Genomic DNA, 72,089 nt, shown 5'->3' on the forward strand with positions numbered 1-72,089 from the left:
ACACAGCCTAAAGGAAGCCACAACAGATTGTATCTGAATCTGATCAGAGAGGGGTCTATTCCTTCCACTCACTGGACCTAGATTTTCAGTAGATTTCAGCATGCTGTTTTGCTCTGCATCTTGGTACCTGTGACTTCTGGGGCAGACTTGAATTCCTATTTAAGAAATAGTACCAGGAAGCTCAGGGATCAGCTCATTTTGGCACATGGCTCTGTGAGCCGAGCGCCGAAACTGGGCGCCCTATAGCAACAATGTCATGCTGCGCGGGGTGCATAATGGTAATTCGGGGCTCTGGCGGCTGCCAGACCCCAAATTACATCTCCCTCTGAGTTGCGACAACTCGGAGGGGGAATAGTATTTAACGCCCCCTCGGAGTTTAGCGGCAGCGGTGAGAGCCGTCATTCGGCTCTCACCACTAGAACTGAGCGGCGCCGATATCAGATGCACCCGGAAGCTCATGCTGTGAAACATATAGTATGTGTGTCCCTTCCCCTGCATGTAGCTACAAGGCCAATCTTCAGCATTGCGACTGCAACAGACGTGTTTAGGCTTGTAGACTGAGAAACAAATGCCGATCGACTAAAACAACCAAACTGAAAATAAAGAAATAAATCCTGGAGAAAATGGAAAGCTTATATGGCCTGGATCCTCCCCAGTGTATTGATAACCTGCCCGCCCTTCAGCCTCTCATAACACAAGAGCTGTTCCTAGACAGAGCTCACATGTAGGCGAGCCTCAGTTCATAGACAGCGCAGCACCATGCAGCCTCTGGGACTCCTATTCCTGCTCTGCAGTCTCATTGCTACAGGTAAGCTTCTGTTTACAGCACGAGAAAGCTCTGCACTTATACACAAGTTTTGAATCAAGATTATACCATTTATTGGCTAATTTAGAGGTAAGCTTTCGGCTATATAAACTTGGCATTCGGAGAAGAAACATTGTTTTGCAAACATAAATAAATGTCCTTAGGGCTCTTTCACATCAGCCAACGCGTGCAGGAGCCGTTCTCCTGCACGCGTTGTCTGCCTGCGGCGTGTCGTCGGGTATCTGCGGTGCGACGCAATCAGCGGCGGTATCTGGTAATTTAACCCGATGGAAAACTCCGGCTCGCGGGTGAGTTGGATGAAAAACTGCGCCCGGGTGCGTCGGAACCGCAACGCATCGAAACACAGCGTGGGGTGTGAAAGGTAAAATGAAAGTCTATGGACTTTCATTTTACCTTGGTTAACGCAAACATTAGCCGTTTGCCTTAACGCACAAAATCTGCCCAAGTGTGAAAGAGCCCTAAGAGGTCTTAATTACAACTTCATGAGGGTCTCACAGGGATGCTAGCTAATGTATGACAAATAGATAAGACCACTAGTTTGCTAAACCATTACATACCACAGACTGGGTGATGGGGACACATCGTAAATCCAGAGTTCAAAAGTAACTAGGCAAAGTAAAAACACTATTTGTTATAGCTGAAAGCTTACTTTTTGCTTACCTCTAAGCCAATAAACGGTATCACCCTGATTCAAAAGTTCTTGCTTTTGCTGATGGCTAACACCAGGGGCGTAGCAATAGGGGTTGCAGAGGTAGCGACCGCATCGGGGCCCTTGGGCCAGAGGGGCCCCCGAAGTGTCCTCTCTCAACTACAGTATTAGCTCTCTTTTGGTCCTGTGCTCATAATAATCACTTCTATAGATACTTTGAACAGTGGTAATCATTAACAAATTGTTTCCCATCCCCTTCTTGTACCTCTGACACTGTAGTTGCCATTGGCAGGTTTTATCAATTGTTATGTATAGAGCGCTTGGGGGGCCCCATTGTAAAACTTGCATCGGGGCCCACAGCTCCTTAGCTACGCCACTGGCTAACACGGTACAATACTCTACTGCTACCACTTACCCAGATACAGAGATGTGCACTTCACACCGCAGCAGAAATGAGATTGTGAGGGATGTGTTCATCATGACAAACAAGGGAATTCAGGTAGATTTTCTAGTTTGGATTGTTATTTTTCCCCATAAAAGTAAACTCGGGGGGAAAAAAAAAGTTTGATACTTACCTCAGCTGGGGGAAGCCTCTGTATGGCCCAGAAGCTTTTGCAGGCTTCTGAAACTCTTTGTTCTTCTGCTGAGAGCTGTTTTTCAATCTTAGACATTACAGGGGAAGATTGCTGGTGTCTGCGCTCCCCTGTGTGGATGAGTGTGGCCGCACTGTACAGATGTGTCTGCACCAGATCATGGAGCTGAGTGCACAGCTTTTTTCTCTGCTACCGGCCACAAAGAGGACGATGGTTGCAGCCGGTAGCAGAGGGGTCGAGCTATCCCCCTACTGATGTAAGTATGAAACTTTTTTTTTTTTAAGCTTCATGTTTCCCGTAAGGCTGGGTGCACACATAACAGAGCGTGAAAGGTCACGTTTTCTGGCATGTGCGGGGTTTTTTGTGTGCGTTTTTATTTGCTTTTTTTCCCCGCATATGCGATTTTATGCGTTTGCGGTTCACATATGTAATACGCATATATACGTTCTGTATGCGTTTTTAATGCGTTTTAATATTTTGATTTATGCAAATTACTAGGAAGACAACAGGAAGCGGAAATACATCACAAAACAATTTTTTAAAATAAAAACTGCATGGAAGACACATGAAAACTGCAAACCATTGCATTCCCATTGACTTTCATTATGTGCGTTTTTGATGCGTTTTTGAATAGCATGCAACAAAGCCAGCGTTTACAAAAACGCACGCATACAAAACACATATGCGTTTTTTCATGCGGCCCATAGACTTCCATTAGCGGCAAAAGCGCTGCACCCAGCCTCTAGGGAACATCAGGGAAAACTAACAGAGTGACCATTACTTACCCGGGGCTTCCTCCAGCCCCGGCAACCGATATGTCCCTCGCCGCAGCTCCAGTATCCTGGGATCCCCATCCTTGCCAGGTCGGCATCCGCTGCACCTGTGCGAGTGCCGCTGTCAATCATGCTCACTCTGGAGCGTTCTGCCTCTCAGAACGCTGCAGACCAAGTGAGCGCGTTTGACAGCGGCGCAGGCGCAGTGGAGGGTATCCCAGGACACCGGAGCTGCGGCGAGGGGCATATCGGCTGCCAGGGGCTGGAGGAAGACCCGGGTAAGTGAAGCTCATTTTGTTAGTTTTCCCTGATGTTACCTTTAAAGGAGAACTGTAAAGGTGCCCATATATTAATCGACTTGGTGGCCTATCGACAATCCGATTCGATAAATATAATTGAATGGGATAAAAATTGGTGCCGGCAAGAGCATGCCCAATCGATGATGAGACCAATTACGGACTGAAACTGGTCTCATGTATCTACTGGGCATGCTGGATTGGGTGCAGGGCGGTAACAGCATGCGATAATCGGGAATGACAGAAGATGTCATGTCAGCGTTATATAAATACTAAATAATAATAATAATAATTCTGAAGGATAGAGGCAGCATAACAGAAAGCTCTGGCTCCATAGGTTCAGACAATTCAGACTCCGCTTACAATTATTTTTATGCAATTAGGCAGTTGGTTTGCCATAGGCTTAAGGTGCGTACACACATGCGACTATAGTCGTTTGTAACGATCGTTCCCCGATCTTTACCAACGACGATCGTTACAAAAAAACGAACCACTGACTATTAAGGCAAACGACGAACGAGCCAAATCGCTACAAAAGAAAGTTCTGTCTCGGCGGATTTTAACCAACGACGATCGTTTGCAAAAGTAGTACATCGTTGGAAACGGTCGTTCGTACTAGGCTTGACATGCGCATTTCACTATTTCTTCCTGAAACTTCTCATGTTTATGCGCAGGCGCAATAGTTGCTTTACGTGATGTAACGTTCGTTCTAACGATCAGATCGTTACACACCTTTTAAAACTAACTTTACTTAGGTCGTTCTTTCATCAATTAAAAGTTCGTTCGTCGTTCTCAACGAACGATCGTTGTCGCATGTGTGTACGTAGCATTAGCCTGCTGGGATCTTCCGTGCTTGTGTTATAGTTATTATTGTTATTATATACAACCTAATTGCCACAGCAGCTGTAGCTGAAGTAATGTTGGACATGAATGTTTTGGATATGAAAGTGGGATCGGCAAAGTGTCCAACAATAACATCAGCTTTATGTCCTGATTGACATAAAAACACAGACATTAATGGTTTTGTTTATTTTTTCAGCTGTCAACTGCATTTAAAATGACCCAGAGACGGCGAAATCCATAGTTTTTTTTTTTTTACTTACCCGGGGTTTCCTCCAGCCCCAGAGGAATGGATGAGTCCCTCGCCATCCTCCTGTTGTCCCCCGTTTAGCGGTAATCAGCTCCGGTAACAGGCTCAGTGACGTCAGCTCGGGGTCTTCGTAGAAGGTCCGCGCATGCGCAGACGACCCGGCTGACTCAGACTGGAGCCGACTGAGCCATTTACCGGGCTGATGGCGGATGAACAGAGGGCAACGGGAGGACGGCGAGGGACGCATCCATGGTTATGGGGCTGGAGGGAGTCCCGGGTAAGTAAAAAAACTTTGGATGTTGCTGTCTCTGGGTCACTTTAACCACTTCACCACTGAGGGGTTTTACCCCTTGAGCACCAGAGCAATTTTCACCTTTCAGCGCTCCTTCCATTCATTCATCTATAACTTTATTATTACTTATCGCAATTAAATTAGGCTTTCTTTAGGCGGGACATTATGCCAAGAATTATTTTATTCTAAATGTGTTTTAATGGGAAAATAGGAAAAAATGTGGGAAAAAATCATTATTTTTTAGTTTTCGGCCATTATAGTTTTTAAATAATGCATGCTACTTTAATTAAAATCTATGAAATTTATTTGCCTATTTTTCCTGGTTATTACACCGTTTAAATTATATCCCTATCACAATATTTGGCGCAAATATTTTATTTGGAAATAAAGGTGCATTTTTTCAGTTTTGCGCCCATCCCTAATTACAAGCCCATAGTTTATAAAGTAACAGTGTTGTACCCTCCTGACATAAATATTTAAAGAGTTCAGTCCCTAAGGTAACTATTTATGTCTTTTTTTTTATTGTAATTTTTTTTTCTTTTTACTACACAAAAAATAAATAAATTGGGGAGTGTGGGAGGTAATGAGTTAATATATAGTGTAAAAGTATGTATTTGTATATGAAAAATGTTTTGGAAGTAGTTTTACTATTTGGCGACAAGATGGCCACAGTAATTTTTTGTAAATGCGTCCTATAAGCGTAGGAAGTACGCTTACAGGAAGTTCAATGAGGCAGGGAAACTTTTTTTTTTTTTTTTTTCACAATGACCACGCTGTTTCTCATAGAAGCAGCCGAAAAATAGCTGTAAAATATCCAATCTTATCAGTAAAGCAGAAAGGATTTCACAAAGAGTATTCAGCTCCTGTCTTCAGCTGGGAATCTATAGATACACAGTGCAGCAGCAGCAGTGCAGTGACTCAGATCCCGGGAGAATCGCAGTGCCGAGAAATGAAGACTGTTTAGAATAAACACTACTAAGGTGATGGAGAGCTAAACTATTAATTATCGTATTATGATGGAGACAAAGAAAACAGCTCACAAACAGGCTTATTCAATTAGGCAGAAAGCATTACACTGACTCCATGCATGGCACATCGGAACAGCCAAATTCTGATGTCATCGAAATTCGGTGTTCCACAGGCAAATACCGAATTTTAGGTTTAAATTTTTGTGTTTAGAAGGCATTCTCTATTGAAGTCCACGCGGTTTATAGTTCTGACGATGCGAAAAATTGGCTTTGGAAACGAATACTCGGCAAACAGTGACCCCAACAAAATGGCCACCGTTAGAGTGGCAGAACAAGCAGTTTTCCACATTGATCAGTGGTCCAGGGGACCATGACAGGGGATGCCCTGGTCCCCTGTGCCCCCCACTCATGTAAAAAAACACTAGCTCTGCCACTTTAGTGTGGCCTTCGGGGACCAGGGAATGTTGACATCACTATGGGCCGAAAATTCTTGTTTTAGAAGTCAATTTTCCTAGCCATTGTGTTAAAGGGAACCTTAACTGAGAAGGATATGGATGTTTCCTTTTAAACAATACCAGTTGCTTGGCAGTCCTGCTGATCTCTTTGGCTGCCATAGTGGCTGAATCCCACCTGAAACAAGCAAGCAGCTAATCCAGTCTGACTTCAGTCAGAGCACCTGATCCGCATGCTTGTTCAGGGGCTGTGGCTGAAAGCATTAGGGACGCAGGATCAGCAGGAGAGTCAGGCAACTGGTATTATTTTAAAAGGAAAAATCCATATCTTTCTCAGTTTACGTTCCCTTTAAAGTGTACCAGAGACGAGAAAAACAAAAGTTTTATACATACCTGGGGCTTCCTCCAGCCCCATGTGCGCGGATCGCTCCCACACCGCCGCCCTCCAATGCCCGCAGCTCAGGTACCGGGTCCTGTAACTTCCTCCAGTCACGGCCAGTCTGCACAAGAGAAGTGTCCCCTTTATGCATTTCTCCAGCGGCTGCCAGAGAGATACGTAAAGAGCGCACTTCCTCTTGTGCAACAGTAGTATGAGGTGGCTTTTGACCCCCCCCCCCCTTCCCGAATAACAGTAGTAGGTGCCTGTGTGCCCCTTCCCCAATGACCATATTAAGTGCCTGTGTGCCCCGCCCCCAGATGGCAGTATTAGGTGCCTGTGTGCCCCTCCCTCAGACAGCAATATTAGGTGCCTGTGTGCCCCTCCCTCAGATAGCAGTATTAGTTGCCTGTGTGCCCCTCCCTCAGATAGCAGTATTAGGTGCCTCTGTGCCCCTCCCTCAGACAGCAGTATTAGGTGCCTGTGTGCCCCTCCCTCAGACAGCAGTATTAGGTGCCTGTGTGCCCCTCCCTCAGACAGCAGTATTAGGTGCCTGTGTCCCCCTCCCTCAGACAGCAGTATTAGGTGCCTGTGTGCCCCTCCCTCAGACAGCAATATTAGGTGCCTGTGTGCCCCTCCCTCAGACAGCAGTATTAGGTGCCTGTGTGCCCCTCCCTCAGGCAGCAGTATTAGGTGCCTGTGTGCCCCTCCCTCAGACAGCAATATTAGGTGCCTGTGTGCCCCTCCCTCAGACAGCAATATTAGGTGCCTGTGTGCCCCTCCCTCAGATAGCAGTATTAGGTGCCTGTGTGCCCCTCCCTCAGATAGCAGTATTAGGTGCCTGTGTGCCCCTCCCTCAGATAGCAGTATTAGGTGCCTGTGTGCCCCTCCCTCAGACAGCAGTATTAGGTGCCTGTGTGCCCCTCCCTCAGACAGCAGTATTAGGTGCCTGTGTGCCCCTCCCTCAGACAGCAGTATTAGGTGCCTGTGTGCCCCTCCCTCAGACAGCAGTATTAGGTGCCTGTGTGCCCCTCCCTCAGACAGCAATATTAGGTGCCTGTGTGCTCCTCCCTCAGATAGCAGTATTAGGTGCCTGTGTGCCCCTCCCTCAGATAGCAGTATTAGGTGCCTGTGTGCCCCTCCCTCAGACACCAGTATTAGGTGCCTGTGTGCCCCTCCCTCAGACAGCAGTATTAGGTGCCTGTGTGCCCCTCCCTCAGATAGCAGTATTAGGTGCCTGTGTGCCCCTCCCTCAGACAGCAGTATTAGGTGCCTGTGTGCCCCTCCCTCAGACAGCAGTATTAGGTGCCTGTGTGCCCCTCCCTCAGACAGCAGTATTAGGTGCCTGTGTGCCCCTCCCTCAGACAGCAGTATTAGGTGCCTGTGTGCCCCTCCCTCAGACAGCAATATTAGGTGCCTGTGTGCTCCTCCCTCAGATAGCAGTATTAGGTGCCTGTGTGCCCCTCCCTCAGACAGCAGTATTAGGTGCCTGTGTGCCCCTCCCTCAGACAGCAGTATTAGGTGCCTGTGTGCCCCTCCCTCAGATAGCAGTATTAGGTGCCTGTGTGCCCCTCCCTCAGACAGCAGTATTAGGTGCCTGTGTGCCCCTCCCTAAGACAGCAGTATTAGGTGCCTATGTGCCCCTCCCTCAGATAGCAGTATTAGGTGCCTTTGTGCCCCTCCCTCAGACAGCAGTATTAGGTGCCTGTGTACTCCTCCCTCAGACAGCAATATTAGGTGCCTGTGTGCCCCTCCCTCAGACAGCAGTATTAGGTGCCTGTGTGCCCCTCCCTCAGACAGCAGTATTAGGTGCCTGTGTGCCCCTCCCTCATATAGCAGTATTAGGTGCCTGTGTACTGACCTGGTAAGTGGTGGTGAGAGGGTGAATTTACAAATATAGATAATTTTGTTGTGATAAGTAGTGATAAAGTTGTTGGGAATGAAATGTTAAAAATTGCTCTGGACCTAAAGGGGAAAAAACCCTTAGTGGTGAACTAGTTAGTGTACTGTGAGGCGACCAGTGTAATGTGATAACTGCGGGGCAGCATGAGACATGGATGTCAAAATCGAGGAGAAATCTAAACAAAGCATCCACGGTTTCTGTGAGACATGTGATTACTGCAGATAGCAGTATTAGGTGCCTGTGTGCCCCTCCCTCAGACAGCAGTATTAGGTGCCTGTGTGCCCCTCCCTCAGACAGCAGTATTAGGTGCCTGTGTGCCCCTCCCTCAGACAGCAGTATTAGGTGCCTGTGTGCCCCTCCCTCAGACAGCAATATTAGGTGCCTGTGTGCCCCTCCCTCAGACAGCAATATTAGGTGCCTGTGTGCCCCTCCCTCAGATAGCAGTATTAGGTGCCTGTGTGCCCCTCCCTCAGACAGCAATATTAGGTGCCTGTGTGCCCCTCCCTCAGATAGCAGTATTAGGTGCCTGTGTGCCCCTCCCTCAGACAGCAGTATTAGGTGCCTGTGTGCCCCTCCCTCAGACAGCAGTATTAGGTGCCTGTGTGCCCCTCCCTCAGACAGCAATATTAGGTGCCTGTGTGCCCCTCCCTCAGATAGCAGTATTAGGTGCCTGTGTGCCCCTCCCTCAGACAGCAATATTAGGTGCCTGTGTGCCCCTCCCTCAGATAGCAGTATTAGGTGCCTGTGTGCCCCTCCCTCAGATAGCAGTATTAGGTGCCTATGTGCCCCTCCCTCAGACAGCAGTATTAGGTGCCTGTGTGCCCCTCCCTCAGACAGCAATATTAGGTGCCTGTGTGCCCCTCCCTCAGACAGCAGTATTAGGTGCCTGTGTGCCCCTCCCTCAGATAGCAGTATTAGGTGCCTGTGTGCCCCTCCCTCAGATAGCAGTATTAGGTGCCTGTGTGCCCCTCCCTCAGACAGCTGTATTAGGTGCCTGTGTGCCCCTCCCTCAGATAGCAGTATTAGGTGCCTATGTGCCCCTCCCTCAGATAGCAGTATTAGGTGCCTTTGTGCCCCTCCCTCAGACAGCAGTATTAGGTGCCTGTGTACTCCTCCCTCAGACAGCAATATTAGGTGCCTGTGTGCCCCTCCCTCAGACAGCAGTATTAGGTGCCTGTGTGCCCCTCCCTCAGACAGCAGTATTAGGTGCATGTGTGCCCCTCCCTCATATAGCAGTATTAGGTGCCTGTGTACTGACCTGGTAAGTGGTGGTGAGAGGGTGAATTTACAAATATAGATAATTTTGTTGTGATAAGTTGTGATAAGTAGTGATAAAGTTGTTGGGAATGAAATGTTAAAAATTGCTCTGGACCTAAAGGGGAAAAAACCCTTAGTGGTGAACTAGTTAGTGTACTGTGAGGCGACCAGTGTAATGTGATAACTGCTGGGCAGCATGAGACATGGATGTCAAAATCGAGGAGAAATCTAAACAAAGCATCCACGGTTTCTGTGAGACATGTGATTACTGCAGTGCCAGAGCTGTGATTATCTTAATTGCTATGTTACAAATAAACACCTAGTTTGTTTCCAGGAATAAGGAGGGGGGGGGGGGGGGGGTCACTGGTATTACAAAACAAATTAGAGGCAGTATTTCAATTGAAAGACCTCTCATCACACCTTCTTAATCTAGTGATGTCATTATTGATTCCCCTATACTGTAAATGGACTTTAGTTTATTTAGTAGAATGCAGTAAACTATTTAGGATACCCACTTTTACATTAAATATCCTGGTGTCAGCATCAGAAACCGTTCCTATAGCTATAATGTATATTATTGTATATAGGTATGTAGCCCTGCCCTCCCACTGAGGCTTAGCCTAGGCTAATTATTATGCAAAAATCCCCCCGAGCATTCTGGGAAACTGACTATATTTTCTAGTAGCTTTAGATCTCTCAGTAAACAAACATTCAGCAGAGATAACCTGACAGTACGGGCTTGTGCACACTGCAGGCGTTTTCAGCCTTTTTTCACCCGCATGCGCTTTTTAAAAACGCCCCCCTGAACGCTTGTGCAATGAATGTCTATGAAAAGGTTCATATCAGCGCAGGTCGTGCACTGGGCGGACAGCAAAGCTGGGAAAATACTAAATAATTTGTAAATGAATCTTGTATACAACTCAGTAATTTTATTCATTATTTTATTTTAACTACGGTTACTCTTTAACATTAACATGTTGTTTCTCTTTGGCACACCAGGTTATTGCATCTCTTGCAAAAGCTGCTGGCACCTACAGGGGACCCCATGCAGCGGACCATCTGTGGACTGCTCTACAGGCGAAGTGTGTGTTGCTGGGCTCACTAATACGTTATTAAGTACGTTAAAGCTTATTCTTTACATAGGAACCATGTTATGTATTAAATTGAACTTATCAGGGTCACTTTAAAGGCAGGGCTGCAGAGTCGGTACAAAAATCATCCCACTCGGACTCCTCAGTTTATGAAACCAACGGCTTCAGGTACCCAAAAATTGCTGCAACTCCTCAACTTCGACTCCTTAGTCTAATCCTTACCAGGGCTGTGGAGTTAGTAAAAAAAACTGATTCAACTCCTTGACTATGACTCCACAGCCCTGCTTAAAGGACATGATATGGAGGCTTGATATGGAGGCTTTTATAGTTATTTCCTTTTAAACAATACCAGTTGCCTGACAGTACTGCTGATCTTTCTGGCATCAGTAGTGTCTGACTCAAACGTCACAAATAAGCATGTAGCTAATGCCTTCAGCCAATAAATCCGATTGGCTGAAGGCAAAGATAAAGACTGGGAGAAGGAAAAACAAGGCAGAGATAGGGATGGGAACAAAAGCAGTAAAGAAAGCTGAGGGGGTGTGGCGTCCATATACTCTAAATTGTTAGCATCTTCTAAACGCAATGACGTAGCTATATTCTATCATCACTCTAGTGCCACATCTGATAGCTGATTTCCGAGACTGAAAGTTCTATTGCGCATGTGTGACGCAATAGGGCTATGGCAAGACCTTAAAGAGAGCCCGAGGTGGGCTCATAAATTTGTTTTAAAAGTAGGCTACCTGATCCGGTGGGACTGAGCGGATCAGGTAGCCACAAAAACCGCCACTCTCCGCCGACCGCTCCTGTGGGCTACAAAGGCCAACTTTCACTTTCGTGACCTTTAGGGTCCTTTCACACCAAAGGGCTTTTTTGGCGTTTTAACGCCATGGCCAAAGTTGGCGTTTTCCTAGGTAAAATGAAAGTCCATAGACTTTCATTTTACCTTTCACACTTAATGCTGCGTTTTGGAGCATTGCGTTTTGAAGCTCCCAGGAGCTTTTTTAGGGCTGACCGCGGCGTTTCTCATTACAATTGATACTAATGTATTGGCGTTAAAATGCCTTGAAAACGCCTGCAGCCAAAACGCAGCGTTGTAGCCTTTTACCGCTGCCTGTAGTGTGAAAGAGCCCTTAGGTCACGAAGCTGAAATGAAAGACTGTCTCATTCACAGCATGCAGGGAGGCGGGGGAATGGCAGAGGGCGTGGCCAGGGAGAGAGAGCTGCCCAATGGAAGCTTTGGAAACCGTGTAGGAACCCTGCGTTTTGAACAGGGAATTCCTCTCCCCTGTGTTTACCTCAGAGATAGCGACAAATATGGTTGCTAATCTCGGGGGGCTATAATGCGGCAGTGGGGAGGACAAAGAGAGGTGGTTGGGGGACACAGAGTCATGTCATGAGGCAGAGAACATGCCTCCGTGTGCCATCTGCCCCCCATGAACCACCTCGGGTTCTCTTTAAGGAGATGCTAACATTTTAGGGAATACCCCCTTATCTCCCCTTTAGTAACTTATTCCTGCTACCGCACACCAGAGTGCTATCTGGTGCAATTATACTGAGCCAGTTTACTCTCATTCCTGCTGCTTCTTATGTGCTGCTCAGGGGTGTAACTAGAAATCACTGGGCCCCCATGCAAAACTTTGGATGGAGAACACACACACACAAGTATAGGTGCCCCCAGTATAGCCAGGTATAGCTGCTCCTAGTATAGCCTGGTATAGGTGACCCAAATATAGCTCAGGCATTAAAGTGGACCTGAACTCAGAACTTCCTCTCTGCTCTAAAAGATATGCAACAGCATAATAACCTTAAAGGATACCCGAAGTAACATGATGAGATAGGCATGTGTTTGTACAGTGCCTAGCACACAAATAACTATGCTGTGTTCCTTTTTTTGTTCTCTGCCTGAAAGAGTTAAATTTCGGGTATGTAAGTGTCTCAGACAGGAAGTGACTACAGTGTGACCCTCACTGATAAGAAATTCCCCTTTTTACCTCTTTCTTTCTCCCAGAAGCCATGTTCTGCTAGGAAAGTGTTTTATAGTTGGAATTTCTCATCAGTAAGGGCCACACTGTAGTCACTTCCTGACTGAGTCAACCACTTACATACCTGAAATTTAACTCTTTCAGGCAGAGAAAGAAAAAAAAGCAACACAGCATAGTTATTTGTGTGCTAGGCACTGTACATACACATGTCTGTCTCATCATGTCACATGTCACTTCGGGTATCCTTTAAATAAAAATAATTTGTTTGTTACAGCTGATACAAATCCTGCAATAAATCTGCAGTGTGTCTACTTCCTGCTTTCATGGAAGCAGACATAGGGTTAACATCCTGTGTTTACAAATGAGTTACTCTGCCATGGCAGAGGAGATTCCTGAGCTGACACAGCTGAGAGAACAAATTACAATGGTGATTAGTCACAGATGAAGGTGGATGAGACAGGCTAAACTCTCTAAATACATAAAGGGTGCATTTCTCTCTGTTTTCCTTCTGTCCTGTGTCTACTTTAAAGAGTACACCAAAGTAATTTTGACTTTATCATTTTAACAAAATGCCATTTGAGTTTCTAGGCAGTTTTACGCATTCATGAAACTTACTGCACATTGATTTAAGTGGATACTTTTCCCCTTATCCGTAAATTTCAAAACCACTTAAAGAGAACCCAAGGGCAGATGAGGGGCAGATGGGACATGGAGGAATGTTCTCTGTCTCATAACATGCCTGTTTCCCCACACTGCTGCTCACTGCCACCCCCCCCCCCCCCCACCCACTGCCGCGCTATAGCCCCCCAAGACTAGCAACATTATTTGTGGCCATCTCAGAAGTAAACACAGGGGAGAGAGATTCCCTGCTCAAAACGTTCCTATAAGGTCTTCAGAGCTGCCATTAGGCAGCTCTCTCTCCCTGGCTGCGCCCATGGCCCACAGGAGCGGCAGGGAGTGGCAGTTTTTGCGTCTACCTGATACGCTCAGCCCCCCAGATCAGGTAGCCTACTGTTTTTTTATCTGACCTCCCCAGTAGAATGATTTGACTTGCAGGTCGAATGTGGCCTCTATCTTTGTAAATAATTGTGTCCCCAAGTACTTCCAACGACAGGGGCGTAGCAATAGGGGGTGCAGAGGTAGCGACCGCATCGGGGCCCTTGGGCCAGAGGGGCCCCAAAGGGCTCTCCCTCAAATACAGTATTAGCTCTCTATTGATCCTGTGCTCATAATAATCACTTCTATAGATACTTTGAATAGTGGTAATCATTAACAAACTGTTCCCCATCCCCTTCTTGCACCTCTGACACTGTAGTTGCCATTGGCAGGTTTTGGTGCGCTGTATCAATTGTTATGTATAGAGTGCTTGGGGGGGCCCCATTGTAAAACTTGCATCGGGGCCCACAGCTCCTTAGCTACGCCACTGTCCAACGACAAGCTGATCTGTACGATGCACACGGGAATCTGCGTTCGTGCCTGCACAGTATGGATGCGCCCTTCTTTGGAAACGCTCAGAGACTGGATTTATACATTTTGTGCCCCTAGGCCGAGTATGTTGTGGCTTTCCTGTGCAGCTGCGCCCCTCCCATTCCATGTGCCGTCCCCTCTTCCATGTGTCAGAAGAAACAACTGAGCATATCAAAATATAACTGTTCACAATAATAAGGCGATTAAAGATCCATTACCAAGAAAAGAGCCCAAAAAGTGAAAGAAATCAATGTACTACCATAACAGTACCAAAGAACATTAAAACATTTAAAACATCCCCACAAACTGATTATAGGCCCAGTGCACACCGAGCAGATTTGGATGCAATCCGCCGGCCGCATCCGCCTGTAAATTCGCTTGGCTAATGTATTTTAATGGGCTGGTGCACACCGGCGGTTTGAGGTTTGTAGCAAACCACAAAAGCGCCTCCTGCTGCATGGTTGTGGTTTGCTAAAAACCTCAAACCGCCGGTGTGCACCAGCCCATTGAAATACAATAGCCAAGCGGATTTACAGGCGGATGCGGCCGGCGGATCGCATCCAAATCCGCTCGGTGTGCACTGGGCCAAATCTCTAAAAATCCGCACCAAAAACCGCTAGCGTTTTGTGGATCTGCTAGCGGTTTTGGTGTGCAGTGCACTGGGCCATAATCAGAATCCCTGGTGTCCTATTTCACAAGATAATATACCGTAATTGTCCATGACAAAAAAGTCTATGGGCCTGATTCACAAAGCGGTGCAAACGTTTTCGCGGACTTTTGCGCGCGCAATTTGCCGCGATCGCGCGAATCGCGGCAAATTGCGCGCGAAAAAGTTTGCACCGCTTTGTGAATCAGGCCCTATATCTATACAGGCTCACCTTCATGGTAGCAAAATAAAAAGTGCAAAGTGCCACATACACAATCCCTGTGCAATTACTGAATAATTAGGAAAAAACACTCAGTGTTTATAAATCCTTCGAAAAAAAAAAATCACAGCGCAAAAAAACATCCAGGAACGATTGGGGCTAAAAAAAATGCCATCAGAAAAGTGCATGGCTGTTGCACGGATGTCCCACAGGCAGAGTCGGACAGTGGGCAGCAGTACGGATCTCCGACAGCTTGGTTCCCAGATTCTGCAGACATCTCTTCTGGGCTTCTCCCCCTAGTGTCTGAGAAGGAATCCGAAGCTAGAGCTCCCAGCGTCTGCTTCTCGGATGCTAGGTGGAAGAAACACCAGCTACAGAGGATGTCTCCAGATTTGGAGAGTGGATGGAGGGGATGAGTAGCTCCTCCCGCTGTGCTACTCTGCGGGGGATCAGGGGGGAGGAACAGTGAGGACACACACAACACAATGATTCATGTTTCCTATGAAGGCTTCACAGCTTGTTACTACAACACCCAGCATACCCCATAGAGACACCACAGCACCCAGTATGTCCCATAGAGTCAACACAGTACCCAGTTGCCTGTTTGTTGATTATTCAAAGCGCTCAGGCTAGCAATCACATTGACTAACAACAGAGTGCGCTTACACCCGAGTACAGCAATACTCCACAGATTGTAATAAAAGTCCAGCGCACATCTTCACATAAGAACTGATTTACAACCAATCAAAGTCCAAACCAAATGCTAGTGCTTCAATCTTCTAATTTTCCACCACCAGAGATCACCAATATAAAACACACTCACCAGACACAGTGCGACCACTGTTAGACTGGTCAGTCAGCGCCCACCTCCAGGATACCCCAGTACTTCAGGTCCTGGTCTCTCCAATTCCCAGCTCGACTGATTTTGTTTTATGGACCACCCACGCAACGGGCAGAGAAGAAGGCCCAAGCCCTTTGGTGTTGTTGACAGATGTTACAGGCAACTAGAGATGGGCTGAACGGTTCGCCGGCGAACGGTTCCAGGCGAACATCGGGTGGTTCGCCTTCGCCGGCGAAGGCAAACTTTCCCGGAAGTTCGATTCGCCCTATGATGCTCTATGAGGGTCAACTTTGACCCTCTGCATCACAGTCAGCAGGCGCATTGTAGCCAATCCGGCTATACTAAGCCATGGAGCCCCACCCCCCCCTTATATAAGGCAGGCTCCGGCGGCCCCACTCGTGTGCCTGCTAGAGACAGAATAGGGACAGCTGCTGCAGACTTGTTCTCCTAGGGACAGATTAGTCAGGCTCTTGCCTTCTTATCTTGCTTAGCTGAATCTTATTGCTATAATAGCGCCCCAGAAAAGCTCTTTTCAGAGCTCATCCTGCTCATGTGATCAATTTTTTTTTTCTGTGTTTGAAACTGACACTTGTGTTTTTTAGACAGCATTGCTAATTCATACTGTGTGTCCCACTGCCAGCAGCAGCACATTCAGTGACTACCTGTGTGTGTGAGACACTTGTGTTTTTTAGACAGCATTGCTAATTCATATTGTGTGTCCCACTGCCAGCAGCAGCAGCACATTCAGTGACTACTACCTGTGTGTGTGAGACACTTGTGTTGCTTAGACAGCATTGCTAATTCATAATGTGTGTGTCCCACTGCCAGCAGCCCACCAGCATTCAGCAGCACATTCAGTGACACCTGTGTGTGTGACAGGGAGCTGCACATTGTACTACCTACCCAGTACTGCATTTACCTACTACTAGTACCTGTTGTGTTTAGTTAACCCACCTCATCACTGCATACACCTACGTTTGTGTTGAGTGAACCCACTTCGCTGCACATAACTACCTTTTGTGTTGAGTGAACTTGCCTCACTGCATATAACGACCTTTTAAGTTGAGTGAACTCACCTCACTGCATATCTACCTTTTCTGTAGAGTGAACTCACCTCACTGCATATAACTACCTTTGTGTTGAGTGAACTCAGCGGACTGCATCTGACTACCTGTTGTGTTTAGTGAACTCACCTCACTGCATATATAACTACCTTTGGGTTGAGTGAACTCACCTCACTGCATATCTACCTTTTCTGTTGAGTGAACTCACCTCACTGCATATAACTACGTTTGTGTTGAGTGAACTCAGCTGACTGCATCTAACTACCTGTTGTGTTCAGTGAACTCACCTCACTGCATATATAACTACCTTTGGGTTGAGTGAACTCACCTCCCTGCATATATAGCTACCTTTGGGTTGAGCGAACTCACCTCACTGCATATCTACCTTTTCTGTTGAGTGAACTCACCTCACTGCATATACCTAGCTTCCCCCCGAGATGGACAAAATGGACAAACCAGGTAGGGGAAGAGGTAGAGGAAGACCCAGAGAAAGGCCACCTGGCACTGGCAGGTCTGTGCGAGGTGGTGTTGCTGTGATTTCGTGCGGACCTGGACCAAAGTACAGTGCTCAGAAGAAGGCACGTGCCATCACTTTCCAAAATTGTTAGGACGTGCTTGAGTATTTAACACAGAAGACCTCATCTCCCGCAGCCAGTGCTACCAGCGCTAGTACAAGCACCACATCCGCTGCATTTGACACTTCGCAGGAGTTATTTGGTGGTGGTGGTGGTGAAATCACTGATTCACAGCCACTACTGCAACAAGAAGAAGGCGCAGGTACACCACCTCATACGTCTGAGTTAGGTGGCGATAGTATGGACGTAATGTGTGAGGAGGGGCATGATGAACCACCTGAAGTTGGTGCAGTCGTGGAGTTGTCTGAGGAAAGCGAAGCTGGGCAGGAGGATTATGATGACGATTATACGGAAGCCACGTATGTTCCCAATAGAGGAGGTGACCAGGGGGACAGTTCAGAGGGGGAGCCAGAGAGGAGTAGGAGGAGACGACTCCATGATAGAAGCAGAGGGAGCTCGTCCTCAGAAACAGCTGGGGGCAGTGTCCGGCGCCATGTATCGCCAGCTATGGCCAGCCAGCCAACATGCCCTTCAACGTCAGCTGCTGATGCCACCGTAGCACCATCACCCCAGGGGGGCTCAGCGGTTTGGAAATTTTTTAACGTGTGTGTGTCTCAGATCGGAGCAAAGCCATCTGTTGTCTCTGCCAGCAAAAATTGAGCCGTGGAAAGACCAACTCTCACGTAGGGACAAGTGCCTTACGAAGGCACCTGGAGAGAAGGCACAAACAGCTATGGGAAGAACACCCCTCAAAAGACAAGCCACCCTCCTTCTCCTCTTCCTCCTTCAGGTGCATCGTCTTCATCCGCTTTCTCCCTTGAACCTTCACAGCCACCCTCCTTCACACCGCCTCTGCCCTTGAGCGGTTCCTGCTCCTCTGCCCATAGCAGTAGCCAGGTGTCCGTGAAGGAAGTCTTTGAGCGGAAGAAGCCAATTTCGGCCAGTCACCCTCTTGCCCGGCGTCTGACAGCTGGTGTGGCGGAACTATTAGCTCGCCAGCTATTACCATACAAGCTGGTGGAGTCAGAGGCTTTCCGTAAATTTGTGGCCATTGGGACACCGCAGTGGAAGATATCAGGCCGCACTTATTTTTCATGAAAGGCCATACCCAAACTGTACCGTGCAGTTCAGAGGCAAGTGGTGTCATCTATTGCGAAGAGCGTTGGGTCAAGGGTCCACCAGACCACGGATGCCTGGTCTGCCAAGCATGGGCAGGGCCGCTACATTACGTACACAGCCCATTGAGTCAACCTGGTGACCGATGGCAGCAAGCAGGGAGTACGTGTCTGTGCAGCGGACCGACTTGTCACACCTCCACGGCTTGCAGGCAGGCCTCCTGCCACCTCCTCTCCTTCTCCTCCAGCTACATCCTCTTCGCTGTCAACCTCCTCCTCCTCAGCTGAGTGTCAGTTGAACTCTAGCAGTGCTGCCATCTCCTCTTCCTCTCCAGCTACACAGCCCCATCTCCCCAGAGCCTACGCTGCATGCCAGGTACGACGGTGTCACGCAATTTTAGACATGTCTTGCCTCAAAGCGGAGAGTCACACTGGAGCAGCTCTCCTGGCTGCTCTTAACAAACAGGTGGAGCAATGGCTGACCCCGCACCAGCTGGAGATCGGCAATGTGGTGTGTGACAACGGCAGCAATCTCCTTTCCGCTTTGAATTTGGGAAAGCTGACACATGTACCCTGCATGGCACATGTGCTGAATCTGGTCGTGCAAAGATTTGTCTCAAAGTACCCAGGCTTAGAGGACATCCTGAAGCAGACCAGGAAGTTGTGTGGGCATTTCAGGTGGTCTTATACGCCATGGCACGTTTTGCGGACATTCAGCAGAAAAACAACTTGCCGGTGAGACGCTTGATATGCGATAGCCCGACTCGCTGGAATTCCACCATGCTCATGTTCTCTCACCTGCTAGACCACGAGAAAGCCATCACCCAGTACCTGTACAACTACAGTAGAAGGACACAATCTGGGAAGATGGGGATGTTGTGGCCCAACAGCTGGACACTGATGCGAAATGCATGCAGGACCATGCGGCCGTTTGAGGAGGTGACCAACCTGGTGAGTCGTGCTGAAGGCACCATCAGCGACTTGATCCCCTACGCCTACTTCCTGGAGCGTGCCGTGCGTAGAGTGGTGGATGAAGCTGTGGAGGAGCGGGAACAGGAACAGCTACGGCAGGAGGAGTCGTGGGACCAATTTTCAGCCGAACCACAGGTTTCCTCAACACCTGCGGCACCACAGAGGGGGGAGGAGGAGGAAGAAGAGGAGTCGTGTGGGGAAGGAGAGGAGTCAGATTTGGATGATTATGAGGAAGGTGTTTCTGTGGAGGAGGAAGAGGCGGCAGCGGCAGAAGAACAACCGCAGCAGCCATCACAGGGGGCTTCTGCTGCTCCACGTTCCCGTGGTATTGTTCGTGGCTGGGGGGAGGAAGAGGAGTTGCGTGACGTCACTGTGGAAGAGCAAGAGGAGATGGAGAGTACGTCTGGATCTGACTTTGTGCAGATGGCCTCTTTCATGTTGTCCAGCCTGTTGAGGGACCCCCGTATCAAAAAACTCAAGGCGAATGACCTGTACTGGGTGGCCACGCTACTAGACCCTCGGTACAGGCACAAAGTGGCAGACCTGTTAGCAACTCAACACAAGGCGGAAAGGATGCAGCACTTGCAGAACAAGCTGTCAATGATGCTTTACAATGCATTTAAGGGTGATGTGACAGTACAACACAATAAAGGTACCACTGGCAGTATTCCTCCTCCTCCTCACCAGTCCACGCAGGCAAGGACAGGACGCTCCAGAGATCTCGGGGTGATGTCGGACCTGTGGACATTCTTTAGTCCAACGCCTCGCAGTAGCCCTTCAGGGATCCACCCTCCACCAACGCCTGGACCGGCAGGTAGCCGACTACCTGGCCTTAAGTGTGGATGTACACACTGCGACTGCGAGCAGTGACGATGAACCCTTGCTCTACTGGTTGCGCATGCTTGACCTGTGGCCAGAGCTGTCCCAATTTGCCATACAACTGCTCTCTTGCCCTGCCGCAAGCGTCCTGTCAGAAAGGACCTTCAGTGCAGCTGGAGGCATTGTCACTGAGAAGAGAAGTCTCCTAAGTCATGACAGTGTTCAGTACCTGACCTTTATCAAAATTAACGAGGCATGGATCCCTGAGGGCTATTGCACGACCGAAGACTAAGTCAGTTCCCACACACATCATCTCTGCCTGCAGGCCGCTTAACTGCCTTCTCCGCCACCACCACCAGGGTCCAAGACTCTAGGCGGTTTCCAGAATTTTTAAGGCCGCTGCTAGCAGCGGCCGCTATACTAATTTTTCTGGGGCGTGCACATGCCTGCCTAATTTTTCTGGCTGAACTGCAGGCGGCTGCAACAAAAAAACAAAAGGCATGTACATGTGCCCACCCCCCTTCGTGATCATTACCTTGCAGCGGTGAAGGGGCTTGCGTATCACAATGAAGAAATGACCGCCGGCTATATGAGTGTCTCGGGTGGGGGTGGCACACCAAAAATAATAAGGTCGTTGTTTCATTGTGGTCAGACCAAATTTGATCAGCTGGACAGTCACTGTTCTGTCATTCAGCTACATCAGCCGGGCGACCATATGGGCTGAAAAGCCACCATCACCTGCACTCTTGTCATGGTGCGCACCAGTCCAGCACGCCCGTCACTACACAAACGGCTGTTTGCAGTCACTGCATACCTTTCACTGCATCTGTGACTTCACATTATACCCGGCAGTCAGTGCATAACTTGCACTTGAATGGATACAGTTTTAAATAATTGAAAAATACAACCATCTACATTTTCAAACAATTGAAAAATACAACCATCTACATTTTCAAACAATTTAAAAATACAACCATCTACATTTTAAAACAATTTAAAAATACAACCATCTACATTTTAAAACAATTTAAAAATACAACCATCTACAGTTTCAAACAATTGAAAAAAAAGGCAAAAAACTTGCCCTCCGTAAAACATTCTTGGCAAATGCTTTTGACTTGGTTTGTCTTCCGCCGGGTCAAGGGTCCATCTGATCACAGATGCCTGGTCTGCAAAGCACGGTCAGGGCAGCTACAGCATGGGTCTCAGCAGGCTCCCACTTCGGGCCGGAATCCAACCTTCATTCCCCGTCCATTACCCGTGGTGACAATGTCAGACTTGCCCGCCTCCATATGATTCTCGTGAAAGGAATGTGGTGTCATCTTTGCCCACCATAACTGGTTCTCGTTAAAGGATTTAAAGTACATTCATTTCAAATACAGCAAGCCCTCGATAGTCCTCCTGTATTGTTATTTTTGGTCACTACCTCGGGGCGGGCATGCCTGCCTGCTGCCCTCCTTGCCTGGATGTGTGGTGGGAGCCGTTTGTTAGGCTACAACTCCGGACCGGAATCACACCAGGAAGGGTTCCCCCGCCATTAGCCATGGTCAGTGGTCACGATGGCAGACTTGACCTCCATAACAGATTCTCGCCGGAGACCAACCTGGTGAATCGCAGTGAAGGCACCATCAGACTTTCCCTCCACAACGGATTCCCGTTAAAGGATTTAAAGTTGATTCATTACAATTAGGGCCTCAAAAGGTCCTCCTGAGTCCTGTATTGTTATTTTTGGTCACTACCTCGGGGCGGGCGTGCATTCCTGCCTGCTGCCCTCCTTGCCTGGATGTGTGGTGGTAGCCGTTTCTCAGGCTCCAACTCCGGAACGCAATACAACCATCTACATTTTCAAACAATTGAAAAATACAACCATCTACATTTTCAAACAATTTAAAAATATAACCATCTACATTTTAAAACAATTTAAAAATACAACCATCTACATTTTCAAACAATTTAAAAATACAACCATCTACAGTTTTAAACAATTGAAAAAAAAGGCAAAAAACGTACCCTCCGTAAAACATTCTTTGCAAATGCTTTCGACTTGGTTTGTCTTCCGCTGGGTCAAGGGTCCATCTGATCACAGATGCCTGGTCTGCAAAGCACGGTCAGGGCAGCTACAGCATGGGTCTCAGCAGGCTCCCACTTCGGGCCGGAATCCAACCTTCATTCCCCGCCCATTACCCGTGGTGACAATGTCAGACTTGCCCGCCTCCATATGATTCTCGTGAAAGGAATGTGGTGTCATCTTTGCCCGCCATAACTGGTTCTCGTTAAAGGATTTAAAGTACATTCATTTCAAATACAGCAAGCCCTCGATAGTCCTCCTGTATTGTTATTTTTGGTCACTACCTCGGGGCGGGCGTGCATGCCTGCCTGCTGCCCTCCTTGCCTGTGTAGTGGTAGCCGTTGCTCAGGCTCCACACCGGATTCCATCCCTCATTCCCCGGCCATTACCCGGGGTCACAAATGGCAGACTTGCCCGCCTCCATATGATTCTCGTGAAAGGAATGTGGTGTCATCTTTGCCCGCCATAACTGGTTCTCGTTAAAGGATTTAAAGTACATTCATTTCAAATACAGCAAGCCCTCAATAGTCCTCCTGTATTGTTATTTTTGGTCACTACCTCGGGGCGGGCGTGCGTGCCTGACTGCTGCCCTACTTGGATGTGTAGTGGTAGCCGTTGCTCAGGCTCCACACCGGATTCCATCCCTCATTCCCCGGCCATTACCCGGGGTCACAATGCCAGACTTGCCCGCCTCCATAGGATTCTCATTGTAGCGGTACTAAACAAGTACCGCTACAAGTAGAAAATGTAATTTAAAAACAAAACGTAAGCTTTTTAACAATGCCATGGAAAGTTGAGAAGGCAGTCACACATTACCTGACATCACTGAGTGAGGAAGAGCAATCTCGCCATGTTGCGCAGTAGTCCAGCATGGCCGTCACTACACAAACAGCTGGTAACTTGCGGTGCGTTACACAGTTAGTTTGGTGCGTCAGTGTGAAGCAGTACTCTAATTACACTACCTGATTGATGTATACACATGCAAGATGTTTGAAAGCACGTTAGGCCTGCAATTTAGCATTCAATGTGATTTCTGCCCTTAAAACGCTGTTTTGCTTCACATCCAGATTTTTCCCCGGGACTTTTGGCGTGTATCCCACTCCGCCATGCCCCCCTCCAGGTGTTAGACCCCTTGAAACATCTTTTCCATCACTTTTGGGGCCAGCATAATTTTTTCTATTTTTCAAAGTTCGCCTCCCCATTGAAGTCTATTGCGGTTCGCGAACTTTTCCGCGAACCGAACCTTCCACGAAAGTTCGCGAACCCGGTTCGCGAACCTAAAATCGGAGGTTCTGCCCATCACTACAGGCAACCCTCTTATGCCTGGGACTCAGGAGCTGAGGTGGGTTGTCCATGACCTTACCACAAGGCCTTCACTCAGAGGGGCCTGGGCTTAGGTTTCTCAGTGCTGCTGTCAGAGTTCACCTAGCTTTGATCTCCCGAGGGAGTGACGAAACTAGTCGAGCGGGGAATTGGACGGACCAGGAACTAAGCAGCGGCGGTATGGAACGCCGGAGCGTGGAATCCTCATTCAGCCCGACTTGGGAACGGAGGGGGGGGGGGGGGGGAGAGCCCGTAATAAAACTCTGTGCCCTCTATACTACAAATGACATGTGAGTGGAATATTTTAATAAAGTTTTAGAGATTTTAAACGGTATCATGCTATGAGAAGCTTCTGTTTGAGGTACTGGAGATGCACTATTTGGGCATGTGCACCTGGACATGAAATGAATGCATAAATAGACCAGGACCTGAAGTACTGGGGTATCCTGGAGGTGGGCGCTGACTGACCAGTCTAACAGTGGTCGCACTGTGTCTGGTGAGTGTGTTTTATATTGGTGATCTCTGGTGGTGGAAAATCAGAAGATTGAAGCACTAGCATTTGGTTTGGACTTTGATTAGTTGTAAATCAGTTCTTATGTGAAGATGTGCACTGGACTTTTATTACAAAAAATACCAGTTGCCTGGCTGTCCTGCTGACCTATTTGGCTGTAGTAGTGTCTGAATAACACCAGAAACAAGCAAGCAGCTACTCTTGTCAGATCTGACAATAATGTCAGAAACATCCCATCTGCTGCATGCTTGTTCAGGGTCTATGGCTAAAAGTATTAGAGGCAGAGGATCGGCAGATAGCCAGGCAACTGGCATTGCTTAACCTGCCTGGCGTTCTGATTCCCGCGGCCCTGCGGCCGCAGGAACGTTTTTTCCACTTTTTTTTTAATTTTTCATGTAGCTAGCCTAGCGCTAGCTACATGATTGCCCCCTCTGTGCGGCGTCCCTCCCTCCCATCTGATTGCCGCCGGCGCAATGGCCCGTCCGGAAATCCCGTATTGAACGGGATTTCCTGGAGGGCTTCCCCCGTCGCCGTGACGTCATCGACGTTGGCGACGTCACAGGGAGACCCGATCCACCCCTCAGCGCTGCCTGGCACTGATTGGCCAGGCAGCGCACGAGGTCTGAAGGAGGGGGCGCTCGTTACGCGACAGATAGCGGCGCATTGGCGGCGATCGTCTCCAACACGCAGCAAGCAAAGTGCTTGCTGCGTGTTTTTAAAAATAAATTATTAAAATCGGCCGAGCAGGGCCTGAGCTCAGCTCGTCCAGAACGCTAGGGAGGTTAAAAGGAAATAAATATAGCAGCCTCCATATACCTCTCACTACAGATGTCCTTTAACCACTTGCCAACCGCCCACTACCAATTGGCGGCAGCAAAGTGGCAGCCCCAGGACCGCGTAACGCCGATTGGCGGCAGCACCTGGGGGACTAATTAGCTGGGTATCAGCGCGTCCACCGGCATTAGGCTCCGCCCACCCGTGACGTCAACTCGCCGGCTATTTAGAAGCGCCGGCAGGTTGTTAACCCCTGATCTGCCGCTACAAAGTGTATAATACACTTTGTAATGTATACAAAGTGTATTATACAGCCTGCCTCCTGCCCTGGTGGTCTCAGTGATCGAGGGACCACCAGGGCAGGAGGCAGCCCCCCTAGTAAACACACACACACTGATCCTGCCCCCCCTGCCCCCTGATCGCCCAAAGCACCCCTCAGACCCCCCCCCCCCCGATCACACCCTCAGACCACTGTTTGCACCCAATCACCCTACTAATCACCCATCAATCACCCCCTGTCACTATCTGTCAATGCTCTCCTATAGATTAGGTCCTAAACTGCCCGCTGGGGGCTCCTGATCACCCCACACACACACACACACACACCCTCAGATCCTCCCCAGACCCCCCCCCCCCCTGTGTACTGTATACATATATTCTCCCCTGTAATCACCCACTGATCACATGTCAATCACCTGTCAATCACCCATCAATCACCCTCTGTCACTGCCACCCATCATATCAGACCTTAACCTGCCCCTTGCGGGCACCTGATCACCCGCCCACACCCTCAGATCTCCCGCAGACCCGCCCTCAGATAACCTCCCAAGTGCATTGTTTACATCTGTTTTCCCCTCTAATCACCCACTGATCACCCATCAATCACCCCGTCACCACCTGTCACTGCTATCCATCAAATCAGACCCTAATCTGCCACTTGCCGGCACCCACTTACTCGCCCACACCCTGAGATCGCCCTCAACAACCCCCCCTCCCCCTGATCACCTCCCCAGTGCATTATTTACATCTGTTCTCCCCTCTAATAACCCACTGATCACCCATCAATCACCCCTTGTCACTGCTACCCATCATACCCATCAGATCAGACCCTCATCTGCCCCTTGCGGGCACCCAATCACCTGCCCACACCCTCAGATCGCCCTCAGACCCCCCCCGATCACCTCGCCAGTGCATTGCTTGCATCTATTTTCCCCTCTAATCTCACCCTGATCACCTATCAATCACCCCGTCACTGCCACCCATCAGATCAGACCCTAATCTGCCCCTTGTGGGCACCCAAACACCCGCCCACACTCTCCGACCCCCCTGATCACCTCCCCAGTGCATTATTTACATCTGTTCTCCCCTCTAATCCCGCACTGATCACCCATCAATTACCCCCTGTCACTGCTACCCATCAGATCAGACCCTAATCTGCCCCTTGCGGGTACCCAATTACCCGCCCACACCCTCAGATCGCCATTAGACCCCCCCCCCCCCGATCACCTCCCCAGTGCATTGCTTGCATCTACTTCCCCCTCTAATCACACCCTGAGACACCCATCATTAACCTTCTGTCACCACCTGTCACCCCCTAGCACACCTACCCATCAGATCAGGCCCTAATTTGCCCCGAGTGGGCTCCTGATCACTTGGCCAAACCCTCACATCCCCCTCAAAAACCCTCCCGATCACCTCCCCAGTGCATTGATTGCATCTATTCTCCCCTCTAATCACCCCCTGAGACACCCATCAATCACCTCCTGTCACCCCCTAGCACTCCTATCCATCAGATCAGGCCCTAATCTGCCCCCCTGCTGGCTTCTGATCACCCGGCCAAACCCTCACCCGCCCCACCGCAGTGACAGAATTTTTTTTCCTGTTCACTGCTGGTCTCTACGACTTAATTGTGGCTGAGACCAACCATTATGCCACACAATACGCAACCGCCAATCCAAGAAGCTACCATGCCCAGCCTTTTCGGTGGAAACCACTCCAAGTTTCCGAACGTAACATTTTTTGGGGTCTTCTCCTTAACATGGGTCTAGTCAAAAATAATGTATTGCTGTATTATTGATCTACGCACCCAATACATCACATGCCCATGTTCTCTGCTGCCATGTCCAGGTCACGATTTGAGAACATCCTGCGCTTCCTGCACTTCAGTGCCAATACAACCTGTCATCTAAGAGGCCACTCTTCTTATGACCGGTTCCACAGAATTCGGCCCCTCATAGACCACCTGTCATCAAAATTTGCAGATGCTTATACCCCTGAACAGCCATTTTGAGGCATTTGGTTTCCAGACTACTCCTCACGGTTTTGGGCCCCTAAAATGACAGGGCAGTATAGGAACCCCACAAGTGACCCCATTTTAGAAAGAAGATACCCCAAGGTATTTTGTTAGGTGTATGATGAGTTCATAGAAGATTTTATTTTTTGTCACAAGTTAGTGGAAAATGATACTTTGTGGGAAAAAAAACAGTAAAAATCAATTTCCGCTAAAAATCTTCTATGAACTCACCATACGCCTAACAGAATACCTTGGGGTGTTGTCTTTATAAAATGGGGTCACTTGTGGGGTTCCTATACTGCCCTGGCATTTTAGGGGCCCTAAACTGTGAGGAGTAGTCTGGAAATCAAATGTCTCAAAATGACCTGTGAAATCCTAAAGGTACTCATAGGACTTTGGGCCCCCTTAGCGCAGCTAGGCTGCAAAAAAGTGTCACACATGTGGTATCGCCGTACTCAGGAGAAGTAGTATAATGTGTTTTGGCGTGTATTTTTACACATACGTAGGGATGAGCAGAAACTACGCCAGTGCGAATTTACGCATCGTAGTTCACATCTACGCATCGTAGTTCGTAGGTGAAGTTTAAAAACTACGCTTACGGATTACATGTAGCGAAGTAATGCATTACTCCAGGCTAATTTTCCGCGTGCGATTGTATGCTTACAAATGTACGCATTGTAAAGGGGAATGTACGCATAGAAGAGTTCCCGATATAAGCATATAAAAGAGGAATTAATGCGTAACATTTTCTGCATGCGGGCATAAGCATCCGCATACACTACGCTTCGCACTACGCGTAATTGCGTATTTTAACGCGTAGTCTACGAAATGCATACGAAGCAAATATTTGATTTCAAAACCATAGTTTGGTGAACGGTAATTGCGTAATACTACGCGTAGTTCCAGCGTAGCGAAGTTGGCTGACTACGACCATCCCTGAACATACCCATGCTGGATGGGAGAAATATCTCTGTAAATGGACAATTGTGTGTAAAAAAAATAAAAAAAATTGTCATTTACAGAGATATTTCTCCCACCCAGCATGGGTATGTGTAAAAATACACCACAAAACACATTATACTACTTCTCCTGAGTACGGCGATACCACATGTGACCCCACAAATGACCCCATTTTGGAAAGTAGACACCCCAAAGTATTCAGAGAGGGGCATGGTGAGTCCGTGGCAGATTTCATTTTTTTTTTTTGTCATAAGTTAGCAGAAATGGAAACTTTTTTTTTGTTTGTTTGTTTTTGTCACAAAGTGTCGTTTTCCGCTAACTTGTGACAAAAAATGAAATCTTCTATGAACTCACCATGCCTCTTAGGGCTGGGGCACACCGAGCGTCTGTTTGAACGTTTTTGCAGCCGCTTGCGGCTGCGGATACGCTAGGGTAATGCATATCAATGAGGGTGTGCACACCAGAGCGGGAGGCATTTTGCAGAAACGAATCCTCCCGGGGTGAGGCATTTTTTGGATTGCGGAGGCGTTTCTGCCTCAATGTTAGGTATAGGAAAAACGCAAACCGCTCTGAAAAACGGCAGATCAGAGCGGTTTGCCAGGCGGTTTTGTTACAGAAGCTGTTCAGTAACAGCTTTACTGTAACAATATACGAAATATGCTACACTGAAATCCGCAGCAGCAATCCGCAAAACGCTAGCAAAACGCCCCATAAAAATAAAAAAAAAAGCGTTTAAAAATCTGCTAGAATTTTGCGGATCTGCTAGCGGGTTTTGGTGTGCACCGGGCCTGAGTGAATACTTTGGAATGTCTTCTTTCCAAAGTGGGGTCATTTGGGGGGTATTTATACTATCCTGGAATTCTAGCACCTCATGAAACATGACAGGTGCTCAGGAAAATCAGAGATGCTTCAAAATGGGAAAATTCACTTTTTGCACCATAGTTTGTAAAAGCTATAACTTTTACCCAAACCAATAAATATACACTTATTCGATTTTTTTTTATCAAAGACAGGTAGCACAATAAATGTGGACAAAAATGTATACAGAAATTTTACTATTTGAAAAAAGTCAGCACAGAAAGTTAAAAAAATCATTTTTTTTTACAAAATTCATGTCTTTTTTGATGAATATAATAAAAGCTAAAAATCACAGCAGCAATCAAATAGCACCAAAAGAAAGCTGTATTAGTGACAAGAAAAGAGGTAAAATTCATTTAGGTGGTAGGTTGTATGACCGAGCAATAAACCGTTAAAGCTGCAGTGGTCTGAATGGAAAAAAGCTTGTAACCCTTTAAATGCTAATATTGTTGTTATCTAATAGTCACAGGATTACTGATTGAGCAATATACCTTATCGTGTGGAAAACCCTCTCAGTGTGACATGAATGGCAGTCTGAGCTTCAAACATGGGAGCGTCAGGACAGCAACATCATGCTGTGCTGCCAACAACTGCGTCCCACCTACTCCTACAGGTAAGTGTGTATTCTACCTCACACATACTTTTCTTGAAATTTGCTTAGGAATTTCTTCCAGGTGTATTGGGGATCTGACCACCAGGTGGCAGTGCTACATTGGTGTTTACCTCATTTAATACTTAATTTAAAGAGCACCCGTGGTGGTTCTTGGGGGGGAGGGCAGATGGGACAAAGAGGCATGTTCTCTGCTTGCCTCTGTGTCCCCACATCGCCACCTTCTGTCCCCCCATGCCACTTTATAGCCCCCTGAGATTGGCGACATTACCCCGCCAGGGCGTTTCTACAGGGTCTCCAGAGCTGCCATTGGGCAGCTCTCTCTCACTAGCCGCGCCTCCTGCCGCTCCCCCGCCTCCCTACACACTGGTGAGAGATGAATCTCTGTTTCCAGCGTTGTGACGTCATGAAAGTGAAAGTGGGCCATTGCAGCCCACAGGAGCAGCGTTTTTGAGGCTACTTGATCTGCTCAGCCCCACGGATCAAGTAGCCTACTTTTTTTTTTTTATTATTTTATGAGCCCACCTCGGGGTCTCTTTAAATTAATTATGCATAAATATTCCACTGTAAAGAAACCAGTTCTAAATAGATGGCAAACACCTTTTCCCTCCATACTCAGGTCCCCTCAGAGCCGGGACGAGGTCCTCCAGCACCCAAGGCTGAGACACCAAAGTGCGCCTCTCCATCCCTCCCACCCCAGCTGTCACACACTGATTGCTATTAGACTAAGAGTGCCACAGGGCCCCCAACCTCCCCAACACCTTAATATCTAGTTATCTGGCTTGCAGTCACTGCCATGTATTCCCTTTTATTATTTCTTTCTGCTTCAAACACAATTAGGAATGACAGCTGAATGAATTCTGCGCCCCCTCCTACACTGCGCCCTGAGGCTGGAGCCTCTCCAGCCTATGCCTCGGCCCGGCCCTGGGTCCCCTTGTTCTTTGCTAAGTCTAGGGACAAAAAAGCTGATCTGCCAAGCTTTTCTATTGCTCTTAGATGTACAGTATTTATATGTGTTACTAGCTGGTCGCCCGGCGTTGCCCGGGTATGTAATTGGCTAGTGTTAGCTCTGCCCACTTTTTCTAATCCTAACACACAATTACTCAAGGATGACCTAGTTTGTGAGCTTTGCGGTCTTTGGCATCAATAATTGGCATTGAAATGAAATAAATCTAATTGGATGTGGCTCCACTCCTTTGAAAATCAATAGGTGAATTTTTATTAGCTTTTGTAGTCTCCACCCACTTTTCTGAATATTAATCCCAGTCACCCAGTGACCAACTGTGAGTAAGAAAAACAAAAGTTTGCTTTCTTAAAACAGAAATAATTTGCGATAATTCATGTTGGAGTGAGCTTAAAATGTCTCCCAGTGTATCACTGCTGAATATATGCAAATTAACCATTGTTACCCTTAGAAGCTAAACACACCTCCAGAACAGCTGGAATGCAATGATGTGTCAGTTTGTTAATTTGTACAGAGCCATAATAATCCAACATGCATACAGACTGTTTTGGATTGTTTGATCCTCATCAGTGCATGGCATGGATTAATTTGGCTCTATGCAGTAGGGCTTTTAACACCGAGAGGTACAGACTAACCAGCAAGCTCATGGTGACCCAGAACTCATTAGAGTGTGTAAGGGACTATAATGGTCCTAAAAGCCTCCTTACTAAGATGTTAAGAAAAACAAAAGTTTGCTTTCTTAAAACAGAAAGAATTTGCGATAATTCAGGTTGGAGTGAGCTTGAGATGTCTCCCAGGGCATCACTGCTGAATATATGCAAATTAACAATTGTGCAATTAGAAGCTAAACACACCTCCAGGGTAACAGTGTAAGAATGGCTGCATTTTACATTTTCCAGTGAAATTTGTATTTGTCTCCACCCCCTATTTGGTTATGGGAATAAAAAGTATCCTATACTTTATTCCAGGTAATGTACTATGTGTGTGCCAAATTTCAGTTTACATTCTAGCAGTGAAATTTGTATTTTTCTCCACCCACTGATGTCCTAATGTTTCCTGGGTATGTATTTGGCTGCTGTTGGCTGTGGCCACTTTTTCTAACCCTAACACACAATTGTCAATAGTCAATGACCAAGTTTGTGAGATTTGTGGTCTTTGGCATGAATAATGTTCATTGAAATGAAACACATCTGATTTGATGTTTGTGGCCCCACCCCTTTTCTAAATATTTAACCCCAGTCACCCAATGATCAACTGTACCAGGTTTGAGGCTTGTGCCATTGACAGTGCAAAAATGGCAGCAATTAAATATTTGCCTTGAAAATCAATAGGTGAATTGTGATGGGTTTTTGTAGGCTCCACCCACTTTTCTGAATATTAATCCCAGTCACCCAGTGACCAACTGTGCAAAGTTATAGAACCCTACAATTAATAGTGGTAGAATGGCTGCAGTTTACATTTTCCCAGTGAAATTTGTGTTTGTCTCTGCCCACTGATGACTTGGCATTGGCCAGGTATGTATTTTGGCTGGTGTTGGCTCCGCCCACTTTTTCTAACCCTAACACAAAATTACTTAATGACCAAGTTTGTGAGCTTTGCGGTCTTTGGCATCAATAATTTGCATTGAAATAAAATAAATCTGATTGGCTGTGGCTCCACCCCTTTTCTGAATTTGAACCCCAATCATCCAATGGCCAACTGTACCAGGTACAGGTGATTAACAGTGCAAGAATGGCATCACTTAAATATTCCCCTTAAAAAATAATAGGTGGATTTTGATTGGCTTTTGTAGGCTCCACCCACTTTTCTGAATATTAATCTCAGTCACCCAGTGACCAACTGTGCAAAGTTTGAGAACCCTACCATTAATAGTGTAAGAATTGCTGCAGTTTACACTTTCTCAGTGAAATTTGTATTTGTCTCCGCCTACTGATGTCCCGGCATTGCCCGATTATGTATTTGGCTGGTGTTGGCTGCACCCACGTTTCCTAACCCTAACCCTAACACACAATTACTCAATTACCAAGTTTGTGAGCTTTGCTGTCTTTGGCATCAATAACCTGCATTAAAATGAAGCAAATCACATTGGCTGTTTGGGGCTCCACCCCTTTATGTAAATGTAAACCCCAGTCACGCAATGATCAACTGTACCAGGTTTGAGGCTTGTGCCATTAACAGTGCAAGAATGGCAGCAATGAAATATTCCCCTGAAAAATCAATAGGTAATTTTTGATTATTTTTTGTAGGCTCCACCCACTTTTCTGAATATTAATCCCAGTCACCTAGTAACCAACTGTGCAAAGTTTGAGAACCCTACCATTAACAGTGTAAGAATTGCTGCTGTTTACATTTTCCCAGTAAAATTTGTATTTGTCTCCGCCCACTTATGACCCTGCGTTGCCCGCTTATGTATTTGGCTGGTGTTGGCTGTGCCCACTTTCCTAACCCTAACACACAATTAATCAATTACTCAATTACCAAGTTTGTGAGCTTTGCGGTGTTTGGCAACAATAATTTGCATTGGAATGAAACAAATCTGATTGGCTATTTGTGGCTCCACCCCCTTTCTGAAATTGAACCCCAGTCACCCAATGATCAACTGTACCAGGTTTGAGGCTTGTGCCATTAACAGTGCAAGAATGACAGAAATATTCCCATTGAAAATCAACCAACTGTGCAAAGTTTGAGAACCCTACCATTAACAGTGTAAGAAAAACAAAAGTTGCTTTCTTAAAACAGAAAGAATTTGCGATAATTCAGGTTGGAGTGAGCTTAAAATGTCTCTTAGTGCATCACTGTTGAATATATGCAAATTAACCATTGTTACCCTTAAAAGCTAAACACACCTCCAGAACAGCTGGAATGCAATGATGTGTCAGTTTGTTAATTTGTACAGAGCCATAATAATCCAACATGCATACAGACTGTTTTGGATTGTTTGATCCTCATCAGTGCATGGCATGGATTAATTTGGCTCTATGCAGTAGGGCTTTTAACACCGAGAGGTACAGACTAACCAGAAAGCTCATGGTGACCCAGAACTCATTGGAGTGTGTAAGGGACTACAATAGTCCTAAAAGCCTCCTTACTAAGATGTTAAGAAAAACAAAAGTTTGCTTTCTTAAAACAGAAAGAATTTGCGATAATTCAGGTTGGAGTGAGCTTGAGATGTCTCCCAGTGCATCACTGCTGAATATATGCAAATTAACAATTGTGCAATTAGAAGCTAAACACACCTCCAGGGTAACAGTGTAAGAATGGCTGCATTTTACATTTTCCAGTGAAATTTGTATTTGTCTCCACCCCCTATTTGGTTATGGGAATAAAAAGTATCCTATACTTTATTCCAGGTAATGTACTATGTGTGTGCCAAATTTCAGTTTACATTCTAGCAGTGAAATTTGTATTTTTCTCCACCCACTGATGTCCTAATGTTTCCTGGGTATGTATTTGGCTGCTGTTGGCTGTGGCCACTTTTTCTAACCCTAACACACAATTGTCAATAGTCAATGACCAAGTTTGTGAGATTTGTGGTCTTTGGCATGAATAATGTTCATTGAAATGAAACACATCTGATTTGATGTTTGTGGCCCCACCCCTTTTCTAAATATTTAACCCCAGTCACCCAATGATCAACTGTACCAGGTTTGAGGCTTGTGCCATTGACAGTGCAAAAATGGCAGCAATTAAATATTTGCCTTGAAAATCAATAGGTGAATTGTGATGGGTTTTTGTAGGCTCCACCCACTTTTCTGAATATTAATCCCAGTCACCCAGTGACCAACTGTGCAAAGTTATAGAACCCTACAATTAATAGTGGTAGAATGGCTGCAGTTTACATTTTCCCAGTGAAATTTGTGTTTGTCTCTGCCCACTGATGACTTGGCATTGGCCAGGTATGTATTTTGGCTGGTGTTGGCTCCGCCCACTTTTTCTAACCCTAACACAAAATTACTTAATGACCAAGTTTGTGAGCTTTGCGGTCTTTGGCATCAATAATTTGCATTGAAATAAAATAAATCTGATTGGCTGTGGCTCCACCCCTTTTCTGAATTTGAACCCCAATCATCCAATGGCCAACTGTACCAGGTACAGGTGATTAACAGTGCAAGAATGGCATCACTTAAATATTCCCCTTAAAAATTAATAGGTGGATTTTGATTGGCTTTTGTAGGCTCCACCCACTTTTCTGAATATTAATCTCAGTCACCCAGTGACCAACTGTGCAAAGTTTGAGAACCCTACCATTAACCACTTCTCTACCACTGGGTTTTTCACCTAAAAACCACAGCAATTTTCACATTTAAGGGAGGCAAGGGTTAATGGGCTTAATGGGGGTATAAATTATTAAAAAAAACCTCACTGATGCTGATCAGTCACTAATGCTGTGTTAGTTATCTGAGATCCTCTCACGAGTGATCTCAGTAACTGTAACAGCATAGTGACTGATACAATGTTTACACACATTCTGCATGAATAAGCACTGTCATTGGCTTTGTGAACACATGTTCACATCAGCCAATCACAGACCAGCGGGTGCCCGACGCGTATGCACGTCCGCGTGCACGCGGACGCGAACGCGCACGCGCACGCGAACGCGATCGCGCACAGCAGGAAAATAAACAGGAGTTGCCTATCTACGCCCCTGTGACTCAGGTGAATTTTAAAGGGGCGTAGATAAGCGTGGCAGAGGTTGTTAAGTGGTTAATAGTGTAAGAATTGCTGCAGTTTACACTTTCTCAGTGAAATTTGTATTTGTCTCCGCCTACTGATGTCCCGGCATTGCCCGATTATGTATTTGGCTGGTGTTGGCTGCACCCACGTTTCCTAACCCTAACCCTAACACACAATTACTCAATTACCAAGTTTGTGAGCTTTGCTGTCTTTGGCATCAATAACCTGCATTAAAATGAAGCAAATCACATTGGCTGTTTGGGGCTCCACCCCTTTATGTAAATGTAAACCCCAGTCACGCAATGATCAACTGTACCAGGTTTGAGGCTTGTGCCATTAACAGTGCAAGAATGGCAGCAATGAAATATTCCCCTGAAAAATCAATAGGTAATTTTTGATTATTTTTTGTAGGCTCCACCCACTTTTCTGAATATTAATCCCAGTCACCTAGTAACCAACTGTGCAAAGTTTGAGAGCCCTACCATTAACAGTGTAAGAATTGCTGCTGTTTACATTTTCCCAGTAAAATTTGTATTTGTCTCCGCCCACTTATGACCCTGCGTTGCCCGCTTATGTATTTGGCTGGTGTTGGCTGTGCCCACTTTCCTAACCCTAACACACAATTAATCAATTACTCAATTACCAAGTTTGTGAGCTTTGCGGTGTTTGGCAACAATAATTTGCATTGGAATGAAACAAATCTGATTGGCTATTTGTGGCTCCACCCCCTTTCTGAAATTGAACCCCAGTCACCCAATGATCAACTGTACCAGGTTTGAGGCTTGTGCCATTAACAGTGCAAGAATGACAGAAATATTCCCATTGAAAATCAACCAACTGTGCAAAGTTTGAGAACCCTACCATTAACAGTGTAAGAAAAACAAAAGTTGCTTTCTTAAAACAGAAAGAATTTGCGATAATTCAGGTTGGAGTGAGCTTAAAATGTCTCTTAGTGCATCACTGTTGAATATATGCAAATTAACCATTGTTACCCTTAAAAGCTAAACACACCTCCAGAACTGCTGGAATGCAATGATGTGTCAGCTTGTTAATTTGTACAGAGCCATAATAATCCAACATGCATACATACTGTTTTGGATTGTTTGATCCTCATCAGTGCATGGCATGGATTAATTTGGCTCTATGCAGTAGGGCTTGTAACACCGAGAGGTACAGACTAACCAGCAAGCTCATGGTGACCCAGAACTCATTAGAGTGTGTAAGGGACTATAATGGTCCTAAAAGCCCCCTTACTAAGATGTTAAGAAAAACAAAAGTTTGCTTTCTTAAAACAGAAAGAATTTGAGATAATTCAGGTTGGAGTGAGCTTGAGATGTCTCCCAGTGCATCACTGCTGAATAAATGCAAATTAACCATTCTACCCTTAGAAGCTAAACACACCTCCAGTGTAACAGTGTAAGAGTGGCTGCAGTTTACATTTTCCAGTGAAATTTGTATTTGTCTCTTTTTGGTTATGAGAATAAAAATTATCCTATACTTTATTCCAGGTAATGTACTATGTGTGTGCCAAATTTCATTCAAATCCGTTCAGCCGTTTTTGCGTGATCGAGTAACAAACATCCAAACATCCGAACTTTCCCATTTATTATATTAGTAGGATTTAGACCTCCCTTAAAACAACCCTGAAGCCGAAAATAAACTTCTGACATAATGATTTGTATGTGTAGCACAGCTAAGAAATAAAACAGTAGTAGCAAAGAAAAGTGTGTCATATTGTTTTCCAGTACAGGAAAAGTTAAAAAAAAACTTCAGTTGTCATCTATGCAAAAAAGCTTCTCTCAGCTCTTCGACCCACTGGATCAAATACAGTCTGTTTTCTGAAGCACCTAACAAGAAGCAACGAGAGACAGCTTGAGATAAGGTTTTACTGCAGGAATGTTCAAAGGGTCATTAGCTGTGCCTTGTTTTACATCTTAAAATACAGTGTGTGGCTGCTAAACTGCAGATATAACAGAATAATCCAATGTTATAAATAAAGCTATATAACTGAAAATAAAAATATGAGACTCTTTTCTTTGCTACTAATGTTCTATTCATTATCTGTACTACACATACAATTTATTGTATCATAATTTTTTTTGCTTTTTTTCGTTTCAGGTTTGCTTAAAGGCATCTTTCCTCCAGATTAAATAAGCCCAGTTTATCTAACCTGATAAAGCTGATTTAATTTGTGTCACACTGAACTGTCAATTTAATGTACATATGTTGTCTGGTCAACTCACAAAGGCATCAAGGGTCGAACGTGGGCCCGTCCATATGCAGAATATGTCACCTACATACCAATGCTAACACGTGGCATATTTTGTAAAAAGATTATTAGAGTACATGAAAGATTCTTCATATAGATGTTTGCATAGGAAGGGGCAACGTTCGACCCCATCGCCGTGCCACTTAGCTGTATACAGAACTGATCCTCAAAGAGGGAATAGTTACATGTGTGTTTTAGTAAAGCAGCCACAGGACGCTCAGGAGGAGTCAAGGAAGGTGATTGCACTGGTGTTCTTTCTTCTTCTATTCCGCAGCACCACGCGTCACTGGCTCCCTACCGCCTAGCGGTTATGTGCTTCTGCCTGCGCCCCCTTCTTCTACTTGCCCGTCTGCTCCCAGCACTGCCCAAGAAACGGCCCTGCCTGGTACCTCTGTTTTTGTCTAGTTATATTTGCAAGGTCCTATACAAAGAGGTTGATCAGCCTGCCAAGTCAAGTGCTAGCATTCTGGCAGATGGGCTCTGCCACTGCTAACTGGAGAGTACTTTCAAAAATAAAGTAAATCCTGAGGATTCTCCATGAGAGTATGGACAAGTCCAAAGCGTGTAACACAGAGAGGATCCGATTACCGGTGATCTGCAGTATCACTGGGAATACAGATATATACCAAATTACAGATGATCTGCAGTATCACCGATAATCCGATATACTAGCTAACCTCTGGACACCTGAGTAGAGTGTAGTGTTTGGTGTAACTGTAACACTAAGAGGCCTAGGCCTCTAGGCAGTAAGGAGTACTGCACGGATTCCTTCCGAAGGCCTGAACTCTCCTAGGAGGGAGGAGTCAGGCTAAGATAGGAAGGACTCTCTGATAGTGACACCCAGGGAGAGTTGCCACTAACCGGACTGGGAACCGACTCTAACAGTAAGGTCGGTTCTCGAGGTCGGACAAGCCAGGTCATAAACACACAGACAGATAAAGTACAGATTCAGAAGGCAGATGCGGAGTCTAATAAACAGGGAGGGTTCGGCAACAAGGTATCATAAATATCGAGGTACAGAATCAGGAGGCAGATGCAGAGTCTTAGGGCGAGCCGGGGTTCGGCAACAGAGTATCAGAAATATCAAGGTACAGGATCAGAGTTCAGGAGATTAGTCAGGCAAGCCAAAAGGTCATAACAGATAATCACAATCAAACTAGTACTTTAAGCTATCAACCCTAAGTGTAGGATTACAGCTCCAGCTGGTCCCGGCACACTTAAGGATCTGACTAAGGTCTGAGTGCTACCACGTTGTGCTCGCAACGCCAGACAACCAGCAACTGAACAGCCGGCAGTATATATACACAGGCATCTCTCCAGCACCTCCCTAAGTGCTGGACCAATGAGAAGAGGCCTAGTCGTCAGCTGCCTGAGCAGGTCAGCTGACCTTTTTCTGGCTGCCATATATGCTCTGCCTCTCCGCGCGCACGCGCGTCACTCTGAATCTAGAGGGACTATGAGTCCCAGCCACACCAGCACCGCTCTGCGGTGTCTCAGGGCCATGCGTGCTCCACGCTCCGCCATGCCCTTGAGGGAAGCAGCCGCCTCACGCTGAGTAGAGGCAGCTGCTTTCCCGCGATGCCTCACAGTACCCCCCCGAGGAGTGGACTCCGGACAGCTCCTACCAGGTTTCTCGGGATGTAAGGCATGAAACTCCTTCATTAAATTGTCCGCATGCATACGACTCCTCGGTACCCATTGTCTCTCCTCAATGCCGTACCCTCTCCAATGTACTAAATATTGTACCGAGTTCTGTACAATGCGTGAGTCTAATATTTTCTCCACCTCGTATTCAGGTTGGTCATCTACCATCACAGGAGGAAGGGGAGTGGGACCCACATGGACTGCGGGTTTAAGGAGGGACACGTGAAAAGATCTTACGCCCCGCATACTGGCCGGAAGATCTACAGCATAAGTGACATTGTTGATTTTCTTGGTCACAGAAAACGGACCCACAAACCTGGGACCCAATTTGGCTGATGGCTGTTTCAGGGTCAAATGACGTGTGGAAACCCAGACTAAGTCCCCTGGTTGAAACTTCCATTCCAGAGAACGTTTCTTGTCAGCTTGACCCTTTTGACTTAGAAACGCCTTCTCCAAATTACTCTTAACAATCCCCCAATGGTCTCTGAGTGACTTCTGCCAAGCCTCCAGTGCCGGGAACGGAGTGGAGGCCACCGGCAATGGGGAAAACGTAGGCAATCTCCCGGTCACCACCTGAAACGGAGAGAATCCCGAGGAGGAGCTTCTCAAATTATTGTGCGCAAATTCAGCGAATGGTAAAAACTTGACCCAATCGTTCTGCGCTTCAGCCACATAACATCTCAAAAATTGTTCCATTGACTGATTGACCCTCTCCGTTTGCCCATTGGTCTGTGGGTGGTAGCCCGACGAGAATGACAGCTCCATGCCAATTTGATGACAAAATGCCCTCCAAAATCCAGACACAAATTGGACTCCCCTATCTGACACGATGTTTTCCGGAATGCCATGCAGCCGGAAAACGTGAATGATGAACAATTCGGCCAGTTCCTGAGCCGAGGGGAGTCCTTTCAGGGGCACAAAATGGGCCATTTTGCTAAAGCGGTCGACTACCACCCAAATGACCGACATGCCTTCAGACCTGGGCAATTCCCCCACAAAATCCATGGACAGGTGGGTCCATGGCTCACTCGGGGTGGGCAAAGGCTGTAACCTTCCCACAGGTGCCAGCCGGGAGGGTTTACTTTTAGCACATACCGCACATTCCCTGACATATTCCTTGCAGTCTGTTGCCATAGAAGGCCACCAAACACCTGGCAATCAGATCCTGCGTTCTGGCAGCTCCAGAGTGACCAGCATTCTTATGGGCGTGAAACATTTGTAGAACCTGTAGACGAAACAGTAGTGGGATAAACATAACCCCCTCAGGTTTTCCCTCAGGGACATCCTGCTGAAAGGGACCCAGAACCTCTGCCCAATCTTCCCAGGTCTCTGTGGCTGCTAACACTAACCTCTGCGGGATGATGGACTCAGGAGCTGGGGGCTGTGCTGTCTCTGGTTCGAAACATCTTGACAGGGCATCTGCCTTGATGTTTTTGCTGCCTGGAGTGTACGTGATTATAAATCTGAACCTCGTAAAAAATAAAGACCAACGGGCCTGACGGAGACTTAGTCTCTTAGCCCCCTCGATGTATTCCAAATTCTTGTGATCAGTGTAAACCGTGATCGTATGTTCTGCCCCTTCTAACCAATGGCGCCATTCTTCAAGCGCCAATTTAATGGCCAGAAGTTCCCGGTTGCCTATATCGTAGTTTTTTTCTGCCGGTGAAAACCTACGGGAAAAATAAGCGCATGGATGTAATCTGTCCTGCAACCATGAACGTTGAGACAGCACGGCCCCCACCCCAACCTCCGAGGCATCAACCTCTACAATAAAGGGAAAGGACGTGTCTACATGTCTCAAAATAGGCGCTGAGCAAAACAATTTTTTCAGGTGAGAAAAGGCTGCCACAGCCTCAGGAGACCAATGGTTGTTATCTGCCCCCTTTTTTGTGAGACTGGTAAGGGGGGCAATTATCGTGGAGTACCCCTTTATGAACCTCCTATAGTAGTTCGCAAAACCCAAAAATCTCTGCAGGGGCTTCAACCCCACTGGCTGTGGCCATTCCAAAACAGCTGTGACCTTGGCAGGATCCATTGACAGGCCTGAGGTGGAAATCACATACCCTAAAAACGTGACAGTGGTCACCTCAAAAATACACTTCTCCACCTTGGCATAAAGCATATTTTGCCGCAATTTGTCCAACACAAATTTAACGTGGATCCTGTGCTCAGAGAGGTTGTTGGAATAGATTAGTATATCGTCGAGGTATACCAGCACAAATCTACCCAACACCTCCCTGAATACCTCGTTGATTAATTCTTGGAAGACGGCTGGCGCATTGCACAACCCGAAGGGCATCACTAAGTACTCGTAATGCCGGTCGGGTGTGTTGAAGGCCGTCTTCCATTCATCGCCCTTTCTAATGCGGATCAGGTTGTATTCACCCCTCAGATCTAACTTTGAGAAGATCTTAGCGTTTGTGACCTGCGTGAATAAATCCTCTAACAATGGTAACGGATAACGATTCTTCACCGTGATTTTATTCAAGCCACGGTAATCGATGCAAGGTCGGAGACCTCCGTCTTTTTTCTTAACAAAAAAGAAACCGGCCCCCGCAGGCGACCGGGAGGGGCGAATGAACCCTTTGGCTAGATTGTCACGGATGTACTCCTGCATAGCCACTTTCTCTGGTCCAGACAAATTATACAGGTGACCCCTAGGGGGCATACAACAGGCACGGAGATCGATGGGGCAATCGAAAGGGCGATGAGGAGGTAATTTATCAGCAGCCTTGGGACAGAATACATCCGAGAATTCAGAGTATTGCTCGGGAACCCCCTCCACATGAATCTTGGTCTGACCTAAAGTCACTTTCCCTAGACACTGCTGGGAACAGAAGTCTGACCAACTGGTTAATTGCCCTGTAGCCCAACTAATCTGTGGCAAATGGAGCTGCAGCCAGGGCATACCTAAGACAATAGTGGAGGTAGTCATATGTAATACAAAAAAACTTAAACTTTCCTTATGCAGTACCCCAATAGTGACTTCCACCTCTGGTGTCTGTGACAGCGGACGGTCCCCTTGTAGCGGGGAGTCGTCCACGGCAGTAACCTGGATAGGTGGTTTTACTGGGGTGAGTGGAATGCCCAACTTCTCTGCAAACTCGGAACTCATAAAATTAGCCGCGGAGCCTGAATCAATAAAGGCCTCCGTGGCTTCAGATTTGTCCCCCCACGTAATCGTACAGGGAAGGAGTACACGTTTTTCTTTTAAGGGTATGAATTGGGCGCCTAGGGTGTTACCCCTTACAACTCCTAGGCGGTAGCGTTTCCCGGCTTATTAGGACAGTTTCGTACTCTATGCCCCCCCTCAGCACAATACAGGCACAGCTGTTCCGTCATCCTCTGTCTTCGCTCCACCTGGGACAATTTTGATCGACCTATCTGCATAGGGTGGAGGCAAGACTGGAGCAGATGAGACTGAGAGAGGTGATGCTACTTGAGGTGCACCACTCTGACGCGATTACTACCCCTGGTCTGTTTTTGGTAGCGCAGCCTGCGGTCAATTCGGATGGCCGCAGATATGGCCTCATCGACCGTTCTGGGCTCGGGCTGACTTAACATCAGGTCAGAGATTTCATCAGACAACCCTGTCAGGAAACAGTCCAACAGGGCATAGGTGTCCCACCTGGCTGTAACTGACCACCTTCTAAATTCAGCCGCATAATCTTCGACCGGACCTTTGCCCTGACGCAAAAGCTTGAGCTTCCGCTCAGAAGTCGAGGCAAGGTCCGGATCGTCGTAAATTACTGCCATAGCTTTAAAAAATTCCTCCACAGAGGTAAGGGCTAAGTCACCGGCGGGCAAATTGTATGCCCAGGTCTGGGAGTCGCCGGACAATAAAGTTTTAATAAATGTGATTCTCTGAGCCAGAGGATCGGGGTCTCAATTCAAAATAAGATAACACTCTACTCCTAAAATTGCGGAAGTCAGATCTGTGGCCTGAGAACCTCTCGGGTACGGGCATACGTATGTCAACGCTAGGAGGGGATCGCACCTCATCCACTGACGTCTGGAGGGTTTGTACAGACCCTGACAAAGCTTCAATCAATGCTTTGTGTTCACCCAGCACTCGATTAACATTATCCACCGAAGTGGCAAGTTCACCCAGACGACCAGAGCGTGCGTCCATTTTGTTTTTTTTTTGGTCTGGCGTTCTGTAACGATCGGTGTAACACAGAGAGGATCCGATTACCGGTGATCTGCAGTATCACTGGGAATACAGATATATACCAGATTATAGATGATCTGCAGTATCACCGATAATCCGATATACTAGCTAACCTCTGGACACCTGAGTAGAGTGTAGTGTTTGGTGTAACTGTAACACTAAGAGGCCTAGGCCTCTAGGCAGTAAGGAGTACTGCACGGATTCCTTCCGAAGGCCTGAACTCTCCTAGGAGGGAGGAGTCAGGCTAAGATAGGAAGGACTCTCTGATAGTGACACCCAGGGAGAGGTGTCACTAACCGGACTGGGAACCGCCTCTAACAGTAAGGTCGGTTCTCGAGGTCGGACAAGCCAGGTCGTAAACACACAGACAGATAAAGTACAGATTCAGAAGGCAGATGCGGAGTCTAATAAACAGGCAGGGTTCGGCAACAAGGTATCAGAAACAGGGCCGGCCTTAGGTTTCAGAGCGCCCTGAGCGAAATCTGATTTTTGTGCCCTCCCTCATCCTCTTTGCGCATGCGTGCACGCACACACACACACACACACACACACACACACACACTTCCTTTTTTGACGTTGTTACACATCACGCCAAATGCTCAGATCTCTGTGACACGTCACATATGTATAACAGAAAAAATACTATTAATAACCACAAATGGATGGAAAGAGTGCATTATCTTAAATATACTTAAATATGAAGGCTAGAACCTTTTCGGAATATTAATAAAAACAATCAGTGGGACAGTTAGCCGCCCCCTCCCCCCCCCCCTTCCCACACCATTTAGAATGACAAAAAAAGACAATTTGCACCACACGTTATAGCCGCAGTGTCCCCCCCCCTAAAAAAAATAAATGCCCTCAGACTCAGTATAGATAGGTATGCAGGTATAGGTGCCATAGTATAGGATCTCATGTGTAGGTCCCCTCAACATAGGTTGCCAAGCATAGGTGCCCCCAGTACAGGAAGTCAGTTGAAGGTCTCCATCCCCCCCCCCATAGGTAGCCAGGCGTAGGTGCTTCCAGTATAGGTAGCCAGGTGTTGGTGCTTTCAGTAAAGGTAGCCAGCTATAGGTGCCCCCAGTATAAGAAATTAGGTGTAGGTGCCCTCAGTATAGGTAACCAGCTATAGGCGCCCCTTTAGAAGCCGGCGCCCTGAGCGACCGCTCCGGTCGCTCATATCAAAGGCCGGCTATGATCAGAAATATCGAGGTACAGAATCAGGAGGCAGATGCAGAGTTTTAGGGCGAGCCGGGGTTCGGCAACAGAGTATCAGAAATATCGAGGTACAGGATCAGAGTTCAGGAGATTAGTCAGGCAAGCCAAAAGGTCATAACAGATAGTCACAATCAAACTAGTACTTTAAGTTATCAACAGAATCTAGCTAAGTGTAGGATTACAGCTCCAGCTGGTCCCGGCACACTTAAGGATCTGACTAAGGTCTGAGTGCTACCACGTTGTGCTCGCAACGCCAGACAACCAGCAACTGAACAGCCGGCAGTATATATACACAGGCATCTCTCCAGCACCTTCCTAAGTGCTGGACCAATGAGAAGAGGCCTAGTCGTCAGCTGCCTGAGCAGGTCAGCTGACCTTTTTCTGGCTGCCATATATGCTCTGCCTCTCCGCGCGCACGCGCGTCACTCTGAATCTAGAGGGACTATGAGTCCCAGCCACACCAGCACCGCTCTGCGGTGTCTCAGGGCCATGCGTGCTGACGCCATGCCCTCCGCGCTCCGCCATGCCCTTGAGGGAAGCAGCCGCCTCACGCTGAGTAGAGGCGGCTGCTTTCCCGCGATGCCTCACACAGTTATGGCAATAATGGAATACCAACAGTTGCTTGCAAAGTGATGCAATAGAGAATGACACCTCCAAAGCCTCTGGAAAGGGTTTGGCCCAAAGAAGCACCAGAAAATCCAGAGCTGTCAAATCCCAAAAAATCATAGTATATCATTCCGCCTAACGCCGATAGGCGTCGGCAGGTCGTTAGTGGTATAGCATGGAAACGAGCGGCCTTTCCATGCTAGTTCACGGAGACTGTCTCCGTGAACAGTGTGCAAGCCGCTCGCACGCATAATGTAAACATGCGGGGAAGAAATCCCCGGTGTTTACATTACACGGCGCTGCTGCGCAGCAGCGCCGTGACGTAGATCGGCGATCTCTGGCCTCTGATTGGCCGGGGATCGCCGGCATCTGATAGGCAGAAGCTTATCCTATCAGGCGCAGGACGGATATCCGTCCTGCCCCGCTCACAGGGTAAGGGAGAGGGAGGGAAAGCCGGGGAGGGCGGAAAGCGCTGCGGAGGGGGGCTTTGAAGAGCCCCCCCGGAAAGTGCGGGCAGCCGGCGGCGATCAGACCCCCCCAGCAGGACATCCCCCTAGTGGGGAAAAAAGGGGGGGAAGTCTGATCGCCCTGGCTATTTCCTGATCGGTGCTGCGGGCTGGAGAGTCCACGCAGCACCGATCAGAAGAAAATCCCCTGGTCCTTAAGTGGTTAAATGACAAATGTATAAACAGTCTGCTATAATCAAACTCAGATAAAAATTTAAGCTAATTTTCCCTAAACATTGGCCAATGTTAGGGCTGGTGCACGCCCTAAAGCGCTAGTGTAATCACTCAGCGCTTTTAGAAGTGATTTTTCAAGGCGATTCTAGGCATGTGTCTAGCGATTTTGTATTTATATCTAGCAATTTTTGGAGCTTGTTTTTGTAGCTTTTTTTTTTATTTTTTTAGATACGGTACAGGCCCTTTTCCACTAGAAATTGCAATTACTAAATGCTAGCGATTGCGCTTTGTCATTGTTTTTTTTAATACGCGTTACCGATTTTGCTATGCATGCATAGCAAAATCGCGGTAAAAATCGAATTGCGGTAGTGGAAAATACCCACAGCGATTCCTATGTTATTTTGCAAACCCTAGCGATTTAAAAAACGGTAGCGATTTTGCGATTCAGCATCGCAAATGCTCATAGTGGAAAAGGGCCCTACAACTGCTAGTGTACTGGTTATGTAACAAAAAGGCTTGGAAAATCGCTCTGATGTAGCGCTTTTCAGAGCGATTTTTTACTTTCATTGAGGCTGAATCTCCTCAGAAATGCTGCAGGACCAGCGTAAATCACATTGCTCTGGTATGATCCATCCCATAGAGAAACATTAGAACGTTAGTCAAGCACTTTTGAAAGCACCGGCGTTTTAAAAAGCGATCAGAATCGCTCTAGTTGTGCACCAGCCCTTAATTTAAGTAGTAGGCCGGCAGTTGGAGATCATATATAAAACAGTATTTGTAATCCACAAGGAACTTCACTCAGGAGAGCAGCAGCAGAAAGATGACACATGTTGGATTATTAGATATATATTAATGATCCTCTTCAGATAGGCCTTGACACCTCAGAACAGATGGTTAGGCCAATATACAGTTCAGTCTCTAGTCCCCATTACAAACTGCGTTGCATAAGACCCTGGGAGGCCTGATTATATACAAGTTACGGTCCGCAGAAAATAGCTCACTGAAAACTGGACTTGTGAATCTGTAGGCAGATGATAAAACATACCAACAATCTGGATTCAATACCAGCCTGTCACTGTAGTAATAAAGTAGCTTGCTTAAAGTTCCTTCAGATGAGGCAGAATGAAGCAGCCATGTACAGTAGTCTGTCACACTCCTTCAGAAAGGATGCAGTCACATGACACTGTGGAGGAAGGGTATCCATTCACAGACAGCTCAGTTCTGTGTGTGGAACACTGTGTAATCCCTCAGATCTCTCTACAGCCAGTTGTCTCTCCGTTCTTTTATGCTCTCAGCTCACTCAACCCAGTTTCTAGCAAATTCTCTGTTCTCAGAGCTAAGACTTTCTCTCATTGGCTACAAAATCTCCACAGTATAAAAGCTGCTCTGCTATCAGTGGGAGTAATTTGCCACCTAAATGTAGGAGGGAAAAACTGCAAACAGCAAACTATGCAATTAACTGTTTTAGGGCTGGTGCACACCAGAGCGGTTCGTGAGTGTTTTTTAAAACGCTTGGGGGTAGAAAACCATTTGGCTAATGTTAGTCAATAGGCTGGTGCACACCAGAGCAGTTCGTTTTTGAGATTTCTGAGGTGTTTCTTCCTCAATGTTAAAGTACAGGAAAGTGGAAAACCGCTCTGAAAACCGCTAGATCAGAGCGTTTTTTCAGGCGTTTTTGTTACAGGAGCTGTTCAGTACCAGCTTTACTGTAACAAAATAACATATCTGCTACACAAAAATGCTAGGCATGTTTAGAAAATCTCTCTAAACATGCCTAAAATCGCTCTGAAAATCTGCTTCAAAAACCTCTAGCGTTTGCAGATCTGCTAGAGGTTTTTGGTGTGCACTGGGCCTCAGAACTGATTTCAAAGAATTACAAATCCCAGATATGATTACACAGAGAATACACTTTGCACAGGTACTGAATAGCCATGCTGGCAGGATGGCTACACAAAAATAGAATAAAGAATATTTATCCTTTAATTGCAAGTTCCCTATTGGCTGAGCTTATTCCAATGAACTTGTAAAAACAAAACAGAGGACACCAAGAGCCCAATAGTGCAATATTGTCTGGTAAGCTCAATATATAATGTAATGTCAAAGGTTCTTATACTCACAAAGGTGGGTTACCATCAGGTAACCACTTTGAACGGCAGGTGGGGAGTATTAGTACCTGACCCCACTCAGGTATAAAAGTCGCTCTCTGTAGATAGGAAAATGGGGAAAGAACCCCTCCACCAGGGGTGGACTTAATCGTGCTGTAATATGTACGAACAGAGGCGCCAAGCAGAGTAAAACAATGTTCTAAAAATGATAAAAAGAGGGAAGTCGAGGTGGACTTACCTCCCTCTGGTAGTGGACATATACTCAAATGCAGAGTAAAAAATATACAATTTATTCACAGCTCCATAAAATCGCAACGCGTTTCGCGGTCAACAGTCCCGCTTCATCAGGCAGTACAGGAGCATTTAAAACTGGTTCAGGTCCATAAAGCGTGTGAGCGCCTCTGTGAAGACAAGTTCATTTTGTACATTTTTTACTCTGCATTTGAGTATATGTCCACTACCAGAGGGAGGTAAGTCCACCTCGACTTCCCTCTTTTTATCATTTTTAGAACATTGTTTTACTCTGCTTGGCGCCTCTGTTCGTACATATTACAGCATTATTCCAATGAAGTGTGCCTATTCACTGTGGTGAAAGATTGCATTTAACCATGCTTTTTCTTAAGTGCCAACGAACAGCTCGGTGAAGAATGGACTGACGTGCCGCACCTGCTCATCTGACGATTCTTCTTACTGCTACACTGGTGAAACAATGGAGTGCACTGGAAATGAGTTCAAATGTGGCCGTATGGCAAGAAGCCTGACAGGTATTACTTCTGCTCAGCTGAGTATCAGCTCATCGATGTAAAGTAGGCAAACTACGTGGGTTCCTTGTGGCCCTACAAAATAGATCAGTATGTAATTTACACCTTTTTCCTATCCTATGTCAGTAGTAGTCTGACATTGGCCTTTTCCTCTATAGAGCCAAAGTCTGCCATAGTCCGACAAATGTGACTGCCCCTAAAGGGGGTGCTGTTGCCGATAAAATCCAACACAGCGCCATCTTGTGATCAAAGTGTTGGACTATGTCCCCTCCACTGCCACTGTGCCCGCCTTCTTCCCGCCACGCAGCCTCCCACCACTGATGCCACCCCCTGCCACAGAGCCTCCAGAGCCCTGGTTATAAATGAAAAGAAGTGCCTGGGGGGGACACAGGTGACCGTGAAAAAGAATTGGAAAAGATCAATAGACACCTGACCCGAGCAATTTACCTAAGGTAAGCAGAAAGATATGGTCATGCTGGATCCACATATCTCTGTGCATTGTCTATTCCCCTCCTCGTTTCCTGCCTGTAATCACTACTTTGAATATTTGACTTTTGGCTAAAGTCAGATTTTCAAACAGGAAGAGGCAGGCTTACTACAATGTTCTCTCCTATCACCCTCCCATTTCCTCCCCTTACCATTCCCTCCCCTTACCATTCCCTCCCCTTAAGGGCAGTGAATGGGACAGGGATCAGGACAAAATAGGAGGGAAATTTGCTGCAAGCCTGGCTCTTCCTGTCTGAAAATTTTGATTTTAGCCAAAAGTCAACATTTTCAAGAAATGCTTACAGTGAATGGAGGAATGAGGAGCAGAATGGACATTGCATAGAGGGATGTGGATCCAGCATGACCATAACTCTGTGCTTACCTTGGGTAGGTTTGCCTTAGGTCAGATGTCCTTTAAACATCTGCAGTCAACATGACAATGGTTTCCTTGGGGTCTCTGATTCCTTTGTATAAAGCTCTTTTTTATTATTCAGAACTTGAAGGCTGCTAATGCTAGGTTTCAGTGGTCAATGCGCCGAGCAATACTAACCCACTGTAATGCCTGGCAGATCTCCTGCTTTCTTTCAGCCACTATACCCCAATCTAGTGCCGTAGCTCTGAGCTTGGCCCACATCTTTACCTATAGACAACCCCCTGCTTGAACAGGACACTGAATGTCTTCTGACTTCAGTCACCCCCGGGTCTTAACGTGCAAGATATAGCGACTGAGGCCGAGTAAGCCAGAGTACCACCAGAGCAAACAAGACTATGCAACTGGGTGATATAAGGTAGTACAGCAGAATGCTTTTGTGGAGGAAGTTACACAGATCACACCAGGAGCTATCGACAAGGGAGCAAGATTGCTCAGAGTGACCGCAGCTCTGAGCTTCCGATAACCACCACAAATAAACAAGACACAATGGTTGCTCAGTGCGACCGCAGCACTGAGCATCTGATGTTCACAATACTAAGTAACAAGACAGACAACAGACAGACAGATGGAATGCTTGCCAGCTTCCGATAACTGTCACTATTAACAAGACCCAATGGTTGCTCAGTGCGACTTCAACACTGAGCATCTGATGTCCACCACACTGAGTAACAAAGACAGACAGACAGACGAGATGCTTGCCAGCTAACAAGACCCAATGGTTGCTCAGTGCGACTGCAGCACTGAGCATCTGATGTCCAACACACTGTGTAACAAAGACAGACAGACAGACGGGATGTTTGCCAGCTAACATGACCCAATGGTTGCTCAGTGCGACTGCAGCACTGAGCATCTGATGTCCACCACACTGAGTAACAAAGACAGACAGACATACGGGATGCTTGCCAGCTAACAAGACACAATGGTTGCTCAGTGCGACCACAGCACTGAGCATCTGATGTCCACCACACAGAGTAACAAGGACAGGCAACAGACAGACGGAATGCTTGCCAATCTAATCGCTGCCCCAGTGATAGCAAACATTCACACTGACATAGATAAGACAAACAAGTAGGATAGTAACTAATAGCAATCGCTGCTATAGTCACGTCCACAGGAACAGGACAAGCAAGAATCCCACCAGTCACCAACGTGGTGAAGGCAGTCTCCAAACTGTCAGGATAGGAAAAGACTTCACTGTACCCCTGCGGGTGCAGTGAACGTCCAAGCAGTCAAGGCAAGGTAATGCAATAATATACAGTTCATATAAAAATTGTATAGCGCACATCAATATACATTTATCCTTCTGAGGTTCAAGTGCAGACTCCTATCTGGTGTGTACGATCCTCCACCATAGATTGGACAAATTATCTGGTGATGCATGCTGTTGGGTGTCTATGGTGAAGGATTGTACACACCAGATAGGAGTCTGCACTTGAACCTCAGAAGGATAAATGTATATGGATGTGCGCTATACAATTTTTATATGAACTGTGAATAGGTCTGCCAGACCTGGTTGCAGCGCACTCCATTGGACTATATGCCTTTTTTTACTGTAGCGCTTTGATATAAATTTTATCATAATGCAATAATATACAATTCAGACTTCATACAAGGAACCCAGCAATCAACTATGGCTAAACTGAACGCTATGTCGGGCGAGGTTAGAGAGGGGAAGCAAGCTTTTCTATGGACATCAACCAATAAGAGCAGACATGCAAATTCCCACACAACTGAATGGCAAGCCCGCAATCCTGTGTTAGACTGATTGAAGGCTGCAAGCTGCCTGTGAATGGAAAGGACTCTCATTACAAATGCATGCCAGATTATGCAACCACATGCATGTAAAAAATCCACAGCTGTCTGGCTGCAGTTCAACTGCAGCAAGCCTTAGGTGTGGATTCATGACAACATCCTGAGCTACTCTGAATTGCAGAGTGATTGCAGATAGCAATGAGACTCATTGCAAATGCAATCAAAACCAAGCAACCAAATGCAGGCAGAGAAGCCAAAACTGCTCGGTTGCAGCTCCACTGCAACCGACAGGAGGGATCCTTATACCCACATGGTCCTTGAGGATAGGTGAAGCCAAAGCTTTTCCCCTTCACAGAAGACCATTGTTCAACATTATGTACAAGGAACTTATCGCCACCCCTTGGGCCCAGAAGATGGGAATCAGAACGTAGCAGTAGGCCATAGAGGATGATTTATAGTGAAAGCCCTTTTTATTAATGTGTTCCCATGGACATAACAATAGCCCCCACACTCCCCACCATTGTGAGGAACCCGGGAGCAAAGGGGGCCCGTTCCTGTGTTTAGATGCAGAGCAGCAGTACTGGAGCGTATTACATGACCTGCTTCTGAGAACTGGTGGCAGGACAGGGCCTCCTAACTTCTCTATTGTAGTCGGGTGCTGTGCAGCCTTTCACCATGCCATGTCATGTGACATCAAGAGCCACATGGTGATAGGCTACTCAGCGCCCAGCTACATCACCATTCAGTGTCATGTGACATCGGGAGCCGCATGGTGATTGGCTTCTCAGTGCCCAGCTACATCACCATTCAATGTCATGTAACCACGGGAGCCGCATGGTGATAGGCTGCACTGCACTTAACTACACTAGAGAAATGAGGAGGACCTGTCCTGCCACCAGAAGCAGGTAATGTATTACGCTTCACTGCTCTGCCCAGTGGAGGGGGGGAGGGATTGGGGGCTCAGCTGGAAGCTTTTTGGTGGGAGTCCTCAAGGACTATAGGCTTCCCCAAAATGTCCGCCACTCCTGGGTGGGATAAGCACAGGGGCACTTGAATCCACATAAAATGTAGCTCGGTGGCATAACTATAGACCGAAGGACCCAAAAGAGGACTTTGGACTGTTTCCTCTCAATCTTGAACCTGCCTTCTTCCCAACGCACACCCAACTCTGCCCTTCACTGTCCCTTCTTATAGTGGTGCCCTACATTACCCCTTGTTAAGGTCATGCCCTGTAATGTAATCAAGAAGATCTGTACAGCGCTCACTCCCTTTACAATGTCTCAGAATACATCTTCTATAGGTAGTCTTTCAATCAGACATGTCTCTAGTTTTGGTACAATTAAACACTCTCACCAATGTTGAAAGGCTGACTTATCACAGATCAGCTGCATGCACATAAGGGATGAACCAGTTCTTGTATTCCTCTTTCTGATGTTCACCTCCTAGATTCCACTTGTACCTCAAAAAAACATACAACTTGACATAGCGTAAATCTGTCTATACATACACTTATGTGCCACACATGTAGACGTTAGTGCACCCTTTCGTGCTCCCCTCAGTGCTCGTATTGCACCTTCCCAAACAGAATGAGCAAAATTCCTGCTCACCAGATATGTTGGCTGACCAATCCGACCAGCATCAATCGCATGAATAGTATCACTCAAAATCTTCCTCCACAACAGGTCTCCAATAGTAGCTTGCTTCAACAGTTCCTCAGAAACAAATTCATAAGCACATATAGTGTGAGCCTGTCATAAAAAATGTCCCAGTATTCATGCAAACGTGTTTCCCTCTATGGGCACTCAGCACCCTGTGATCTCGTGCTGTCCTACCACCAAATCATGCAATAACCACTAGCCGCTCACCAGATGATTTGCTGACCACACAGGGACCCTGTGTGGTCAGCAAATCATCTGGTGAGCGGCTAGTGGTTATTGAGGGAAACACGTTTGCATGAATACTGGGAAATTGTTTATAAACAATTGTTTATCTTCACTAAGCTTATCTCCTGTCTTTAATAACGTTTCTAGAGTTATCACCATGGTGATGAGGCATGTAGTATTCAGGAAACATTTTACCTCAGGCAAACCTAAAGTTAAATCTTCTGTCTTTAAGTTAACTCTTCAATCCTTAAAATAACTCCAGAATTCTAAAGTTAAAGACAGGCTGTTCATTAACTGCGTGTGAAAATAACTACAGAGGAGGTAACTTAACTACCAGGGGTGCAGCTAAGGTTTTTGTGGCCCCAAGCGGACTGTAGCGTGCCGCGGCGAAAAATGGGTGTGGCTATCCCACATAAATGGGCGTGGCCATGACATGTGGGTGGAGCTGGAGGGCGGATTGGGGCGGGCTGTTTGCTGGGAAAAATGGATGTGGGGGTGATTGAGGCGCGCGCAGCGCGCCGCGCCGAAGAATGGATTTGGCCATGACGTATGGGCGGAGCTTAACCGTAGCACAGCAAATATAGCCAACTATGACCATTAAATAATAAATGCAGCAACAGTTACCCCAGACACCAGAAAATAAAAACGCAATTTGTGCAACATTTCAGCAGAAAACAAACGCAATTTGTGCAACATTTCAACAGAAATCAAACGCAATTTGGGCCACATTTCAGCAGAAATCAAACGCAATTTGGGCACATTTTCAGCAGAAATCAAACGCAATTATGGCACATTTTCAGCAGAAATCAAACGCAATTATGGCACATTTTCAGCAGAAATCAAACGCAATTAGGCCCACATTTCAGCAGAAATCAAACGCTATTTGGGCACATTTTCAGCAGAAATCAAACGCAATTAGGGCACATTTTCAGCAGAAATCGAACGCAATTTGGGCCACATTTCAGCAGAAATCAAACGCAATTTGGGCCACATTTCAGCAGAAATGAAACGCAATTAGGGCACATTTTCAGCAGAAATCAAACGCAATTTGGGCACATTTCAGCAGAAATCAAACGCAATTTGGGCCACATTTCAGCAGAAATCAAACGCAATTTGGGCACATTTTCAGCAGAAATCAAACGCAATTAGGGCACATTTTCAGCAGAAATCAAACGCAATTTGGGCCACATTTCAGCAGAAATTAAACGCAATTTGGGCCACATTTCAGCAGAAATCAAACGCAATTTGGGCACATTTTCAGCAGAAATCAAACGCAATTTGGGCCACATTTCAGCAGAAATCAAACGCAATTAGGGCACATTTTCAGCAGAAATCAAACGCAATTAGGGCACATTTTCAGCAGAAATCAAACGCAATTAGGGCACAGTTCAGCAGAAATCAAACACAATTAGGGAACAGTTCAGCAGAAATCAAACGCAATTAGGGCACATTTTCAGCAGAAATCAAATGCAATTAGGGCACAGTTCAGCAGAAATCAAACACAATTAGGGAACAGTTCAGCAGATATCAAACGCAATTAGGGCACATTTTCAGCAGATAAACGCAATTAGAGCTGCAAAAAGAAAAGAATTTACTCACCTGGCACTGGCAGAAGTCTTCTCTCCCCATCTCTTTGCCGGCTCCTCAGGCGCGCAGTTCCCACGGAGCTCCCTCCCTCCTGCACTCTCCCGCGCTGAATAAATACAGGGCTACGGGAAGATGGCCACCCGAAGCCCTGTACTGGAGACATAAATAAATAGCAGGGCTTCAGTGGCGGCCATCTTCCCGTAGCCCTGCTCTGCTCTGCCATCCCCGCGGGCTACGGGAAAACAGTGACGTCACGCCGACGTCACGGAGCCGCCGAGGCCCCTAAGACCTTGAGGCCCCAAGCGGCCGCGGCTGCTTGGTGCCTCGCGGCGCCCCTGTTAACTACAAAGGAGGCAACTTAAGGAATGAAGAGATAAGATAACTCTCTCAATGTGTGGAGGTAAGTTTTCTCTTGACTTATTATCTCCAGCATGATCTCAGTGAATTGAGGCCAATGTCCCATTACCGTAGTGCTTGTAGCAGTGCCCACCAAAACACTCTGTAAGGAACTGCATTGCTCTCTGTTGTTGGAGTGTTCTCTGTTACCCCGTGTGGTACCCTTCATTCCCCCTAGAAATCTCACCCATTGCCCCCTGTAGTGCTCTCCATCTCTCCTCATTATGGAAATGATTATGGTTTTCAACTAGGGTGCCCTCTTTTGCCCACTGCAGTGCCCTGTGTTTCCCTCTACACCATCCTATGGTTAATGCTAGGTTCAGTGGGGGAGTCTTATATGGTTAGGACTGGTGTGTATGGGGGGGTCTTTTAAGGTTTCCGCATCACGAGGGGGGGGGGGGGTTTCAGGTAGTGTTAGGAATCGGAAGGTGATGGTTGGGTCTAGGCATCGGTAGAAAGAGGGCTCTGTGGGAATAGGGTTTGGTTTAGCAGTAGTAAGATTTTGGTAATATTTACCGATATTTTACTGTCGGAATTAGCACTGCATAATAGTAGAATATCAGTATTTTACTGGTATTCTACTAGCTGCTATTTCCAGCACCCAAATTTCTAAATGCACTTTTTGCATGTACACGCATGCAAGAAAGACAGGTGGGAACGCTGTAGCATGCTCCACTGATAATACTCTTGGTGGGGTGGCCAGGCAGGTGGCATCACATGTGGTTATGAGCATGGAGCCCAATCACTATTGTAAGCTTTGAAACCCATGCTACTATGCCAGTGTGAAATATATTTAAGGTGCTTATTACCTTTTTTGTTTTGCCCTTAACATTTTTTAATTATACTGTTTTATCTCCAGGATCTGTTACTAAAAAAGATGCCATTCGTGGTTGTGCCACCAAAAGCTTTTGTGAATTAATTGGAAATCAGGTGACCTCTATCCAAGGCTTAAACGTGGACATGAAGATGTACTGCAGCGATGGAGCCACTGCCCTGCATGCTGCCTTCTTCCTTTCTGCAGCCGTGCTCTTATTGACAAAGCTACTTTTTTAGAAGTCCCTGTGAAAGCAGAAAAATTCTTCAAATGTTGATGTTTCTTGTAAAAGATGTTAGAGTTTGATTTAAAGTGAACAGAAAATATTTTTCACGGGTTTGGCTGTACAGTACTACAAGGATGTCTGGAAATTCAGGCAGTATCCACGAAGGGTCCCTTGCAACAGTAATACATCTTAATTCTTTTCATTTCATTAAACAGGTTCCTCTCCTGCATAGTTCCTCCTGCATAGTTTCAGGTCAAGAGAATCAAATGCATTTCTAATAAAGCTGAAGCAATTTTGAAGACAGATACTTACCTAAGGAAGGGGAAGGCTTTCTCGTTCCTCTCACGGTCCCCTCGTTCCAGCGCTGTCTACCCCATTCAAATCTCCCACTGCGGGAGGCTTCAGAAGTCTTCAGGAGGAGCCCAAGTGCGCCTCCCGAAGATGGGTGGCTCTGTACCGTGCATGTGCAGTGCACGACAAAGCGTGCTCGTGCATGGGCACTACGGAGCCACCCATTTTCAGGAGCACTCGGGCCCCCGAAGCCTTCCACGGCAGAAGAGAGCAGTCTTCGCCCATCGGTCGGAGACTGCTAACTGGGGTGACATCGCTGGAATGAGGGGACCAGGAGAGGAATGGGAAGGCTCTATAGGACCATAAGCCTTCCATCTCCCTAGGTAAGCATCTGTTTTTTATTACTTAAAATTTGCTTCAGGGGCATTCCTGCCATAGGGTGCCAGGGAGGGGGCACATCGGGTGGCAGACAGCAGAGGTGTTGCCAAGGCCTCCCACAGAAGCCATGATGCAGGAGGGGGAAACAACACAAGAAGGAGGGGAGGCGGGTCAGACCTCCCCCCACCTCCCTCACCTGGGTCCCCTCCTTCTGGCGCTTCCCCCCTCCAAATTAGCGGCGGCAGACAGGAGCAGCGGTAGAGGAATTACTCACCTGCTTCCTTCTTGCGCTCCAGGCGATGGTGCACAGCATTAGTGGAAGCACAGTGAGCGGTGGAAAAGGCTGAGACCGGTGTCACGTGATGATGATGCTGCGCGCCATTGCCTGGAACACAGGAAGCAGGTGAGTAATTTCTCTCCCGCCGCTAATCTGGAGGGGGGAAGTGGCAGAAGGAGGGGACCCAGGTGAGGGAGGCGGGGCTCCGGCCCCCCCTGCACGCCGCTATCCCCGCCGCCCCTCTTTCCAAGCTTCCCCCATACCGGGGGCAACTATACTAGCGGTGACTATACTAGCTATACTGGGGGCAACTATACTAATACTGGAGCAACTATACTAGCTATACTGAGAGCAACTATACTACCTACACTGGGGGCAACTATACTGGGGCAACTATACAATTCTCCTGGGGGCAACTATACTAATACTGGGGAAACTATACTATATATACTGGAGGCAACCATACTACCTACACTGGGGGCAACTATACTAATACTGGGGCAACTATACTATATATACTGGGGGCAACTATACTAGCTATACTGGGGCAACTATACTAATACTGGGCAACTATACTATATATACTGGAGGCACCATACTACCTACACTGGGGGCAACTATACTACCTACACTGGGGGCAACTATACTACCTACACTGGTGGCAACTATACTAGCTATACGGGGGGCAACTATACTACCTACACTGGGGGCAACTATACTAGCTATACTGGGGCAACTATATTAATACTGGGGCAACTATACTATATATACTGGAGACAACCATACTACCTACACTGGGGACAACTATACTACCTACATTGGGGGCAACTATACTAGCTATACGGGGGGCAACTATACTACCAACACTGGGGGCAACTATACTACCTACACTGGGGGCAACTATACTAGCTATACTGGGGCAACTATACTAATACTGGGGAAACTATACTATATATACTGGAGGCAACCATACTACCTACACTGGGGGCAACTATACTAATACTGGGGCAACTATACTATATATACTGGGGGCAACTATACTAGCTATACTGGGGCAACTATACTAATACTGGGCAACTATACTATATATACTGGAGGCACCATACTACCTACACTGGGGGCAACTATACTACCTACACTGGGGACAACTATACTACCTACATTGGGGGCAACTATACTAGCTATACGGGGGGCAACTATACTACCTACACTGGGGGCAACTATAGTAGCCACCTATACTGGTGGAAACTTTACTACATATACTAGGCCAACTTTACAGGGGGGGCAACTATATTGCCTATACTGGGGGCACCTATACCTGACACTACCCCCCATGGCACGCTTAGCATGCCACACTCGCTCTTTCCCTTTTTTTAAGGGGGCGGAGTGTCTTTAAATACCCAGCACCGGGTGTCAAATGCCCTAGATAAGCCACTGATTCGCTTCAGGCTCACTATAAAGCAAACCAGCAGTGATCTGCATGATTTGCTGGCATCGTGTGTTATACAGCCTTGCCTCTTTAGCTCAGAGTCACTGTCAGGTGGAACTGTAATGCGCCCAAGAACAGACAGTGCCAGGAATGTCACCTTTTATAGAGGCCCAAAAGAGGCCATGAAGTGTAAGTTATATGGGGCCCAGAGAATACTTATGGAGGATTCTCATAGCAGTCCTGCCTAAGCAGCACAGACTACGTTTGAGTCATAGCATGGCTAAGCCCCATTAATCTCGCATCTGGCTTGACTTTCTGGTTCAGAAGCAAAGTCATGCCCCCTCTTCGCACTTCCATACTGCCATCTGGTGTTATAACCATGCCTCTGCACAATATAGAGCACAGACAGTTGTGGGGAAGGCAAAGGGAGTTTGCAGTGCTGTCCAAAATAGGATTCCCATATCACTATGGAAACTCACAAGTAGTGTTGGTTTTTGGTTTCTGGATATTGAATTTAGAAACCAGACTTATGCCGAACTCCAGGTTCAGCACCCAAGTAACTGGACAGGGTCACGGGGAGATCACTTGCTTGCGCTTCATGGCACACTTTATGGGACTCCAACGCTTTCTCCTTTCAAGCCTAAAGCATCTGAGAGTGGTGTTCGGGTTAATTCGGGTTTCCAAATTCAGTATCTCTAACCTGAACACCAGCACTATTTACAATCACTTTAAAGAGAAACTCCAACCAAGAATTGAACTTTTTCCCAATCAGTAGCTGATACCCCATTTTACATGAGAAAGACAATGATTTTCACAAACAGACCATCAGGGGGCGCTGTGTGACTGATTTTGTGCTGAAATCCCTCCCACAAGAACCTCTGAAGACCGCGGTACTCCTGGCAAACAGCCACAATGTAACAATGTTCAGAGACAGGAAACAGCTGTTATTAGCTGTCTAACAGCCAGAGCAGCTAGAAACAGCTAAATAACCTGCCCACAGTAACAATGTCTCCATGTAATAAATGTCAGAATGTGAATCTGGGAGAGGAAAGATTTTACAATGAGCAAACACTGACTAAATCATTTATACATAATTATGGTAAAAAATGAAGCACTTTTTTTACTACATTATTTTCACTGGAGTTCCTCTTTAAAGAACACAACTGTGACAGCAGCCAGTACTACCAAGGCAGTAAGACTGTCTAGTGTGCAGTCTTACAACCAGAAAGCTACACAGTGACCACTTTTATGGACACCTAAGAAAGTCTTCCTTTTCAGTAGAAAAAACTAGAACTAAAAGAAATGCACTTATTCTGTTTAAGAAACAAGCAAAGATCAGCAGCACTGTAAGTACAGTAGTTATGGTTCTTTTATTGCAATTACATGCACAAGTAATCAGATGTGCGAGATTAGCTTGGTCTCAGCTGCAGCTTGCTGTTTCGAAGTACAACTTCTTTTACAAGCTGCAAGCTCTCTAATAAGCTGCGTCTCCACTGCAGCTTTATATAGTACAAGGCCTTTCAAAAGCGTCCAATTGTCATCAAGTACAACTGTAGCGACCAGAGTGTGCCGGGATGAAGAGGACCTGATGGGGAACTTTGCGCTACTTGAGTACTGTGGGTCATGATTATAGCGTAACTCACAGTACATAGTGCCGGTAGTAAGGGTAATCTCTCCATGCAATGCGTGGGCGCAGTAATATTACTGCACGTCTGTGCATCAGGCCCAGAGATGGATTAAGATGTACTGGGGCCATAGGCAAGGTAGTAAATTTGGAGCTGTCTTGTGGTCCTTTTGGTAAGTTGAAGTGGAGAGTTGGGCCCCTTGACACCCACTAGGCCCCAAGCACCTGCTTAGGTTGCCTGGTGGATAATCCTTCTCTGATCAGGCCCAATCGTATAATAAACAGAATTTCTGTCCCTTGCAACATATCGGATTGTAAAGTATATGTATTTGTGAGAGGAATCACCTGTTTTCAGACTTACATTTTTAAATAAACTGTTACTCAAATGTTGGAGACTTTACGTTTATTATGGAGTGTTATTCTGTAGATTATGATAGCGGACTTCAGTGCATCAGAAGCCATTAAGAAATGTATATTAGCCAAAATACATCCTCAAAGCCCATCAACTGGTTGCGTTTCTATCCACACAGGAAGTTAAAGAGAAACCGTAATCAAGAATTGAACTTCATCCCAATCAGTAGCTGATACCCCCTTTTACATGATAAATCTATTCCTTTTCTCAAATGGATCATCAGGGGGCTCTGTATGTCTGATTTTGTGGTGAAACCCCTCCCACAGTGTGATGTCAGCGCCTCACAGCACTGAGGTACTGACATCACACTGTGGGAGCCTTGTTGCATTGTGGGAAATAACAGCTGTTTCCAACTGCCAGAAAAATGCAAGCAGCATCTCCTTCCAGTGATATTACCTGCCAGCAGTAAAAATGTCATCAGGGAGAGAAAATATTTTACAGTGAGCAAACACTAACTAAATCATTTATACATAATTATTTGTAAAAATTAAGCACTTTTTTATTGCATTATTTTCACTGGAGTTCCTCTTTAAATCTTACTGCTAAGTTTCCAGGTATCAGGTATAAGGCCTGGTGCACACCAAAACCGCTAGCAGATCTGCAAAATGCTAGCAGATTTTGAAACACTTTTTCTTCTTTTTCTGCAGCGTTTCAGCTAGCATTTTGCGGTTTTGGGAAGCGTTTTTGGTGTAGTAGATTCCATGTATTGTTACAGTAAAGCTGTTACTGAACAGCTACTGTAACAAAAAACGCCTGGCAAACCGCTCTGAAGTGCCGTTTTTCAGAGCGGTTTGCGGTTCTCCTATACTTAACATTGAGGCAGAAACGCATCCGCAATCCAAAATCAGCAGCAGCCCGGGAGTATGCATAGTTACATAGTTACATAGTTACTTTGGTTGAAAAAAGACATACGTCCATCGAGTTCAACCAGTACAAAGTACAACTCCAGCCTGCTCCCTCACATATCCCTGTTGATCCAGAGGAAGGCGAAAAAACCCTTACAAGGTAAAAATTCCTTCCCGACTCCAGATGGCAATCAGATAAAATCCCTGGATCAACATCATTGGCATTACCTAGTAATTGTAGCCATGGATGTCATTCAACGCAAGGAAAGCATCTAAGCCCCCTTTAAATGCAGGTATAGAGTTTGCCATAACGACTTCCTGTGGCAATGCATTCCACATCTTAATCACTCTTACTGTAAAGAACCCTTTCCTAAATAAATGGCTAAAACGTTTTTCCTCCATGCGCAGATCATGTCCTCTAGTCCTTTGAGAAGGCCTAGGGACAAAAAGCTCATCCGCCAAGCTATTATATTGCCCTCTGATGTATTTATACATGTTAATTAGATCTCCTCTAAGGCGTCTTTTCTCTAGACTAAATAAACCCAGTTTATCTAACCTTTCTTGGTAAGTGAGACCTTCCATCCCACGTATCAATTTTGTTGCTCGTCTCTGCACCTGCTCTAAAACTGCAATATCTTTTTTGTAATGTGGTGCCCAGAACTGAATTCCATATTCCAGATGTGGCCTTACTAGAGAGTTAAACAGGGGCAATATTATGCTAGCATCTCGAGTTTTTATTTCCCTTTTAATGCATCCCAAAATTTTGTTAGCTTTAGCTGCAGCGGCTTGGCATTGAGTACGATTATTTAACTTGTTGTCGATGAGTACTCCTAAGTCCTTCTCCAAGTTTGATGTCCCCAACTGTATCCCATTTATTTTGTATGGTGTTAGACCATTGGTACGACCAAAATGCATGACTTTACATTTGTCAACATTGAATTTCATCTGCCATGTATGTGCCCATATAGCCATCCTATCCAGATCCTGTTGCAATATAACACTATCTTCCTTAGAGTTGATGATTCTGCACAATTTTGTATCATCTGCAAAAATAGCAACATTGCTCACTACTGTATCCACTAGGTCATTAATAAATAAATTGAAGAGCACTGGACCCAGTACAGACCCCTGTGGGACCCCACTGCTAACAGTCTCCCATTTTGAGTATGATCCATTGACCACAACTCTTTGTTTTCTGTCCATTAGCCAGTTCCCTATCCAAGCACACAGACTCTTCCCCAGTCCTTGCATCCTCATCTTTTGCACCAGACTTTTGTGGGGAACAGTGTCGAAGGCCTTAGCAAAGTCTAAGTATATCACATCTACAGCATTCCCAATATCCATATTAGCATTCACTACCTCATAAAAGCTGAGCATGTTAGTCAAACAGGACCTGTCTTTAGTAAACCCATGTTGATGCTGAGAAATAAGATTATTTTCTACTATGAAGTCATGTATAGTATCTCTTAGTAACCCCTCAAATAGTTTGCATACAACTGATGTTAAGCTTACAGGTCTATAATTTCCTGGATCTGATTTTTTGCCCTTCTTAAATAATGGGAAAACGTGGGCTGTACGCCAATCCACTGGGACTCTGCCAGTTGCAAGAGAGTCACAAAAGATAAGATAAAGGGGTTTATCTATAACTGAACTTAATTCCCTTAGGACCCGAGGATGCATGCCATCCGGGCCAGGTGCCTTGTCTATTTTTAATTTATTTAGTCTTGCCTTTACTTCTTCCTGCGTTAAGTATTTAATATTACAGTTAGAAGATTGAGACTCTTCCGCCTCTGTAATTTGCAACAGTGCTGTTTCCTTTGTAAAGACAGAAGCAAAGAAAGCATTTAATAACTCTGCCTTACCTTGGTCATCCACCATTGAGTTTCCACCTTCATCCTTTAGGAGTCCTATACAGTCAAGCTTTCTTTTTTTAGAGTTGATGTACTTGTAAAACTTTTTTGGGTTAGATTTGATATCCCTAGCGATTTGATTTTCAGCTTCGATCTTTGCTAGCCTAATTTCTTTTTTACAATTTTTATTGCACTCCTTGTAATTGCTGAGTGCAGCCTCGGACCCCTCCTGTTTTAGGACCTTATAGGCATTCTTTTTCCTCTTCATTTTATCTCTAACCTTTCTATTCATCCATAGAGGCCTTTTTTTATTCCTAGACATTTTGTTTCCATATGGGATATACATACTACAATATTGATTGAGAATACGTTTAAAAGCTTGCCATTTCCCTTCAGTGTCCTCCCCTTGTAGTACATTATCCCAGTTCACCAAACTTAGTGCCTGCCTAATTTGATTGAACTTTGCTTTTCTAAAATTCATAGTTTTAGTGGTCCCGCTGCCCCGTGGCCTATCAGTCACCAGATCAAACGTTATCATGTTGTGATCACTATTTCCCAAATGTTCTTGAACCTGCACATTTGATACATTATCTGGTCTATTCGAAATGATCAGATCCAGTAACGCATTCCCCCTAGTTGGTTCCGTTACCATTTGAGTCAAGTAATTGTCCTGTAGTGCTGCCAGAAATCTGCTGCTTTTACCAGAATGGGTAGCCTCAATACCCCAGTCAATGTCTGGAAAGTTGAAGTCGCCCATAACTATGACCTCATTTTTACTTGCCGCTTTTTCAATTTGCTGTAGTAATTGCAGTTCTGCAGCTTCATTAATATGAGGTGGTCTGTAGCATACCCCAATAAGCAATTGGCAACTTTTATTTCCACCATGAATATTTACCCAAACGGACTCCACATCTTCGCAATCTTCCTCCATCTCATCGTTGAGGACAGCTGTACAAGAATTCTTAACAAAGAGACAAACCCCTCCACCTTTTTTCCCTGTTCTATCCCTCCTGAACACATTGTATCCTTTTAAATTGGCTATCCAGTCATGACTTTCATCCATCCATGTCTCGGTTATTCCCACAATGTCATAGCCTTTGTCATTCAGAATGAACTCTAGTTCATCTATTTTATTTGCAAGGCTCCGAGCATTGGTTATCATGCACTTTATATTTTTACCACCACATTTACCAATTTTGTTTACCTGAAATGGGCTACTTGAAGTTTCTGCAAAACGCCTCCCGCTCTGGTGTGCACCAGCCCATTGAAATACATTACCCTAGTGGATCCGCACCCGCAAGCGGATCGCAAACCGCAGCAGAACCGCTCTGGTGTGCACTAGGCCTAAGAGTTCAGGTGCCCAATAGCTGGTCAGATGGCTACGAGATTCAACCATATGACAGACACCTCTGTGATGTCACAGCCTAGGCTGTTTAGCTATGCAAGATTTTCCTCCCAGAGCATTCTGGGTGATAAGGTGTTTTTTTCTACTGGCTTCGGAACACTGAGTATACAAACATTTCGCAATGATGAACCTGCCAGCAGTAAAGATGTTGCCGCCTGTGATACATTTCAGAATGTAAATCAGGGAGAGGAAATATTTTACAATGGGCAACACTGACTAAACACTTCATAGATGAATATTGTTTAAAAAAAACAATTTTATTATGTTGGCTTGAAAGGCCAACATATTGTTCTTCGATAAATAGCTTATTATTCTTCAGCTTCAAAATTTCACAGTGGAGTGCCATGTTTTCTAGCTTCACCCCTGATGGCACCAGGGCCGGATTTAAGTCAAGGCCATATAGGCCATGGCCTGGGGCACCACAGGATCAAGGGCGGGTGGGCAGCAGGCTATACTAGGGGGAAGGAATGGGTCACCTGGCTACCTATACTAGAGGGAGTGGGCCATGGAAGAGCAGGGAGGATCATCAGGCTTCTTATACTAGAGGGAAGGAGTCATCAGGATACCTATACTGGAGGCAACGGGGGATCATCAGGCTATGTAAACGGGGGGGGGGGGAGGAAGGTCATCTGGCTACCTATACTGGGGTGGTCATCTGGATATCTATACTGAAGGGGGCAGCTGCTGACAGTGGCCTTTGGTGGTAAAGAATCCAAATCTGGCCCTGGATGGCACTCACTACTGTTCTGTACCATCTGTTGCTCAGTTAGCACCTAATACTGCTCAGCTGCTGACAGTGGCCTTTGGTGGTAAAGAATCCAAATCTGGCCCTGGATGGCACTCACTACTGTTCTGTACCATCTGTTGCTCAGTTAGCACCTAATACTGCTCAGCTGCTGACAGTGGCCTTGGGTAGTAAAGAATCCAAATCTGGCCCAGGATGGCACTCACTACTGTTCTGTACCATCTGTTGCTCAGTTAGCACCTACTACTGCTTAGCACCCACTGCAAATGAAAAACCAATACTTAATACAGACTGTACTTTGGCACCTTAGCACACACTGCAACTTAGCACAAAATGGACCTTTGAATCTTAGCAACTACTACATCTCAGCACCCACCGCAACTCGGCACTTACTGCAACTTTGCACCTACTAATGCTTAGCACCCACTGCATATTGGCCACCACTTCTCATTTGCCTGAAACAAAGTTTTGGTGTTAATCAAGAGGAATAGAGGTCCCAGTCATGATAGGTGAGTTGGGGCCTACATCAGGCTCTACTGTGACCACTCTGATAGTGGGTACCTATCACTGATGATTTGAGGGTGGTACAGAAAATCTGCTATCTAGGGGATTGGAAGAGGATATATAGTCTGCCTGATACTGCTATCAAGGAAAGAAGGGGAGGGGAGGCAAAGACTGCCATTTTTTTCTAAATACCATTACTAATGTTTACTTTCTGTCATTAAAACAATATGTAGAGATCACTGAATGTTTTTAAGGATACCCGAGGTGACATGTGACGTGGTAAGATAGACATGGGCATATACAGTGCCAAGCACACAAATAACTATGCTGCATTCCCTTTTTTCTTTCTTTGCCTGGAGTTAAATATCAGGTATGTAAGTGGCTGACTCAGTCCTGACTCAGACAGGAAGTGACAACAGTGCAGGCTGGATCCACACTATACGTGCTTTTGTGATTGCAGAACGCTTGCGGAGCGCTTTTTTCCCATTCACTTGTATGTGATTTTTACCGTGATTTTAATGAAAGTGAATGGGAAAAAAAGCACTCAGCAAGCGTTCTGCTATCACAAAAGCGCTTATAGTGTGGATCCAGTCTGCACTGTTGTCATTTCCTGTCTGAGGAAAAAACGCTCAGCAAGTGCTCAGCAATCACAAGCGCTCACAAAAGCGCTTATAGTGTGGATCCAGCCTCACTGATAAGAAATTCCAACTATAAAACACTTGCCTAGCAGAAAATAGCTTCTGAGAGCAGGAAAGAGATAAAAAGGATCAATAGTTCATAGATTTTAGCTCTGGCATACTTCAATGAATGTGTCATTGAGCAAAAACAATAAAAACTTTAAAAGTAGATTTAAACATAAAATAAAACTGGAATATCGTAAAAAGTCATTTTTAGGAGAAGGAAGAGAGATACAATAGTTTATTTCAGCAGTTTATTTTCGCCTCAGGTGTCCTTTAAAAAGCAAAACCTGTGACTTTTAAAGGATTTCTGAGGGTAGTAAACAGTGTAAACAGCGTGCGCACTCACAGCACTGGCCGTAAAACATATAAGGCTGTAGTGATTAATGTCTATGCCCCTTTGGAGGTGGGTGGTGGATGGCTCATTCCAGGTGGTGTGAGTCTTGGAGTGGGCTGTCTGCGCCTGTCCTCCCCCCCCTTGGAGTTCTGTGTGTGAGCCAACCCTGAGCTCCAAAGCTCAGTGCGACCCATGCTTCATTCCTTTCCTTTTCAAATGTGTTGCACCCAAGCTATGCTCAGTAGCAGAACGCAATGGACGTTAAGGTAAGTGCCTGTTTTTAAATATTGGGAGGTGGGTGCGGACGGCTCTCAGCGGCGCTGGCCACGCTTAGGGGGGGGGGGGCGCCTGCGCCACCCAGCCTCCCCCTCCGGGGTGCTGATGTGGTTCTCAGGCAGTAAGATCGCCTGGGACCCCGCGGTCCCCCGGTTGTATGGGGGCATTGGGAAGCCTCCTCGTGGCGCTCCTGGATAGTGCTATTGTAGCATGAACTAATTCCAGCAGGGCAATCGCTTTGCGGCATTGGTTTTGGACCCTGCATAAGTCGGCATGCGAAAGCGAATGCATATTTGCATGAGCATTGCCTCATGAATAGCCAATTAGGCCAAATTCGCTTAGTCAGATTTGTCAGGTGTTCACTTGGTGTTTAATGCACACATTCAATTCTCTCTGTAGTACATATAATGCTATGCCTACTGTAACATAATGTAGACGGTGCAAACAGCGCATGTACTGGATCCGATTCAAAGGTCCTGGGTTGGGGCCTAGGCCGGTGGGAATTACAAATAATCTGAACAGTGCAGGACTGAACCGGGGATGGAGTCCTCATCTGGATGACAATACCTATACAAGTATGTACACTGTTTTTTTTTTTTTTTTAAAGAGATTCTTTATTGATTTCCAAAACCAATACAAAAGATAAAAAACAATAAAATACACAAAAAGCAAAAGGAAAAGAGAAAGAAAACAGTAGTTCCAGCAAAAACAATGCAATTGTATAGCATTATAACATACAGTAAAATCACATAGCATTAGTACAAAGGTGTTGATAATCTTACTATTCAATATGCTCGATCGATATATATATAGCAGTAAGATACTTATATGACATCCGTTACGTTGCAAGGTTATTATTATTCTATGTGTCACTAAACCCATTGTAGGTCTTGGACTGCGACACTGATATCGAGGTTGGGGATTGTGGTTTCTGAAGCATTAACCCATCTATACCAGACTTTATCAAATTTTTTAAATTGTTTTCGTGATTGGTATGTGATTTTGTATAGTGGGAGCGCTAAGTTTACTAGCTTTATCCATTCCCTTGTGGATGGTGCTTGAGGTAGCTTCCACTTTAAGGTTATGGCTTTCCTGGCATAGTATAGAAGGATTTTAATCAGAATTGATTGGTTTTTACTACAGGGTATTTCCCCTATGATTCCCAATAAGCATAGTTGTAGATCCAAAACCACCGGCAACTGTAAAGTATCTCGCAGGAAATGAATCACAGATTTCCAATAACTGTTCACTAAGGGACAATTCCACACGCAGTGAAGAAAATCTGCGCGCGGAGCTGTACATTTAAAACAGAAGTCATTATAAGTTGGGCCCATTTTAGCTAGTTTTAAAGGCGTAAAATATATTTGATGAAACCATTTAATGTTTATGAGCTTGTCCTGAGAGGCAATAATATCTCTATTAAAGAATTCAGCATGTTCTGTCCACTTTTCTTGTGTTAAGCTTGGGTCAAGTGTTAGCCAACGTTCTCTAGAGGACTGAATTTTCCCCCTATTACCATGGGTGCTTAGAAAGTTGTACATGGTGGATATTTGTTTTGTGTGGTCCTTCCTAAGTAGCATTTCCTCAAGTCCTAAGGGGGCTGTGGAGACTTCCGTTAGTCCAATCTGAGCCCGAATTGCATGGCGCAGTTGGAAATAACGGAAAAGAGCATGTTTGGGTAGACTAAATTCCAAACGAAGTGTAGCGAATTCCTTGAAAGTCCCACTGTCATATAATTGAGATACGTATTTGATATTATGCGCGTGCCAAAAGGTAGTGTCAGGTATTGATTGAAGTTCGGGTAAGTTAGGGTTTCCCCATAAAGGTGAGTTGTGTGATATTTGGTTTAATGGCTCGCCAAGATATCTTCGAGCTCTTTTGTAAGTTTTAATAGTGTTTTGTATGAGAGTTGTTCCTTCATTTCCACTAGATACCTTATATCTATATATCGCCCCACATAGGGACTCATATGAGCCTGCGATGTCTGCCTCAGTTGCTAGACTGGCGTTGGTTCTATCATCGCTAAGCCAACTTTGTATGGGGATTAATTGAGCTGCCATGTGATATAGAAAGAAATTGGGCAGAGCCATGCCACCAAAACTAGTTGGGAGTTGGAGGGTAGCTAATGAGATACGAGGTTTAGAACCGGACCAAATGAAAGAGCGTATCATAGAGTTGATGCGTTTGAAAAAGGATTGTGGAATCCATATTGGGGACATTTGCGTAATATATAAAAGTTTAGGAGCAATAACCATCTTGATGACACATACTCTGCCACATAAGTTTAGGGGAAGAGAAGACCACTTCCGTAACCTCTCCTCCGTCTGCGTTAGCGCTGGGACCAGATTTACTTGAAGGAAGGATGTTGCCCGCCGTGTTACCCATATACCTAAATATTTAAATTCCTCTACAATCTGCAGTTGTGAAGACTTAGTAATTTTTTGAGAGTCAAATATATCCAGAGGGAATAGGAACGATTTGGACCAATTAATGGAGAGCCCCGAAATCTTGTAGAAAGCCTCATATATGTTTAGAGTTGTCTCTAAAGAGGGACCCGGATCTGCCAAGTATACCAACATGTCATCAGCGTATAGGGATATACGTTCCTCGACTTCACGTATCTTGAGTCCTCTAAGTGTGGGATTAATACGGATAGTTTGGGCAAGGGGCTCGATGGCTAGAGCAAAAAGGAGGGGTGAAAGTGGGCAGCCCTGTCTTGTGCCTCTTGTAATAGAAAAAAGGGGGGAAATCAGGGAATTTATTCGTATTTTGGCTTTGGGTTTATTGTATAAGATCTGGAACCACTTTTGAAAAACAGGGCCGAAACCAAAGGATTTCAAGACTGCTCTTACATATGTCCATTCTATAGAATCAAAAGCCTTGTTAGCGTCAAGGGATAGGATTATTCTTGTTCCAGAGTTTGAGTGTGGGTATTGTAGGTTTGAAAACAAGCGTCTAATATTTAATTTGGTAGAACGACCAGGTATAAAACCCGTTTGGTCTGGGTGGACAATAGAGGTGATGCATTCATTGAGTCTGGTGGCCAGAATTTTTGTAAGTATTTTAATATCTGTATTAATGAGGGATATCGGGCGATATGAATCGCAGAGAGTGGGGTCCTTGTTAGGTTTTAAAATTAGGGAGATTAGTGCGTCATACATTGTATCGGGAAGGTGACCAGTGTCAAATATATGTTGGAATAGTGATAGTAAGTGCGGGACTATTAGAGTTTTGTTTTTTGCATACCATTCAATAGGTAAGCCATCTGGGCCAGGTGCTTTGTTATGTTTAAATGAAGAGATGGTCATGTTTATTTCCTGAGCCGTAATGGGAGCGTCTAAAATTTTAACCGCGTCTTCTGATAATGTTGGCAGATCCAGGTCTCCCAGAAATTCCTCAGTTTCTTTGTCTACATTTCCTGTTTTAGTAGAGTATAGATCTGTATAAAATTCCGTGAAAGCATTAGCAATATCAAGGGATGTCGTACAAATCGTACCCGTGGGGGTTCTGATGCGGGGAATTGCCATAGATTCTGATGTAGATTTTAAAAGGTATGTTAGTAGCTTGCTACACTTATTCCCATACTCAAAGTATCGCTGGGACTGGATAATATCTCTGCGTTTAGTTCTTTGCAAGGTTATTAATTCAAGTTTTCTACGTGCTATCTGCCATTTTATGTAATTGGAGTCAGAGGGATTAATGATCAGGGTGGTTCGGGCTTCATTAGAGGCCTTTTCATGATACTCTTGTGAGGCGGTTTCGTTTTGTCTGATACGTGAGAGGGAGGCCCGGAAGAGGCCCCTAAGGACTGCCTTGCTTGCATCCCAGCATATGTGTTCCTTAACTGATTGCTTATTGATCTGCCAAAATTCCTCCATGCCTTTTTGACATTCCTGAAGGACCACTTCGTCCTCTAACCAACATGGATTCATTCTCCATAGCGTCTGGGAGGTCAGGGTGGAAAGCCTCAGATTACACATAAGTGGGGAATGGTCTGATATACCATGAGCTAGGTAGGTAATGGAGTCCACTAGGGGCATAGTATCTAGGGATCCCATACACATATCGATTCTGGACATTGTTTTATAGGAGTCAGAGAAGCAGGAGAAAGATTTGGAGTCAGGGAACTTCCATCTCCAGAGATCTTGTAAGTTGTATGTGTCTAACCAACTCAAGAGTGCTGGAAAGGTTCTTCCTCCAGGCTTCAATCTATCTAAGTTGGGGTCTAAAATTGCATTAAAATCGCCTATTAGAATTAGGGGGGCATCTAGAAGGGGATGTATCTTGGTCATCAATTCAGTTAGAACTGATATATTGAAGGAAGGTGGTACATATATGGACGCAATTATTATTGGGCGGCCTTCTATTAAACATTTAATCACTACAAAATTACCTTTGGCATCCACCCTAACATCCGTGACGCTGCCCGGGAATGCTTTAGTAATCAGAATAGTTGTGCCCCTTGAGAAGGAGGAGTAGTGAGCCAAGTGGTATTGCGCTATCCAGGGCTTCTTAAGAAGAAATGCTCTGGCTCCTAATAGATGAGTTTCTTGTAGGCAGATTATATGAGGGTTTAATTTGCGAATGTGGTTGAAAATCAGTTTGCGTTTAATTGAGTTGTTCATGCCTCTGACATTCCATGAAAGTATTGAAGTCAGTGCCATAAGTTTAATTTATTATATTTCTTGAACACTGGGTTACTCACT

General features: G+C 45.9%; 1 protein-coding gene and 1 long non-coding RNA gene across 2 annotated transcripts; both read left to right on the forward strand.

The window, feature by feature from the left end:
• Positions 1-732: 732 nt before the first annotated feature.
• Positions 733-29,569, forward strand: LOC137522878 (uncharacterized). Its single transcript, XR_011022470.1, has 3 exons — positions 733-808; positions 10,475-10,591; positions 29,518-29,569. It is a non-coding gene; the product is annotated as an uncharacterized lncRNA (long non-coding RNA).
• A 7-nt stretch (positions 29,570-29,576) lies between these two features.
• LOC137522190 (phospholipase A2 inhibitor and Ly6/PLAUR domain-containing protein-like) lies at positions 29,577-56,367 on the forward strand. The gene is made up of 3 exons (XM_068242221.1): positions 29,577-29,667; positions 48,619-48,759; positions 56,153-56,367. Exons 1-3 carry the CDS (start codon positions 29,577-29,579, stop codon positions 56,344-56,346), a joined length of 426 nt encoding a protein of 141 aa, XP_068098322.1. The 3' UTR covers positions 56,347-56,367.
• The last annotated feature ends 15,722 nt before the right edge of the window (positions 56,368-72,089 follow it).

The sequence above is a fragment of the Hyperolius riggenbachi genome, chromosome 6 (assembly GCF_040937935.1).
Source record: "Hyperolius riggenbachi isolate aHypRig1 chromosome 6, aHypRig1.pri, whole genome shotgun sequence".
NCBI lineage: Eukaryota > Metazoa > Chordata > Amphibia > Anura > Hyperoliidae > Hyperolius > Hyperolius riggenbachi.

Excerpts from the sequence above, each read along its gene's own strand:
- LOC137522190 (XM_068242221.1), top strand. The coding sequence starts at position 29,577 with ATGAATGGCAGTCTGAGCTTCAAACATGGGAGCGTCAGGACAGCAACA. Across the intron at positions 29,668-48,618 it reads CGTCCCACCTACTCCTACAG|TGCCAACGAACAGCTCGGTG; the intron begins GTAAGTGTGTAT and ends CTTTTTCTTAAG. Across the intron at positions 48,760-56,152 it reads TATGGCAAGAAGCCTGACAG|GATCTGTTACTAAAAAAGAT; the intron begins GTATTACTTCTG and ends TTTTATCTCCAG.